The sequence below is a fragment of the Aegilops tauschii genome, chromosome 3, assembly GCF_002575655.3.
Source record: "Aegilops tauschii subsp. strangulata cultivar AL8/78 chromosome 3, Aet v6.0, whole genome shotgun sequence".
NCBI classification, from domain to species: domain Eukaryota; kingdom Viridiplantae; phylum Streptophyta; class Magnoliopsida; order Poales; family Poaceae; genus Aegilops; species Aegilops tauschii.
The window spans coordinates 38,752,672-38,813,619 of record NC_053037.3 but is presented as its reverse complement, the minus strand read 5'-3'; the positions used below and the strand labels follow the sequence as shown (position 1 = coordinate 38,813,619).

Below are 60,948 nucleotides of genomic sequence, written 5' to 3'. Positions count from 1 at the left end.
CATGCTTTTATATCGATATTTATTGCATTATGGGCTGTTATTACACGTTATGTCACAATACTTATGTCTATTCTCTCTTATTTTACAAGGTATACATGAAGAGGGAGAATGCCGGCAGCTGGAATTCTGGGCTGGAAAAGGAGCAAATATTAGAGACCTATTCTGCGCAGCTCCAAAAGTCCTGAAACTTCACGGAAGTTATTTTTGGAATTAATAAAAAATACTGGCGAAAGAATCCACTAGAGGGGGCCCACACCCTGGCCACGAGGGTGGGAGGTGCGCCCCCTGCCTCGTGGGCCCCCTGGCAGGCCTCCGGTGCCCATCTTCTGCTATATGAAGTCTTTCGTCCGAGAAAAAAATCATAAGCAAGCTTTCGGGAAGAAACTCTGCCGCCATGAGGCGAAACCAATCTAGGGCTTCGGCAGAGCTGTTCTGCCGGGGAAACTTCCCTCCGGGAGGGGGAAATCATCGCCATCGTCGTCACCAACGATCCTCTCATCGGGAGGGGGTCAATCTCCATCAACATCTTCACCAGCACCATCTCCTCTCAAACCCTAGTTCATCTCTTGTATCCAATCTTTGTCCCAAAGCCTCAGATTGGTACATGTGGGTTGCTAGTAGTGTTGATTACTCCTTATAGTTGATGCTAGTTGGTTTATTTGGTGGAAGATCATATGTTCAGATCCATTATGCATATTAATACCCCTCTGATTATGAACATGAATATGATTTGTGAGTACTTACGTTTGTTCCTGAGGACATGGGAGAAGTCTTGCTATAAGTAGTCATGTGAATTTGGTATTTGTTCAATATTTTGATGAGATGTATGTTGTCTCTCCTCTAGTGGTGTTATGTGAACGTCGACTACATGACACTTCACCATTATTTGGGCCTAGAGGAAGGCATTGGGAAGTAATAAGTAGATGATGGGTTGCTAGAGTGACAGAAGCTTAAACCCTAGTTTATGTGTTGCTTCGTAAGGGGCTGATTTGGACCCATATGTTTCATGCTATGGTTAGGTTTACCTTAATACTTCTTTTGTAGTTGCGGATGCTTGCAATAGGGGTTAATCATAAGTGGGATGCTTTTCCAAGTAAGGACAGCACCCAAGCACCGGTCCACCCACATACCAAATTATCAAAATAACGAACGCGAATCATATGAGTGTGATAAAAACTAGCTTGACAATAATTCCCATGTGTCCTCGGGAGCGCTTTTCTCTATATAAGAGTTTGTCCAGGCTTGTCCTTTGCTACAAAAAGGATTGGGCCATCTTGTTGCACCTTATTTACTTTCATTACTTGTTACCCGTTACAAATTACCTTATCACAAAACTATCTGTTACCGATAATTTCAGTGCTTGCAGAGAATACCTTGCTGAAAACTGCTTATCATTTCCTTCTGCTCCTCGTTGGGTTCGACACTCTTACTTATAAAAAGGACTATGATAGATACCCTATACTTGTGGGTCATCAGAGAGAAGAGGAGAGAGAAGAGAAGCGGGCTACTAATTAACAGCTGGTTGTAGCACGCACTCCTAGACACTATGTGAGAGAGGAAAGTGGGCCATGTTTCAACAAAGTAGTACATATTTGTATGTGATTATTGTACTTGCAGGCTATAAGGTAGATCTCGGCTATTAGAGTCTTGACTAGAGTTAATAGTACAAGGAAGCGGCTCGGGCGGAAACGCAAGCCGCCGCCGCCGCCCCCATCCTCTCCATCTGCTCCCCCGCCGCCGCCGGAGGACGCCAGCAGGCTATGCCTGCTTGGCCGACCGCGGTGGCGGGGTTGTCTTCTCGCGCTGAGATCCCTTGCGCGGGGAGCGCTCCAGCCGGCACGGCGCGGCGGCCCCGGACGAAGCGTCTAGGCGGCGGAGCTTGGGAGCCGGGGCGGCGGCCCCTGGTGCTGGTGGTGGTGCTGCCGAGGTGGCCGTGTGGGCGGCGCTGGGGCAGACCTGCGGCTGCGGCAAGCTCCTGCGATGGCGGATGGTGGCGACGGGGCAGATCGATCCCCTAGCTTGCTGCGCGCGCCCCTGACCTCCTCCCCAAGATGGTGTACTGGTCTGCGGCAGCTGGTGTCGGATGGAGTCGCAGACTGGCAGTGGCCATGGTGGCAGCGGTCTGTTTCCCCATGAGCTGCACCTGACGTCTTCCAAGATCCAACCTAGCTGCGGCCAGTCGCAAATATGCCTCATGCATGGCGGCCCTCATTTCTGGTAGCGCCCATCTCCCTCGATCTGTGTGGTCGCTCCGGCGTGGCGGTCGTTGAGGCAACGGTGGTCTTGGCATTGCTCCGGCCACGCGGTCTCTGGATTGTTGGGGCTGCGGTGATGTGCTGGATGGATGAGGTGATTTAGATCCGATTGGCCGGATGGTGGCGTATGTAGATTGTTCGGCAGCGACTTCATACGGATCCACGACATCATCAAAAAGACTTCGGGAGGTTTTATCTCCTGATCCGGTGGATGACTTCAGTGGTGGGTTATAAATTATGGACAATGACTTGACGTAGAGGGTTGCTTGTGGAGTAGCGGCGATCCAATTGTAGCTGCTCGGATAGCGAAAAAGCGGTGGAGACAACACATGTGAGATTTGGATGGCGGTGCAATGTGCACCCGGTCTCGAGCTCCGGGGCGAAAGCCTAGGACAGACCCGAGTGGTTATTCCTGGCAATGGCGATGTTTTTTTTACGTCGTTACCTTGTTGGAGGCATTACTCGGATATGTTCGGACTGATTCTTCAGGGTGAAAACTTTGATACTGGCCTTTGTGGTTGGATCCGATGACGGTGTCGCTTCCTTCCTGAAGGCGTTGCTGTTGAAGATCCTTGTCATCCATGTGGTGTCAATGGTTGGTGCGGATATGGTCTTAGTTGTAGTTTGTCGGTCGTTCATCTGATTGCTTTGGGGCTTATTTCTTATTTCTTTTTTTTTGCACACCTGCACATAGCTTTTGGTCTTATGACTTCGCTAGTTACCGGTGTGTTTCTGTGTGTGTTGGATTGGCTGTGTGCATCTTAGTTATGCAGAGGCCGGGTGTGTATTCAGTGTGATGTATCATCTTGATGCTCCTTTTAAGCCCATAAAATCTACCCTTTATTAAAAAAAATATGACTTGGCAAAATCATATAGCCAGCATCCGGCGGAGCAGCGCGGCCGGCACCGCTCTTTTTGGCGCCAGCGAATTTCCCGAGGGGCCGAACGGACCCGATGCCCAGAAAGCCTCTGGAATCCGATCCTCGGGAATCTCAGCGCCGCGATCCGTCCTGTTATCCAAACGCGACGATCCTGAGCACCGGAATCCCGTGAAAATTCCCCTCCAATGAACCCAAAGCCGGCCTGAATCCTTTCTTTCTTTCTTTACCCATATGTCCGTCAGAGGCCGGCCCTCTCTCTCCTTCCTCCTGCTCCGCCGCCGCCCCCCACCTCCACGCCAGCGGCCCCTCCCCCACAGGCCGGTCCTCGTCGCCCGGCCACCATCCTCGCGCCGCTCCACCTCACAACCGTAGGGTCGGGCCGTGCTCCACCGCCGACCCGCCTTCTCCTCCTCCTCCTCCTCCTCCTGTCCAGGCCGCCGTCCGCCGGCCACTCCCTCCAGATCCGCCACTCGCCTTCTCCGGATCCAGGGGCCGCTTCACCCCTTTCCAGGTCGCCGGTGACCCACCCTCAGTATCCAATTCAACAGTGACTCAAGGTAAGCTGCGATTCTCTGTAAATTCAGTTGCGATGTGTACTTCTTCAGTTAATCATATGGATTTGCTCTAGTGTTAACCTGCTTGTGCTTGTGTGTAGCCTGTTGGTTCGGGCGGCGGCAAGATGAGGCTTCTGCGGGTGGCCACATGCAACCTCAACCAGTGGGCCATGGACTTCGACACCAACCTCCGCAACGTCAAGGAGTCCATCACCCGGGCCAAGGCCGCCGGCGCCGTCGTCCGCATCGGCCCCGAGCTCGAGCTCACCGGATATGGCTGCGAGGACCATTTCCTCGAGCAGGACACCACCGCGCACGCGTGAGTGCTCCTTCCCCATAACCTACTTACTGATGATGAGTTGAAGAACCTGTGAGTTGTGCAAAACCTGTACTGCCATAACGGTGCTAGGAAACTGAATGAACTGTTAAACGTTAAGTCATACTCCTTAACACAGAATTCAGCTAGGAAGTTATGGCTCTCCACTGCTAGTTAACTTAATCTATGTATGGAAATCACTTGTAAATTATAATTGAGGTGGTTGGAGTTATATTTAGTCAATCACTAATTGGAAGCTTTTGTAAGGTTTTTATTTTCTCCCATAAACAGTATTTTCTTTAGCTTAATCTATGTATGGAAATCACTTGTAGATTATAATTGAAGTGGTTGGAGTTATATTTATTATATCACTAGTTAGTAGCTTCTTTAGGGAGTCTGTGGAAATCACCTGTGAACAGTAATTTCATTAATCTGTTTAGCTTTATTTATGTGTTTCATGCAAATTTTACCATATGCATACGGAGCTTGAATTTGTATGTCAACTCTTTTAGTGCTCATTGCGTACCAATTGGTAGTATTTAGTGCATCACTAGTTAGTAGCTTCTTTAAGGAGTGTGTGGAAATCACCTGTAAAGTAATTTCATTAATCTGTTTACCAATTGGTAGTTCTAAAGTGTAACAAACAATACCTACTCTCTCCCTGGTAATGATATTCTGCCTGCAATTTCACATTTTTATTAATGGAATATTTGCAAGCTTTATATTATTCTCTCTGTTAGTTACTCTTTTATATGAACAACCTGCAGATGGGAGTGCCTGAAGGACATTTTGTCTGGTGACTATACAAACGACATCTTGTGCAGCATAGGAATGCCTATTATTTTCAAGAGTGTACGGTACAATTGCCAGGTTTTCTGCCTAAATCGCAAGATAATTATGATTCGGCCAAAGATGTCCCTTGCAAATGATGGAAACTATCGTGAATTTCGATGGTTTTCTGCTTGGACATATAAAGATGAACTTGTGGACTTTCAACTCCCTATTGATGTCTCAGAGGTTATAAACCAGGAAACTGTACCTTTTGGTTATGGTTATCTGCAGTTTCTTGACGTGTAAGTACTAATTCTTAAATTGATTTTTTTATGACTCTGAACTTGTCATTTCAGGCTGATTCTGCCTTGGCTATCGTACCAGATAAAGCAATATTTTTGGATGTTTTAAACACCAATACTATCATTTGCAGCTAACATTTTGTAAATCAAGTTGGATATAGAATCTAAGTGCCTAGGATGTTCTTATTTTGGTAACTGTTAATTATATTCTAGGATAATTTTGAGCAAATATCTTTGCCTTTTCCTGCCTCTTTACAATATTCAGAATGCATCTCTAGTTCTTGACACTTAGCTAGTCCCATTATCTAATGTAAATGTGCTATTGCGCTATTTTTTTTTTTTGTAAATTTGTTATGACGTGTTTATGATTCTTTAGCATATATGCTCAAATTGCTCGTTGCTAATATGGTTTATGTTATCAAATATTCTTAATTAGTAATTGTATTTGTTATGTGATTGATGATCTGGCATTTCTTGATGATATTTGGACTGCTTAATTAACCTGATTCTATTATAGCTTTTCATGTTAGTTATTAATTTTCAGCTCTTTGGCTGCTGAAACCTGTGAAGAGCTATTCACTGCAAATGCTCCTAGGATTGACCTAGCATTTAGTGGCGTGGAGGTCTTCATGAATGCAAGTGGAAGCCACCATCAGTTAAGGAAGCTCAATCTTCGGATTGATTCCATAAAAGATGCAACCCGTTTATGTGGTGGTGTATACATGTATGCTAATCACCAGGGTTGTGATGGTGGCCGCCTTTATTATGGTATGCTAATATGTCGGTGTTTTCTCTATGTTTTTCTTAACACTAACCTCTCTCTTTGGACTTATAAAACTCCATAGTACTTAATTATTAGTTATAGTTCGATCTTTCGGTCTCCTGTTATTCGTTCCAACATTGAGAATGCAATCGATTGCGGGTCGCTTTGAAGGAAGTGCGTGTGATTCAAATTTCTGAAATGGTCCTTGGGAAATAACCTTTGTATTTGGATATACCCATCACATGTTGTTGACTGCGGTAAAATCACTGACAGGTGGTAAAAGTAATGTATTTTCCTAAAACTGAACTTCGAGTGATGTTTCAGTATTTTACTGAATCCAGCAGTAGTTATGTGCTAAGTTGTTTTTACGGATTCATGAATCGTATTTATCAGAGTTGTATGATTTGATTAATTTGTTCTAAGTTATCCTGAATGTTCTCACTAGATGGCTGCTGCTGCATTGCGGTAAATGGGGATGTGGTTGCCCAGGGATCGCAATTCTCATTGAAGGATGTTGAAGTTTTGGATGCTTTGATAGATCTGGATGCTGTAAGTTCTAGCTCCTTTGGATCTTAGATACAGTCTTATAATGCTGTTAGTGATTACTATTCTTCTTTGATTAAATAATTTCCATAACTGAAGGCTCTTGAATCAATATTAATGGCGGTATGAAAACATGTTCTATAGGAGTACTTGAAAATAGGGTAATCGCTACACTCACAGACAGACAATTTCTACACACTTCTGTAAATTTGTTTGCTTACTTTCTTTGTTTTTGCCTCTAAGAACATTTGCCACCAATCGTTTCATCATCATATGTTGTTCAGCAATTATTGGCATCTCCACTATGGGTAATTTTATTCTTGTGTTAGTTGAATTATTATTTTGTATAGGATTCTCTAAGGTCATAAATTTTTGGTTCTTCTCTTTCATATTTATTAAGAGAGCTTTTTTCTAGCCTATAAATTACTAGTTCTAGTAGATAATGATTCTTCTTCGACATAATTATATGGATCGAATTTTTGCATAACTGAACATTCTTTTGTGGAACCAGGTATCAAGTTATCGAGCATGTGTGTCTAGTTTTAGGGAGCAGGCAAGCCATGTAACAAAAGTACCTTGTGTTAAGGTGCAATATAAGCTTTGCCAAACATTTCGTGATGGAATGATTCCAACTGATCCAGTGGAGGTTAGTTTACGTTTCTTTTTCTGGAGCGCTGCAGTATATGATACTTTCTTTTTAACCATGTCCGAAAGTTCAGGAATTGTTTCTTTTTTAAGTTCAGGAATTGTTTCTTTTTTAAGTTCAGGAATTGCTTTAGAACCCATTGTATAGTAGGATCATGATACTATGAGCTTTATATTTCCAAGTATAATTATTTTGTGATTATTTGTCTAAAGCGAGCAAGGCTAACTTTCCGCGGGTGAAGTAATTTCATCGATAACCACTAAACGGTGCAGTGGTAGAGCCTCTCCACTTGTGGCCTGGAGGTACCAAATGATGGTACAGGAGAAACGAACTAGAGTTTAATACCACGTCGCGAACCACCTAGGCCCGGACATGCTTCAAATTAAGTGGGTTGCGATGTTGCACTGTTCTTTTTCCAGTTTTGCCTGGAGAAAACCGTATCATGATCCAAGCTAATCTACTAATGGGATCGCAGTCTGACAAGTGACAACCATACTAGAAAATTACAATATAAGTGCGTTACGTATCGCTTCGGCCTGGTAGAGTCGTAAGAACGCGATCCCGAAAGCCTCGTTTTAGACATCACACAAATTAGTGTAGGAGATGACAAAGCTTTGAAGTCATGTGGGCTAGACGGCTGGTGCGTTGTTAGTTATTAAGCTGCCTTCTTAATTTCAAAGTTGATTCGAAAGAGTAATTGTTGAGCTGGGTTAAGATATGGTCATATGGGTCAATAGACAACAGGGTGCCCAGTGAACTTTTTATGACTTTTAATACTCAGCGACATTAGAATCCGGTGTTGCCATCTTTCTGTTTTTTTTTTCTTTGTAGTACTTGGGGGAAAAAATCCAAAATGCGGACCAACCTGGGCACTGTTGGAAATTCCTATGGAAACTTTGACGATTCACAGTTTAGAGTCATAATATTTACCTGTGCAACCTGTTGCTTGTTTCGGCTGATACCCCCCCCCCCCCCCCCCCCCCCTCTTTCGGTTATGTCGTCGGAGTTTGGAGGCACATACTGTGCAGATGCGAAGTTTTGACTAACCTTTTTTTTTATCATCTCTGAAGATTATGTATCACTGTCCAGAAGAGGAGATTGCATTTGGACCTAGTTGCTGGCTATGGGATTATCTTCGCAGAAGCCGAGCGTCAGGATTTTTGCTTCCACTTTCTGGTGGTGCAGATAGTTCATCCGTTGCAGCAATTGTTGGCTGCATGTGCCAGCTTGTCATAAAAGGTCAGGTCAAAAAGTCTTTTCTTAATTTTCCTCCATTAGCATAGTATTTTATAAAATGCTTTTAGAGATGTACTCTCTCCTTGCCAAATTATAGTGCATACTAGCAACAACTCACATTCCAAGAATGAGTTAAAACGGATTGTTTATGCTTCATGCATTGCTCATGGAGTCTCTGGGTCATAAATTTGGCAAGGAGGGAGTAGGTTACAGAACACAGTTAAATAGTTTATCTGCACACTGGATTTGCAACCATATGTGCTTAGAAAAGAAATAGGAGGAACTACATGCCCCTTGGTGCAACTATCAGCACTGATCCCTGTACATATTCTTAGCTGTAGCATTCTTATTATTTTGATTTCAGTAATAATAGGTTCCACTAAGACAACACTGCCTGAATATAAGGCGTATTTTGTCTGTCCAAGTTCAAGTGTTCAATAGCTAGAAAATTCAAGATCATAATTTCTTTCCAACACGAATCGAACAATACCAAATTTATGTCACATAACCTACACATTATTATTATCGCATTAATTGTTGGTCAAAGCTTGAACTTGGAAGTTAAAATTTGCCTTATTTTTCTGAATGAAGGGAATACCTATTTATGAGACTAATTATCATTTAATACACCAAACATGCAGATATAGATAAAGGAGATGAGCAAGTTAAGGCAGATGCTGCGCGGATTGGTCAGTACAGAGATGGGGAGTTCCCCACAGACAGCAGAGAGCTTGCAAAACGTTTATTTTATACTGTTTACATGGGAACAGAAAACAGGTAATCTTTGGCTTAAGGATTCAGTTCTTTTCAGTGTACCCTTCTCTAGAGTATCATTCTTCCCATTTGACATGCATCAATGCATTCTCTTTGTAAATTGATTAACTTGATAATGATGATATGTACTGTGTTTTCTCTCAAGCCCTGCTCGGCTCGTATCATTTGTATTGTATCTCATGGAACTGAAACTAGCATTTCAGACATCCTTGGCACAATATTGTAAACTCCAACTTCAGTTCCATGAGAGTACTAATGAAATTTGCATTGTTGGACTGTTGGAGAGTCATCTCATGGAACTGAAGCTGGCATTGATCTCTGAAACAAGAACAATACAGTTTACTACCGAAATAGCTACCAGAATTTGACAAGGCATTGGACTTCTTCACATATGCCACTGATCGTTTCTTCTTTAATTTATATTTTTACTATTTCTCAATTTCTTCACAAATCAGTGTATATTATGCTTTGCATATACTTTGCTTTCCCACACAGTATATTTTTATTTTCCCTTATTCACAGTAATGTTTATCCACAGTTCTGAAGATACCAGATCACGCGCCAAAAGGCTGGCGGAAGAGATTGGTTCGTTCCACTTTGATGTACCTATTGACAGTGTAGTGTCTGCATTTCTTTCTTTGTTTGAAAGATTAACCGGCAAGCGACCACACTACAAGGTATTTTGATACTATGACATTCTAATCTACTAAAGAAATTGCTTAAATGGATTCTGCGAATATATATTATTTATTTGCAAGGACTGGGAAGATATATTCGACTTCAAATTTATCCCCATTTCACCAACATCTTGTTTATGCGGCTAACAAAGAATGTTGAACTGAAGTTCTTGTCTTATATCCTTAAGTGGTGGGTAAATGTTAACTGGTTGGATGCAAAATATCCCAAACTTAAGTACTCATCCATTCTGAAATAGTGAAATATATGAGCAGAGGAACATTTCTTTGTAACTACGGAAGTAGAAACGGAAAGAAACCATGAGCAAGTGCTATGTGGCATACAATTCTGAAATTTCATTTTCTAGTTTGAGAAACCAAATGTATTAGGTTAGATAACCTACAAAGCAAGAACTGTCATAATTCACGAAGTGACTAGGAACAGTAACATTCTTGCATTTGGTTCCTTGACATGCTGGAAGCTGTTGAGGTAAATTCTGATGATCAAATATGTATGCTAAAATAATTCAGGTTGACGGGGGATCACATACTGAAAATCTGGGATTACAAAATATCCAAGCTCGAATCAGGATGGTGCTGGCCTTTATGATGGCCTCTCTAATGCCATGGGTTCATAGCAAGTCTGGGTTCTATCTTGTTCTTGGAAGCTCAAATGTGGATGAAGGATTGCGTGGTTACTTGACGAAAGTAAGTTAAAAGTTTAACACGTGTCTGCTCCCTTTAGATATAATGTTCTCGCCCATGTTGGCCCTAGGAAACCAAGTATATATTTTCCTTCACGAATCCTTCATTGCAATCAGCACTTGTTGCGACTCTTTGATAGTCCGCAATGGCAACTAATGAGTAACGACAATATCTATTGCTTCGTTTGTTTAGTATGACTGCAGCTCAGCCGATATAAACCCCATTGGAAGTGTAAGTAAGCAAGACCTTAGGGCTTTCCTACGATGGGCAGCAGTTAATCTTCAGTATTCTTCATTGGCTGAGGTTGAAGCTGCACCTCCTACTGCAGAGCTTGAGCCAATCCGCACGGATTATAGCCAGGTGACCAAATGTCCAAATAATTCTATTCATTTCCAGTTTGGCTTTAGTTTGCTGACGGGAATTTGGTGTTCCCGGTGCTTTTGACCCTGCTCCTTTCCCCCCTCCGTATTGGTACTTTGAGTGCATTATAGCTTAAAATATATGTAGATGCTGCTTCTGTCTCGCGATTGGTAACAGAACATTGTTTAGCTCAATTGTTACATTGCGCTCAAATATTCCATTAGCATATTATCCATTCAGGTTTCAGTTATACTTGTGCATACGATTGTCTTAGCCAGCTGCTATCAACAAAAAATATACTAGGTATCTGTACTCAAGTATTCTCATTTGACCCTATTTCCATTTGTTTAGTTGGATGAAGTGGACATGGGGATGACATACGAGGAGTTATCGATATATGGGAGATTAAGGAAAATATTCCGATGCGGTCCTGTTTCGATGTTTCAGGTTGGTCTACAGCTGACTTGATTATTTTGTTTCCTAACCGAAAATTAGAATTCAAGATATCCTTTTGCAGCACACTTAAAATGTCTGTATGATGTTGAGCTTTTACTCGCCTGCATGTTTTTCACCTCTCCTCTCACTATTAGGGTGAATAGTAGATGGTAGAAAAGGTCTTTGTGAAGTAAAAAAACTGACACTTCCACAAACTTATTTTCATGCTTGAATAATAAAAACTTACCAATAGACATCAAAAGTCAATCTATGTAATAACAAGACTGGGAGCATCCGTTGTTGTTTCTCTGGTGTATATATGTGAGAAATTTTCATGACTTTTATGGGGTTTATTTTTAAGTTAGTTGTACCGTGAGCACCCAATACTTTCTCTTAATATGTGTTATGTATTGGACTGAGTTTGTGCAGTATGCTAGATTATGCTACTTTCCATCTACACAAGAAGTTTCAGTTTTTTAAAATTATTTTTAATGGTGCCGCCGTGTTTCTATTGTGTTTAGTAGTGTTCCCATTTCAGTAGTCTTACTATTGCAATGATAGTTGTGAAAAAAAAGTTGGATTGGATACAGGAAATAACTAATCCCTCCGATCCATATTAATTGGCGCTGATTTGGTACAACTTTGTACCAGATCAGCGCCAATTAATATGGATCGGAGGTAGTAGTTTATCTTAAAATTATCAGTGAAATTTATTGAATTTATTGTCATCAGTGCAAATATGTTTCCAGTTAAATGCTAACACATCTTGCTACAGAACCTCTGCCACAGGTGGTGTGGGCGACTATCCCCCTCAGAAGTGGCCGATAAAGTGAAGCACTTCTTCAAGTACTATGCCATAAACCGGCACAAGATGACGGTCTTGACACCATCCTATCACGCGGAGGTGCTCGCTTGTTTCAGTCTGTTGGCATAAGATCTGCCGCCTTCCGTTGCTATGACACTAATCTACTTTTTTTATTTTTGCAGAGCTATTCACCAGAGGATAACAGGTTCGATCTTCGGCAGTTCCTATACAACTCGACATGGCCGTACCAGTTTCGCAAGATTGATCAACTCGTGCAAGATATCGACAAAGATGGCAAATGGGTGGAAGATCGTCGTGCAGACTCGCAGCTCAGACAACACGGAGCCGCTAGGCCTGCCCAGGGAGGTGGGATGGGGGTCGTGGCCGCGGGATCTGCCAATCCCAGTGTCGGGTTGTAACGAAATAGGACATGCCGACTTATGAAGTAGGTCATGCGAGCCAGGTAAACTTCTTCTAACAATAATCTCAGTGAAGCTTTTAACTCGTTTATTATGACCACGTCCTCTATGTAAACTTGATGTTTGGTGGTGCCTTGAGGTGGCTTCTTGGTGCTGATGGATACTTTGGCTTTGCAGGACTTTACTGCTGCAGGTTGGATAGTACTTCCTCTGTAAACTAATATAAGAGCGTTTAGATCACTATTTCAGTATTCTAAACGCTCTTATATTAGTTTACAGAGGGAGTACATTGCAAAACCAGAATAGTACATAGAATAATTGTCAAGGGGCAAACACAAGAGTTCCTCAAGGCATGGACGATTGATGTTTCTTAGTTTCTTCTCCCGGCCTCCCCCCGTGTCCTTTTAATTGCACTACTTTCAGTCAATTGAAGTTGTCTTGATTGCACTGTTCAAGTTAACAATGCCAATTACAGCGCCAACTAGACAGTAAGTTTGGTGAGATCTTGATTGTACAAGTAGTTTGCTGGCCACACATGTTGGAACCTAGAAAACCAAGACGAAACCGAAAGCCGAAGAACACGTCATGCCAATGTCACATGAGCAGCTAGGATGTGGCAAATGCTAGTAACGGAAGAACGCACCAGGTAAAAAGGACCAGGTAAATGGATCAGGGAACAGAGTGGGTCGCCTGCAAAGGGAGATTCTTTGAGCATTGGAGGGATCCACCAAATACAGTATCATGGAACATATCCCTGTTGGAAAAATGGTTATGGAGGCTGTTTAATGGGTCTGGAGCTTGGCATCCAACCCTCCTTTTTGGTCATGCTGGGGCTGGTTGGTAATGGGGAGAAGGCTAGCTAGCTTCTGGAATGACGTCTAGATATGCGATCATTTGCCTTGCAGATGCTTTCCCTAGGCAGACTCTTCGTCCACCACTCCAGGATCTGATCCTGATAAGCTGATATGGCTCTTGTCTCGAAATGGACAGTCCACCAGCAGGTTATATGGCGCAGGAGTTGTATGAGATCCTTTTGGCGCGAGACACTTTACATTTTTCTTGCACGGGCGCTCCCATCTCGGCGGCCTTCTAGGTTCTAGCTAGTGACACAGAGAGGCCGAAATGTGTTTCCGTGTGTTCCGAATGGATGTCTCCGTCATTCATCATTATAATGACGGACAAGTCTTTTGCGCCTGTGTGTGTGTTGTTTCTGAAGGCGATGTGTTGGATACATTTTTTTTCTGAAAAAAGGCGACGTGTTGGATACTCCGTCCGTAGAGAAACATAAGAGCGTTTAGATCGTTAATAAAATAGTGATCTAAGCGCTCTTATATTTAGGAAGGGAGGGAGTACATCATAGTACATGGAAGTTAACTTTTTTTTTTGGAACCTGTACATGGAAGTCATTGTTTGTGAAGGCGACGTGTTTCCTGGGAAGACCCAAACCAGATGGATGATGGCGGGGATCGTACAGCCATGCGTATCGCATCTTAGATGGGCCTTGCTGCCGTGACGAAACGGTGATGGATGCGCTCTGACGGCGACGCATGTGATTGCTGCCTTTGGTTTGTTTGTCCATAGGAGCTGCCTCGCTGAGTCTGTCCGGCCATGGAACCTCCGCGATTCCGTTCCGTCGGAGGCGTAAAAGAAGGTAACCGGGCGCAGAACGAACTCTACGCCCGCTGCACGTGTCTGGTCCTCCCAGATGCTGGGACGAGCCAACCGTTTCATCCTCTAGTCACGTAACGAAAGATAATTGCTGGCCTGGCGACGCTAGTCACGTGCGCGGTGTGCCAACCATTCCATCCATCCATCCATCCATCCATCATTACGCACGATCGGCTTCTCAAATCCGTTCGGATCGAAACGGGGCGTGGAGGCTTTGGCTGGCTGGAGACAGCGTCTGGTGCGATCCGCTGTTGCAATCTTGTCACCGTCGTGCGAGGCGAAATGTCGGCCAATAATTAATTAATTTCGTGTCGCCTGCTCCGCTCACCCAACCACCGGACTGTCAGCTGTCACACGCCGCCCCATCTTACTTAAGGACGCCCGCATGTCAGTGCCCCAATATCGCTGTACTCCAAGTTTCAAAGAAATTCTTTTTTGTTTCCTACGGGAATTTACGTACGTGACCTTTAAATACATATCTCTACGGTTTCATTACAAGAATACGGTACTACGGTGATTTGTGTTGTACGCAGACAAGACAAAATTCTGACCCAAATACAACAAGAAGTCGGTTCTCTCTGAAAAAAGAACAACAAGAACGTAAGGTCTATTTTGATTTATGCACAATATATATATATTTTCATTTTTTTAAACAAGGTAAACGACTTGCCATTTTCATTAACTAAGAAGGAGTGAGAATTGCCCGGTTAACTGACAGAAAACCGGGCTAAAACAGGTACAATCGAACCCACATAAAATGGGTATCACCGGTCAACCTGACCACCGATATGGAATCACAGAGCTACAAAGAGCAAAAGGCATCTGCCGAGCACTCGCAAGCGTCATTGTCATCACCGGCTACCTCCGAACGGGCGACTCCGACTTCACCGTAGACCTTCATCATCGAAGCCAACCCGCAAACAGCTGCACATAAACCATGGCGGCACATACCAACAGAAGGCCACACGCGCGAATAACCGACAGCTCCGACTCTAACGACGATCATCACAAGGGAAATATGCAGGACTTGCGTCGATCGTGCCCTAAAGAGCACGTCGGACACGCCGGGAAGATCCGACTACCGAAGCCCGAGCCGCGACCAGAGTTCCTCTCGACACCATCATCGTTGCCAAACAGAAATCAGCGCCCCCGAAAAGGCCGCCTCAGCAAACTACGCGGCGAAGATGCCGCAACCCACGTGACGAAGATGCCTCCATCCACCGGTCTCCCAGTCGTAGCCGGCTCCGAGATGATGGCCCCAAGAAGGAGAAAGACGCGAAGACGCCTCCATCGCCCAATCCAGCGGATCTGAGGTTTCCCTCCGGAGCTAAAGCCGTGGGGAGGAGGAGCGCACCTCAACGACGACGCTTCCAAGAAAGATCACGGCACCCGCGGGCGCCGCCGCCGTCAGCTCCAGTGGAGACCGGAGCAAGGATTTCTCCCGGAGATGTGCCGACCGCCCGCTACCACCGACCACCGCCAACAAACCACCACCCCTGCCGAGGCTGACCTCACTCCGACCACACTAGTAGAAAAAGGGCTTTTAGTCTCGGTTCATAAGGGCCTTTAGTCCCGGTTCTGGAACCGGGACTAAAGGGTTGTTACTAAAGCCTCCCCCTTTAGTCCCGGTTCTTATACGAACCGGGACTAAAGGACCTCCACGTGGCCGCTGCCTGGAGGTCCACCTTTAGTCCCGGTTGGTAACACCAACCGGTACTAAAGGAAATTTTATGATTTTTTTTTATTTTCAAATTTCTGAATTATTTTAACCTCTAATCTCTAATCACCCCTCATCACTGCTCAATTTAACCTCTAATCTCTAATCACCCCTCATCATCCCAAATCATCTAACTTTCCGGACGGTCACCCATCCTCTCACTACTCCAGCCTGAGCACGCTTAACTTCCGGGTTCTATTCTCCCTCGTTTTCAAGTCTGCACTTGTTGTTTTCCTGACAATAGTAAGATGTCAATCCTATTAACCCTCAGGAATTTAGCTTGAGCATGAAGTCACACATTTCACTGTTTGAGTTTGAAACTATTGTTCTAAAAAACAATAATTATTTAGTAACACTAATATTTCTTGAATAAGTAGTTTGACCATAGTTTGACCAGATTTGACCAAAATTCAAAAAAACTGAAATAATTATTTAGTAACACTAATATTTCTTGAATAATTAGTTTGACCACAAACCCCATTAGTACCGGTTGGTGGCTCGAATCGGGGCTTAACCTTTAGTACCGGTTGGTGCCACGAACCGGTACTAATGGGCATCACACCCTTTACTCCCGGTTCGTGGCACCAACCGGGACTAAAGGTCCCATTTGAACCGGGACTAATCCCTGTACGGTGCGCTAGCCGCTCGAACCGGGACTAATGCTCACATTAGTCCCGGTTCGTAATGCAACCGGGATTAATGCTCTTTTCTGGCCGAACCAAAGCCCTGTTTTCTACGGCCATGGGATCCCACGATCCACTACGATCAGAAACGCACCACCCCCTGGCCGAAGCTGCCTTCCACCACCACAACACCACCACGGCCACCACCACCGCAACAACCAACACCACATCGCGAAGAGCAGCACCAGATCGAAGAAACAGCTCACGCCAGATGCAGATTGGAGCCGCAAGCGAAGCAGCAGAGCGGACGAGTAGGTCCACCGCCCACAGCACACCTCGCGCTGCGGAGCAGCACCCACCACGCCGGCTGGTTCCCGCGCCTGACGTACGCCTGCCGTCGTCGCGCCCGGCTGTCGATCTGTGCCCCGCGTGCACATCCGGAGCCAAGACCCGCTGCGCGTACGTACGTCGTCCACGTCCAGGCCACCGGGAGCCCGGACCGAGGCCGCCGCCCCGGCGCCCCACCCTCAGCTGCCCGACACGGCCCACTCGAGCCCGACCGCAGCCGGGCCAGATCCGCACGCCGTCCCGCACCTGGCCTCGCCGCGCGCCAAGGTCGCCTCGCACCGCTCGGTGCAGCAGAGCACCGGCGCCGCCCCTCGGAGCCACCCTAAGCCGCTGCCGGCCCGACGCGCCACCACAAGGCCGGCCGTCCCGCGCCGCCCGGACGCCTCGTGGGGAGGGAAGAATCCCGCCGCCGCCGACGCACGCACGGGCTTCGCCAGGCGGCGGCCCCTGGCGGCGGCGAGGGAGGGGAGAGGCGAGGTGTGGGATGGCGGCGGTGGGGGGCTAGGGTTACGCCCGGGCCGCTCGCGGGAGCGGCACGGGGTCGCACAGGATATTGTGGAGCCAACCCATCAATATTCTTTTGATTTATGCTAGGTATGTAAAATGCATATTGACGTACATTTTTATGTTAAACAAAAATAAATAAAGCAACTCATTTTTTGCAGTCAATGCTCCCTTTCTTTTGGGTGCTGATGGACCACAGAATCGTACTACTGCAAACATGCATAACCGATGATGCATCTAGACAGTTTTGCCGCAATGTACATAGAATTTATGAATACTCTCTGACATGGGCCGCGACGCTTGTTACGGCTTCCTGGTTTGTCACAAGGAAGTTGGGGGTTTCATCAAACCAGCAGTCGGTCATATTTACGGTGCAAGCATACTTTGCACAGAGATGCGCCGAAAAGGTTTGCTGATATGTTTACATGCTAAACATCAACTAAAACATTACTAAGCTCTTTTATTTCTAACAGGATAAGAGCCACAATAGAACAAGTATTGTGGTGAATTTTTCAGAGTCTCATCAACTCCAGACAATCAACTTTCATTATCAGATGCGAGAGGCCCTGAATAGCATCAAACCGAACTCCATCCCGCAGCGAGAAAGCTTCAATAATCAGGGGATCTGAGATCCCCATATACGGCTTACACCACGAGCCCAACAAAGTTGTAGATGATGCATCTAGACAGTTTTGCCGCCATGTACACAGAATTTATGAATACTCTCTGACATGGACCGCGATGCTTGTAATGACTTCCGTACAGCCGGCGGCGAGACGTACCACCATGAGGGACGCCGGCTGAGAGAAAGAGGAGGAGGAATTGAGGCGTGGAAGGAAACCCTACTACTGCAACTATACAAGGGAAGGGGGTGCCGTCTCGTTACAAGCGTGACCTCGACAGTGACATCCATCCTCCCAGTTCCCTACAAACTTGGATTAGCTGGTCCTTTTGCTACGGCCACTCTGCTCCACTAATGGAAAAAACATCAGAGTATTTTTTTTTCTTCTTTTCAGTTTGTAGTCACAAAAATGATACATTTTGACCCTTTTTTTTTTAAGAAGAAAGGGATTTCTCACTGATTTCACTAACGAAACCGCAACAGGTTTCTAATACAAGCTACAACCTTTTCATTCGCAAAAAAAAAAAAAAAACAATCTACAACCATCAGGTTCAAACATGGAACCTGAAAAGCACCAAGTACTTGTGCACCACTTATCTGCTTCCCTGTCCACAGTGAGAGCTACAAGAATACACTCGGCAAGAACGTGTCCACTAAATAAGTGTAGGCAATCCACAACCGGTGGCCTGGAGCAATTAAGCAAAGGTTGCAATTTTTTTAGTGGCGTATTGGATTAGTTCGGAAAGAATCCTTGCGATTACGTCTACCCTTCCTCTTCTGAATTTTTTATCCTTATAATTTTCAGTCTCTGATCGGGTCATATATGTATTCACAACGGAAAAACTGGCAATAAAAATGAGAGACTTGTTTGGCCAGTTGGAGGGAGCTATAAAATAATCTCAGGCCAGCGAAACAGAGCACCACGGCAGCGCGCACCGTGAGCTCTCACCATCCAAAGAATCCTCTTGGCCGTCCACGGAATCTCCGGCCATGGCCGCCCTGCAGAGCCCGCTGCTCGGCGGCGTCGGCGTCTCGCCGGACGCGAGTTCTCCGCGCCGCAGGGTCCGCCGTCCGTGTGCCGCGCTGGGCATCGCCGTGGCGCTGCTCGCCCTGGCCGGCGTCCTGCTGCTGCTCCTGGGCTCCGGCGCCGAGCCTGCCGCCGATCGGGGCCGGAGCTCGAGGGTGTCTGGCGCGCGGGAGAGCCGGCACGAGGTGGAGTCCGGCGCGGCCGCGGTGGCCGCGGACGACGGGCGGTGCTCGGAGGTGGGCGCCGCGGCGCTGCGTGCCGGCGGGCACGCGGTGGACGCGGCCGTGGCGGCGGCGCTCTGCCTGGGCGTGGTGCACCCCATGTCGAGCGGCCTCGGCGGCGGCGCGTTCATCGTGGTGAGGGACGCGGCCTCCGGCGACGCCGTCGCCTTCGACGCCCGCGAGACCGCGCCGGCCGCGGCCACGCCGGTACGTCTACTCTACTATTACCACGTTGCAATCATTCGTGAGAGCGGCACGACAGCGAAAAGCGAGATTTTTTCGACCGTGCGTTCGCTCGCTCGCTCGTTCCGCCCGTGCGTATGGCCTGTGGGTCCCTTGCCAGCCGCTATGGTTTGGGCGGGAGGTCACTGTCTGGTGGACCCGTCGTGCTCGCGCTTGAGGTCACTGCACGGTGGGCCTTGCAATAGGGAACCGACTCGTGTCATCTAGCTCGTGCTCTTGCTTATACCAATGGAGTGGTAGCTCAATGAATATGACAGACACTATGCATCCACATTTAATTGTTATGACGACAAGGACTATGCATGTACTAGTGCTATGTCGAAGAAAAAAAAAGCAGTAAAACAGGTTTAGTTACAGCGAAAATGCCAAATGAAGACCGACCTTCATGGAGGCCTTAATTTAAAAAGACGGATGTATGATGTGTGTAAATTTTTTTTAAGGTCGAAATGTGTTAAAATGAGAGCTACATAAAGAATACAAATCTATGGTTTTTAGCATATGTATTGTCATCCTCAAAGTTCATAATTTTTTTTGTGCAATTCGCAATTCAAGATATTTCATCCTGAAAATTTACACACATACACATTACATCCTTGTATACATGTGTTTTTTTTTTCTTCTGTTTTTTTGAATTTGAAAAATTTCAGAATTAAGGCCTTCATGGAGATTGGTCTCCAAAATGACCTACTCTAGTTAGAGTGATTATAATAACTTTATAAGGATGGCAAAGCATTTACAGATTTACTCGTCACTCACATCCTAGCTGCCCAGTTTGTATGACTAAATTTGGCTTTAATTAGGTCCTCCCCTTAGCTGTAGTGAGTGTAGTAGTGTTTGGCCTATCCAGTTGACAGTATTTTCATCTCTACTTTTGGCTGAGATCTTAGAATCATCTCGTGCTCCACGAGTGACAGATCAACAAAAATGATATGTTAGCTTATGGGGTATCTTATCTGTAACAGTAAACAAATCAAGAGAAGGCTTTGCGATCTGCAACCCCCCTACCCTATCGCAAAGGAAAGAGAAAAGAAATTTATCAATGTGTAGCATGCCGTGTGATTGAACTGCAAAAATGTCTTACATTGTTGTACAAAGGGAGTACTTCACAACAATTAAGATTTTGCATTACTATTTTGCAGAAAGAAGATTTTTCATTATAACTTAAAATTCGCATTGATCGGTTGCTCGTGGTTAATCATATTGATTTGTGCTTAAGTACATAGTAATTACTAATTACTTGGCCAAGATAATTCTTCGCAAATAATTAGTCCTGTTAATTAGTTTCTGTAACTTACTGTCAGTTGTACAAGAAAGCCAACGCATGGATGAATGGCTAGCAGAAATTTGCATGGTCTTTTTTTTTTGCAAAAAAGAAGAAGAAATTTGTATGGTTTAATTAAGATTTTTTTTTATAAAAAAAGGTCATCTCCCTAGCTGTAGTGGTTAGCCCATCGAGTTGAAAAATCCGCAACAACTCTAAACAATTTCTTATGAGAAGCCTTTGCGATCTGCCCACCTACCCCATTTCGAAACGAAGAGGGGAAAATAATAATATAACGTGCGTATTACAACAGCGATTTTGCTGAATTATGCAAGACTAATTGACCGGCCAGGGTGTGCGGGTGTGTGTTCATAGGAGTGAGTGTATGCGCGTGTATATGAGCGTTTGTTTTAAAAAAAATAAAAATTGACCGGCCATGCTAATTGCTGCTATCTGAAATTATGTGCAATGTGTTTACCAGATCATGTACGCGGCCGACCCGACGTCCAAGTTCAAGGGCGCGCTGGCCATGGGCGTGCCGGGGGAGCTCGCCGGCCTGCACGCCGCGTGGTCGCGCTACGGCCGGCTGCCGTGGAAGTCCCTCTTTGCGCCGGCGATCGCGCTCGCGCGTGACGGCTACACCATCGTGTCATACGTGGCCAATGCGCTCAAGGACGAGGAGGTCGACGTGCTTGCCGACCCCGGCCTGCGCGCCGTGTTTGCGCCCGGCGGGCGTCTCCTGCGCGACGGCGAGCTCTGCCGCAACCCGGCGCTGGCCGACGTGCTGGAGGCCCTGGCGGAGGACGGCATCGCGGCGTTCTATGGCGGCGCCGTCGGGGAGAGGCTCGTGGAGGACGTGAGGCGGGCGGGGGGCATCTTGACCGTGGAGGACCTGAAGGGGTACAAGGTGGGGGTTAGCAAGGCCATGGAAGCTGACGCCATGGGGTTCACCTTCCTCGGCATGCCGCCGCCGTCCAGCGGCACCGTCGGCTTGGCGCTGGTGCTGAACGTATTGGGTGGGTACAAGTCGACGGAGTTCCTGAGGGGGTTCCTCGGCGTACACCGGCTGATCGAGGCGGTGAAGCATATGCTGGCCGTGCGGATGGACCTTGGAGACCCCGGCTTCGTCAACGTCGCCGGCAACGTCTCCGAGATGATGTCGCCGGAGTTCGCGGACAAGATCCGACGGAGGATCGCCGACAACACCACCTTCCCTCCCGCCTACTACCTCGCAAAGTACGTACTTACGTTTGAACAAATTTATCGATGCCATTGCCGGTCATCAACACTTGTGCACGTATCGTCCCTTTGCACCGACAAGTGACATGTTTCGTGTATGTCGGTCAATCAGATGGAGCCAGCTGCGTGACAACGGCACGAGCCACCTGTGCGTGGTGGACGGTGACCGGAACGCGGTGGCGATGACGACGACGGTGAACTACTACTTCGGCGCGCACGTGCTGTCGCCGTCCACCGGCATCGTGCTCAACAACGAGATGGACGACTTCTCGGTGCCATCGTCCAACCCGACCCCGGACCAGCTCCCGCCGGCGCCGGCCAACTTCATCGCGCCAGGAAAACGGCCGCTCTCCTCCATGACACCGGCGATCATCCTCAAGGACAGGCAGCTAGCCGGCGTGGTGGGCGCCAGCGGGGGCACCAACATCATCACGGCGGTGACACAGGTGTTCCTTAACCACTTCGTAGTGGGGATGAGCCCCCTCGCCGCGGTGCAGAGCCCCAGGGTGTACCACAAGCTGGTGCCCAACGTGGTGCGGTACGAGGACGCCACGATGGCCGACGGCGAGGTGATCGAGTTCAGCACCGAGGCCATGGAGTTTCTGCGGCGGAGGGGCCACGTGCTGGAGAGCACGTCGCCTGGGGCCGTGTGCCAGCTGATCGTGCAGGACTTGCTGGCGCCGGTCTCCGGTGGCGGTGGTGGCGGCGGCGAGAATGTGTTCCGCGGGATGCTGACGGCGGTGAGCGACCCGAGGAAAGACGGCAGCCCTGCCGGAGTATGATGGACATATTGTTCAGACGTGTCAGGTGTACATACGTTCAGACAGATTGTTCTGAACCCAACTTCTCAGTTTGACAGATCTTTCTGAATGTTACAAAGTATTTACATGTTATCACTTGTCACTCCCTTCAGCTTCAGCTGAGGGTTGAGCACATTAATAGAGAGATATGGTTGCAAACCCAGGGGTACATTCTTGCACAACATGCGACTATCCGAGTGAGGAAACTTGAATTGCCTCTGCACACTGAATCTTAAAAATCTCATCTTCAGACAGCTGAAAAGGACAGAACATCGCACCTGAATTGTTCCTGTGCACAATGCAATAATTTGGACGGCTTGATTCAGTGATATGTAAAGAAACGAAAAATAATGGAATCAGGGATATACAGCTAGCCACGAAGAGAATAATAACTGTACCAAAAGCAATTTACTATCAAGATGTTGAGGGAAAAATTCGTCGAGTTGATCTGGTCTCAAAGCACCTCCAACAGAGCCTTGAAGAAACTTCCCCAATAATGGTTATTGGGATCTTTCGAATTTACGAACATTTTGATTTTTTTAAACTTGTAAAAAGGGAAAACTAAAAAAGGAAAAGGAAAAAACAAATAAATAAATAACAAAAAAATCAGTTCATGATGCTTCTAGTGTTTGGGGTACCTTCTAGAAGGTTCCTAAAACAGGAACACCAATCCAATCAAGATGACCAAGAAATCTGGATGACCTAGAAATCCAATGCCATTGTGATAGTTGTGAATAGCCATCTACTACCTGGAAATAGGGTTTTCCAACATCTACTGGGTTCAAATTAAAAGGAAAACAAGCATCTACTGAGAGCGGCGTTGTGAAGGACTGGCTTCATGGAGCCTGTTTTTTCAAAAAATAATAATAATTGAAAATATATTTTAAAGTTTAGGAAATGTCAATTTTTTCTATAAATACATATGCATGTTCTTCAAGTATGTATAAAGTTTCATCAACTAATTTGATTATTTGCATGCTACAAAAAAGAAATGTAGGGAAAGACTGCGTACAATAGACCCAAAGTGGTCGGACCTTTCCCGGACCCTGCGCAAGCGGGAGCTACATTCACCGGGCTGTCTTTTTTTTCATGCTACAAAAAAGACAAATATCTAGTCCAAAATCGAGAAAGAAAAAGCCTATTTTAATCGATGTATTTATCTTTTTTTGTTTACATCACATATGAACATATATGTTGATGAAATATACCTTTAATTTCTAACCGGGAAGGCATTGTGTTGTGTTCTTGAATTGTAGACAAGTCCCAACACAAAGTAGACCAGACCATGTTTGATGTATAGGTGATTGCTTCGACATTCTGTTGCCTTACTAGTATGAGTGGTTTTTTGTATGGCAGAAGGATGGTGTCTCAGTAGGTCCGTCCTGTTATGAGTTATGACATATCAACAAGCAATATTTGGTGAATAGGGATACTGCAAAACTAGTGAGTGTCAAATTGTATAACCACCAAGAGGAACCCCTATAATTGGTTCACTTTCTTACTGTAAAATATCCACTATTGTTGGTGATCAAATATCTAGTACTTTTTTTCTAGCTGCATCTTGAATCGATATCTACATACATGTGTAACAACATTCCATGTATGTGTCCTGCAAGCAGCAGCACCCGGTTGTTGATGGTGGCGTTCGGCGCCAAGATGAAGAACCTCGGCGTGCCTACCTTTGGGCGGGTTGTGATAAGGTGACCGGCGGAAAGTGCAAGGTTAACTGGGACCTCGTCTGCAAGCCCAAGATCTATGGTGGACTAGGAGTGCTCAACCTCCAGAAGTTTGCGACCGCGCTACGCTTGCGTTGGCTCTGGTACGAATGGGTTGATCCACCTAAGACTTGGTCTGGCTCAGGAACGCCTTGTACTAGCAACGACAAAGATTTCTTCGCCGCTGCCACACGGGTGTACATCGGAGATGGAAACAAAGCTAAGTTCTGGGAATCTCCATGGCTGGATGGCCTCCGGCCTAAAGACATTGCGCCAAAGATTTTTGAGTTGTCAAAAAAGAAAACATGCCTGGTCAGGAAAGCTCTTGACAATAACCTTTGGATCCACCAGATTGACACTCAGCATGGCTAACCTTGGTCCATATTCAGGAATTTGCAACCCTGTGTGGAGATGCTGGATGTTGTAACCCTCAACAAGGGAAGCCAAGACACCATAACTCAGAAGTTCACAAACAGTGACGAGTACTCCGCCTCCTCGGCTTACATGGTGCAATTTGCCGGTCTCTTCTTTTGTCCAATGAATGCTACAATCTGGAAGATGTGGGCTCCACCGTGATGCAAATTTTTTGCTTGGTTGATCTTCCAAAATCGTGTTTGGACAGCCGATTGTTTACTGCGGCGAGGCTGGCCAAGCTGCAATTTGTGCCCTCTCTGCAAGCAAGTGCAAGAATCTGCTGCTCACCTCCTACTCCAATGTAGGTTCACTGTCCGGATTTGGACCGAAATTTGCACCTGGCTTGCCATCCTTGACTCCTCGCCAATGTTTTGGCGTCATGAAGACTCAGTTAGAGATTGGTGGCGCAAGGCGGTTAATGGTGGAGGTGGCTGCAGGAAGGCCATCGCCTCCTTGACGATGCTTGTCTCGTGGGAAATCTGGAAGGAGCGGAACCTGGAAATAGGGTTTTTCGGCATCTACTTTGTTCAAATTAAAAGGAAAACAAGCATCTACTGAGAGCGCTGTTGTAAAGGACGGGCTTCAAGGAGCCTGTTTTTCAAAAAAAAAGAGAGAAGTGAATATATATTTTAAAGTTTAGAAAATGCGATTTTTTTCTATAAATACATATGCATGTTCTTCAAGTATGTATAAAGTTTCAACAACTAATTTGATTATTTGCATGCTACAAAAAAAATATTCGGCCCAAAAACAACAAAGAAAAAGCTTATTTTAATCGATGTATATGTCTTTTTTGTTTACATCACATATGAACATATATGTTCATGAAATTTATACGTGTATACAACAAATATACTTTTTCAGAATTTTTTGAGGTGTGGAAAATGTATTTTCACTGAAAAAAAGAGAGCTCTATGGAGCTGTTTGGTTGGATCCATGCATGCTTGTAAGTTGTTATGTGTCGAAATCAGACTAAACATCAACAAAATTGACCAATGTATCGAAATCCAGCAGGGGGAATATAGTTGGGCTGATTTTGATCTTTAGCTGACCAAAATTGACAAGAAAGCAAAATAAGATTTTAACTGCTACTAGAGAGTAGAGACTATAGCTAGTCGTCGGAGCTGATGAAAGTTTTCAGCAGCTCCTTGGCCACGTCCGGGGTGGAGGCGAAATCGATGCAGTAATCCTCAAGCCCCTTGCAATGGTGACGGCGCGCCAGCTTCGCAGTGGCTAACACGTTATCTTTTGTCAAGGACTCGCACAACAAGTTCTCACACATGGCCTTCATTCTGGTCAGCCCAAACCGGCACGCCGCGGTGAGCATGTCCCCAGCCAGCAACCTGGTGCCATCTCCAGGAAGGAGCTCGTCGGTGTAGATAAAATGGAGCACGGCCTTGAAGACCGCAGCCTTCATGTCGTCGACCCGTACCACTTCGGCGGCGTGATCATCCTCCTGCTTGTTGTTGGTGGCCACCACCGCTTCGTGCAAGGCTGGTGCCCGCGCGGCGATGACGAGCTTGTGCGCGCGGATCTCGTTTTCTTCCTCGACTAGGAAGCTCAGGTCCGAGCCATTCTCGCTTGCCAGCAGCTGCTCGAGTTGCGTGGAGATTTCGGAGGGCGGCACTGTGACACTGACTCCAGCACCGACGACGGCGCTAGCCCGGCTAGTGTAGGGCTCCGGCTCCTTAGTGAGATCGACTTCGCAGCGTACGGTTAAGGATCCATCATGTACCACGTACTTTGATTTGGCATCTTTTAAGGAGATGAGCTTCTCGTAACCCCATGACCTAGATTCGCTAGTATGGTTGTGTGAACAGCCAGACACCTTCAACAACGACGTCCCGCTGGGGTCTCCGATCATGAAGCGGACGGACGTCTTCACGCAGGTGGTTCCTGCAGGAAGGTTCGACACCAGCTGGAGGAAGACGGAGACGTACTCGTCGTCGCCCTCCACCGTGGCATTCCCCGATGGGTACAACCGTATCCTCCAGTCGTGGCCACCGACCTTGAAAGTGGCAGATGTTGTTGCTTGGCTAACGCCATGGCTCCTCTGAACGGCGTTGAAGTTTGGGATCTTGAAGTCGTGCACGCCATGCACCACGCTCCGATGCATGCATGTAAGTTGTTATGTGTTGAAAACAGATTAAACAGCAACAAAATTGACCATTGGGATGCTTTTGATCTTTAGCTGATAAAAAGTTGATAAGAAATAAAATAAGATTCTTTTTTTTAGAATGAAGGCTCAAGAAGAGCCTGACATTGAATTAACAAAGCCATCAACCGGTCAGCATTATAGGACTGCCACTTACAACAAGAAAATACAGAGCGAAAATAAAGATACAAAAATAAGATTTTAACTGGTATCAGGGACTATAGCTAATCCTCCGAGGCGATGAAAGTTTTCAGCAGTTCCTTGGCCACGTCAGGGGAGGAGACGAACTCGATGCAGTAATCTTCAAGCTCCTTGCAATGGTGACGGCGCGCCAGCTTCACAGTGGCCAACACGTTATCTTTCGTCAAAGACTTGCACAACAAGTTCTCACACATGACCTTCATTCTCGTCAGCCCAAACCGGTGTTGGGGAACGTAGCATGCAATTCCAAAAAATTTTCTACGCCCACGCAAGATCTATTTAGGAGATGCATAGCAACGAGAGGGGGAGAGTGTGTCCACGTACCCTCGTAGACCAAAAGCGGAAGCGTTAGTTTAACACGGTTGATGTAGTTGAACGTCTTCTCGATTCAACCGATCAAGTACCAAACGTACGGTACCTCCGAGTTCAGCACACGTTCAGCTCGATGACGTTCCTCGAACTCTTGATCCGTTAAAGTGTTGAGGGAGAGTTTCGTCAGCACGAGGGCGTGATGACGGTGATGGTGAAGTGATCCGCACAGGGCTTCGCCTAAGCACTACGACAATATGACCGGAGGAGTAAATGGTGAAGGGGGGCACCGCACACGGCTAAGAAACAATGGATGTCCTTTGGGGTGCCCCCTTGCCCCCGTATATAAAGGAGGGAGAGGGAGGAGGCCGGCCTAGGCGCGCCCCCAAGGGGGAGGAGTCCTACTAGGACTCCAAGTCCAATTCGCACCCCTTCCTTCTTACGGAGGGGGAAAGGGGGAAGGAGAGGGAGAGGGAGAAGGAAAGGGGGGCCGCGCCCCCTCCCCTTGTCCAATTCGGACTCCCAATGGGGGGGGGGGGCGCCACCCCCTTCTGGGCTGCCCTCTCTCTCCCCTACGGCCCATGAGGCCCATTACTTTCCCCGGGGGGTTCCGGTAACCTCCCGGTACTCCGATAAATACCCGAAACACTCCGGAACCATTCCGATGTCCGAATACTATCGTCCAATATATCAATCTTTACCTCTCGACCATTTCGAGACTCCTCGCCATGTCCGTGATCTCATCCGGGACTCCGAACAATCTTCGGTCACCAAAACACATAACTCATAATACAAATCGTCATCGAACGTTAAGCGTGCGGACCCTACGGGTTCGAGAACTATGTAGACATGACTGAGACACATCTCCGATCAATAACCAACAGCGGAACCTGGATGCTCATATTGGTTCCTACATATTCTACGAAGATCTTTATCGGTCAAACCGCAATGACAACGTACGTTATTCCCTTTGTCATCGGTATGTTACTTGCCCGAGATTCGATCATCAGTATCTTCATACCTAGTTCAATCTCGTTACCGGCAAGTCTCTTTACTCGTTCCGTAATGCATCATCCCTTAACCAACTCATTAGTCACATTGCTTGCAAGGCTTATCATGATGTGCATTACCGAGAGGGCCCAGAGATACCTCTCCGATACTTGGAGTGACAAATCCTAATCTCGATCTATACCAACCCAACAAACACCACTACAAAAAAAGACACATCCGTGACATTTTGAGCCGAACGATTTTTTTTCCTGTCATGCTTATGACACTTCTACGACGATAATTGTGACAAAACCCGGTATCATCATAGATGTGGTGGGCTCCTACTTCTATGATAAAAAATCATGACAAAAAATGGGCTTTTCGTCCAGGGCGGGCCGGAGATGCAGCTGCATGACATTCTTTGGGCCGCCCATGACAGAAAAAACCGTGGTAGAAGCAAGGGCGAGGAAAATATCGGGGAGTTCCCGGTTACGGTGGGTGGTCGGGGGCCGAGCGATGCGCGTTTCTCTCGTACGTACGCGTGTGTGTGCGAGGCGTTGCGCTCTAACTGAACCCGAGCGAGGCGTTGGGCTCTAACTGAACCCGAGCGATTGCACTGCAGGCTACGCGTTACTGAACCCGAGCGATCGATCGATCCCTTGTTGTTAAATGAACCCGAGTGATTCCTTCGCTACTGCTGCTAACTGAAGCCGATCGATGCTGCCTCTGGATGAACAGTGAGCGTTGTTGGGGGGGGGGGTTGGATGAACAATTCCCGATGGGGGGTTGGATGAACACGACCCCGTGGTAGTAGAGGCCGTTGCCGCTGGATGAACAGGACCCCGATCGATCGAGCCGGTGGATGAACAGGACCCCGTGGAGGGCTGGATGAACAGGACCCCATGGAGGGCTGGTTGAATACACTACTAGGAAAATGCTTATACACAGTAGCTTAGTAGTAGCGTTGTAAAATAGTAACCGCTGCTGCTAATTAGCAGTAGCGCTTTTCCTAGGAAGCGCTACTAGTAACCCCGTAGTAGTAGCGCTGGGAAACAAAAACACGCTACTACTATGAGGGACCAGACGAGGCCACCGACGGTAGATGGAGTTGTAGCACTATACAAGAACCAGCGCTACTACTAAAAGTTTAGTAGTAGCGCTTTTTTTATTGCACCGCTACTGCTAGTGGGCCCTCCTTAGTAGTAGCGCTTTCCCTGGAAAGCGCTACTACTAAGTCCAATAGCAGAAGCGCCTTTTACAAAGCAGCGCTACTGCTAGTTGCGGCTGGTGCCACCTTTTCCACCCCCTTCCCCTCCCTCTCCCCCACTTTGCCCTCTCTCCCCTCTTTTTCCCTCTCCCCTCTCCACTCTAGCTCCACCATTGTTTCTCTTCTTCTCTCTTCCTCCTACCTCTCTTCTCTCCTCATTAATGTCACCCTCCTCCATAAATGGCCTCTCTCTTTCTCCTACACCTCTCTTCTCTCCCCCATTAATGCCCCCATCCACCATAACCCCTCTCCATTAGTTAGCTAGCTAGATCCACCTCTCCCCCCCAACAACTAGATCTAGCTAGCTATTTAGCCAACCACCCTCCTCCACATCATCTAATTAACCGCGTGCTCTCGGTCTCTCTCGGGATATATATATATATATAGGTGAGTAAAAAGTTGTTCATTTCAAGAATATGGGAATATGTGTGTTTGGGATATATATATATATATATATATATATATATATATATGGAGAGATTTGTGCTAGTGACATGCCCTCGAGTTGCTTATGTTTTGCCGAAATGTCGATTTATTTCCGTTTCGGTGAATTTCGAGCAAACTCATATGTCCTATTTTTAGGCAAGGTCATGCCAAAATTATATATATATGACTTTGAAGCATGCATTATTTATTTCATAACCCTTTTGCTTGTTATACCGTGCAGTCGGTCATGAAGGTGAGTGGATGGAAGATGGAGCGGTACATGCAATCCGCGGTGATGGACATGTATGCAAATAATCGGACTAGGATTAGATGTCCGTGTGCAAGATGCAAGGAAGGAGTCCTTTATGACCCTTTTGATCGTGGCACTTTGAAGGCGCACCTGCTGATGAATGGTTTCATGGATGGCTATACTCAGTGGATAAGTGAAGAAGAAGAAGATGATGAGGACGTCCACATGGCAGGGAATAACGACATGGGGCTAGACGAAGAGATGACCGATCGACAAGAAGACGATGGCGCCGGACATGCCGGCGGGGAAGAGTACGGAAATGACGACGGCAGCGGAGAAGATTCCGGACACAGCGAAGAAGAGTCCGGACATGGCGGAGAAGAGGCGGCGGTCACGCCGCAGTCTTCGACGCTACTAAGTGCAGTCGTGCATGACCCTCATGTTCGAGACCTCCTTCGCAAGAGTACGACTAGCGAGAGAGCTGCTTCTAGAGAGGAGGCCAAGCTGGTGCAACTTGAAGTAGACTCGAGGACTCCATTATATGACGGTTGCTATCCCGAGGTGACCCGCTTGAGTTTCACGCTCGAACTTCTAAAGACGAAGGCCAAAAACAAATGGACAGACAAAAGCCTCGATGATCATTTGAAATTTCTACATAATAAAGTTCTTCCCGCGGGGAACCTGTGTCCTACTAGTGTCGAGGAGGCCAAGAAAATCGTTTGCCCTTTTGATTTGCCGCACATTAGGTACCACGCATGCCACCATTTGTCCAGTGTGCAATGCTTCTCGATACAAGAAGGCAGGAAAGAAAGCTCCTCAGAAAGTTGTATGGTACTTTCCGATCACTCCCCGTCTGCAGCGGTATTTCATAGATCCTAAGGAAGCAAAGCTCACGCGCTGGCACGCGGAGAGGAAGAAGCCTGACGATGGAGATGATCCGAGGCTGAGACACCTCGTAGATGGTAGCCAGTGGAGAGCATTCAACGCCATATATGGATTTGCTGCAGAAGATCCAAGGAACATCGTGCTTGGTGTGAGTACCGAGGCATGAATCCGTTTGGAAACCAGAACACCAACCACATCACATGGCCCGTGTTTGTATGGATGTACAACCTCCCCCATGGAAGTGCATGAAGAAAAAGTACATACACATGAGCATGCTGATTCAAGGGCCGAAACAACGGGAAATAATATTAACCTATATATGGGGCTTCTGCAAGAGGAGCTAGACACGTTATGGAAAACACCGGCATGGGCATGGGACGCCAGCAAAGGAGAATATTTCCATATGAGAGCGGCGCTGATGACGACGGTGCACGACTATCTCGGTTACGGGTACATGATAACCCACAAGTATAGGGGATCAATTGTAGCCTCTTTCAATAAGTAAGAGTGTCGAACCCAACGAGGAGCTAAAGGTAGAACAAATATTCCCTCAAGTTCTATCGACCACCGATACAACTCTACGCACGCTTAACGTTCGCTTTACCTAGAACAAGTATGAAACTAGAAGTACTTTGTAGGTGTTGTTGGATAGGTTTGCAAGAATATAAAGAGCACGTAAATAAAATCTAGGGGTTGTTTAGATAAAGACACAACTAAATTAGTTTTAATAAAGTGCTTTTTGTCACGAGAAAGTTATTTGTCCCTAGCAATCGATAACTAGACCGGTAATCATTATTGCAATTTTATTTGAGGGAGAGGCATAAGCTAACATACTTTCTCTACTTGGATCATATGCACTTACGATTGGAACTCTAGCAAGCGTCCGCAACTACTAAAGATCATTAAGGTAAAACCCAACCATAGCATTAAAGTATCAAGTCCTCTTTATTCCCATACGCAAACAACCTACTTACTCGGGTATATGCTTCTGTCACTCACGCCACCCACCATAAGCAAATCATGAACATATTGCAAACCCTACAGCGGGGATCCCTCACACTTGCGCGACACGGAGAGCACCATAGGACAGCACCAATAATAAAACATGCAACTCAAACCAATCACGATCATCAATTAACCCATAGGACAAAACGGATCTACTCAAACATTATAGGATAGCCATACATCATTGGGAAATAATATATAGTGTTGAACACCATGTTTAAGTAGAGATTATAGCGGGTAAGAGAGGGGATACACCGCTGCATAGAGGGGGGGGGGAGAGTTGGTGATGATGGCGGTGAAGTTGTTGGTGAAGGTTGCGGTGATGATGATGGCCCCCGGTGGCACTATGGCGCCACCGGAAGCGAGGGGGAGAGAGCCCCCTCCTTCTTCTTCTTCCTTGACCTCCCCCCTAGATGGAGAAGGGTTTCCCCTCTGGTCCTTTGTCTCCATGGCATGGGAGGGGCGAGAGCCCCTCTGAGATTAGATCTGTCTCTCTGTCTCTCTCTGTTTCTGCGTTCTGGGATTCTGCCCTTTCACCGTTTCTTATATATCCGGAGATCCGTAACTCCGATTGGATTGAAACCTTCGCCAATATTTTTTCCCGAAAATTAGCTTTCTTGCGGCCAAAGAAGAGTAGCAACTGCCTTACGGGAGGACCACGAGGGTCAGGGGCCCGCCCAGGGGGCAGGCGCCCCCCTGCCTCGTGGCCCCCTCGGGCACCTTCTCGCGTTGATTCTTCTTCCCATATTTCAAAATTATTCCAAAAATATTCTCCGTCCGTTTTTATTCCGTTTGGACTCTGTTTGATATGGGGTTTCTGCAAAACATAAAACATGCAACAAACAGGAACTAGCACTGGGCACTGGATCAATATGTTAGTCCCAAAAATAGTATAAAAAGTTGCAAAAGTATATGAAAGTTGTTTAATATTGGCATGGAACAATAAAAAATTATAGATACGATGGAGACGTATCAGTACACCTCAGTCCATGTGTGCCACGTATACTGCGGATGCACGAGGTGCATGGATGTTACAACGTCTCAGCAGCTTACGTCAACGAAAGATGGTGGGTCCAGGAAAATTGTGTACATGGGGCATCATAGATGGCTCGAGAAGGATGACCCGTGGAGAAAGCGTGGAGATCTATTCAATGGGTTGGCTGAGCTTCGAGGACCTCCACGTAAGAGGAGCGGCGCCGAAATCGATGAGCTGTTGAGAAACTGGGAACAATGCCCCGCGCCGGGAAAGATCAAAAAGGCGCCGGAGCCGCTGCTGAAGGTATGGAAAACGAGGTATGTTTTCTGGGACTTGGAGTACTGGCCCAATCATGACACACCTCATTGCCTTGATCCAATGCATATCACAAAGAATGTCCTCGAAAGCTTGCTTGGCACACTGATGAACATGCCGGAGAAGACCAAGGATGGGCCGAAGGCAAGGAAAGACTTGGAAGATTTGAAGATCAGGAAAGATCTCCACCGTAAAAGGTTGATGGAGGAGACGGAGACGGAGACGGAGGAGGGGGAAAGGGACATAAAAGTCAACAAGAAGGAGGAGAATTATTTCCCCCTTCTTGCTTCACCTTAAGTGCGAAGGAGATCGATCAATTCATCAAGTGCCTGATGGGAATCAAAGTCAGTTCCGGTTACTGTGGGAAGATAAGCAGATTTCTAGACCCCAAGAAGAAAAGGTTCAGCGGGATGAAGTCTCATGACTGTCATGTGATGATGACGCAGATACTCCCGGTTTCCATTAGAGGGATAATGGAGAAGCACGTCCGTGAAACGCTTACTGGTCTCTACAACTTCTTCCACGTTATATCTCGAAAGTCCATAAGTGTGAAGCAGCTCCGAAGGCTACAGGAAGAGATCGTTGTCATACTATGTGAGCTTGAGATGTACTTCCCGCCCGCGTTCTTTGACGTCATGGTGCATCTGTGTGTCCACATCGTGGATGACATCATCGACCTCGGGCCGACATTCCTTCACAGCATGATGCTGTTCGAGAGGATGAATGGGGTCATCAAAGGATTCGTTCGTAACATGTCCCGTCCGGAAGGGAGCATCGTCCAGGGGTATCTGACGCATGAGTGCGTCTCCTTTTGCGAGAATTATATAAGCGTCGGAGACCCTGTTGTTGGTTTGCCCGTCAAGAAGCACGATGGGAAGCTCGAAGGAGATGGTCACAACAACGGCCGGAGGGAATTGCACGTGGACTACTCGGATAGACGGAACGACTTTGACAGGGCTAACTTAGTAGTGCTACAACACCTAGATGTGGTAGATGATTATGTGGCATAGCACAAAGAAACCATCGCAAAGAAGTACCGTGATAAGGGGATGCTCAAGACGGACGACGAAGTTACTGTAGAGCACAATGCCACTTTCTTGCGCTGGTTTAAACAGCAAGTTCTTGAAAATCCCCGGAAGAGGGCAGTTCGGACGGATTGCTCATACACGCCTTAGCACATGGCCCCGCGCCCAAGCTCGCGACCTATCAGTCCTACGTTATCAATGGGTACACGTTCTGCACGGAGGCCAAAGACATGGACAATGATTACCAAAACTCTGGGGTGACAATTCAATGCGTGACTGACGCCAACGGCACAACTGAGAGATTCTACGGAAGGGTCGAAGAGATCTGGGAGCTTGACTATGCTGGAGTGCACGATGCGACGATGTTCCATGTCAGATGGGCCAAGGACGTCGTAAGAGAAAACAAGTATTTCACCACCATGTCTATACCCGACGCGAAGAGCACTCCCGTGAACTTTAACATCATCGCCAAAAATGAGCCATGGGTACACGCTAAGCACGTGACACAATGCTTCTTCATAACCGACCCGGCCAATCCCAGCCGTGTTCTCTTGAGGAGAACCAAAAGGAGCAGCGTCGGAATGGATGGTGTAGCCAACGAGGAAGACTATGACCAATACGGCAACCCGATGAGGGAAGATGACGATGACGATGAAGCATACGTGAAAAGAAGAAACAATACTACATTACCTAAGAAAGATCGTAATCCATGGCTCCGGAAAAGTCACAAGGAGGGGCTCAATTACTCGGGAACGAACAAGAAAGGGAAGAAGCTCAATGTGAAACATCGTCGACCCAGCTGATCAGAAACCTATAGCCATATATATGTATCTATTTTGTGTACGCACTTAAGTAACCGTTATCGGTCAACTGATATGTTACCACCACATGCATAGTTCCGGTGATATGCGCGCAGTGGGGGAGAGGGAGACGCCGCCGTCGGGAGAAAAACAAAAACAAAAGGGAGAAAGCAGTACAAAAGAAAAAGGAAAGTAAACAGAAAAGAAAAGGAAAATAATAAAATAAAACAAAACAAAAAAATAGAAAAGAAAAATAATAAAAATTGGAACAGTTAGCAGCAGCGCTGGACTAACAACCAGCGCTTTGTTCTAGAGAAGCGCTACTACTATGTGCCATTAGCAGTAGCGCTGCTTTGTTCTAGAGAAGCGCTACTACTATGTGCCATTAGCAGTAGCGCTGCTTTACAACCCAACGTTATAGCTAAGTTAGCTATAGCGCTGGGTTGTAAAGCAGCGCTACTGCTATTTTGAGTTAACCTCAAATTTGGCCAACCGCCAAGTCCCAATTCTCCCCCGGCCACTCTTCCCACACCCTCTTCCCCCCACTCTGTCGCCGCCGCCGTCGCCCTCGCGCCGTCCGTCGCCCTGCTCGCCCTCGACCGCCGGCCGTCTCCCCCTGGCAGCCATCGACCTCGTCGCCAGCCGTCTCCTGAGCCCGCGCCGTCGACCACAATGCCGCCCCGCCTCTCCCTTGCCCCTGCGGCCGCCCTCGACCTTGCCGCCCATGTGCCCGCCGTCGACCTTGCCGGCCCTCGCCCCGTGCCCGCCCTCAACACTGCCGCCCTCTCCACCGCCCCGTAAGCCTCTCCCTCTCCTCTCCCCTGCCCTCCTCTCTCTCTCTCTGCTCTCTCTCTCTCTAATTTGGATGTATGAACCCTAGCTAGGAGATGTAGCAGAGAGAGAGAGAGAGAGGAGATGTATGAACCCTATGAACCCTAGTTTAGTGCAATTTTGTTTAGGGCAATTTACTTTAGGAAATTTAGCTTAGTGCAATTTAGTTTAGGGCAAATTTGTCTAGGGAAATTTAGTTTAGGGTATATAAAATACCTATAAATTTATAAGAAATAGTAGCAAATTGGTTTTTGTAGGTATAAAAAACAGTAGCTAAAATTTATAAAAACAGTAGCTAATTAGTTTTTGTAGGTATATTAATTAGCTATAAAAAACAGTAGCAAAAATTTATAAAAAACAGTAGCTAATTAGGGCAGTAGCAAATATAGCTAGGGCCACTCAAAAAAAAAACCAGTAGCAAATAAAACCCTAGATGATGTTTTAGGAGCATATAGCCTATACAATGTTGCTGTTTTTAACACTTGGTTAATTTGCTAAGTCCTGGAAATTTGTCATATGATGTTATATGAACTTGTGCCAATTGTCGAAAAATATCTGAGTGGCCTATGTTTTGCCGGAATGTTGATTCATTTCCATTCCGGCAAATTTCAGGAGCTCCATATGTCCACTTTTTAGCAAAGGTCATGCCAAATTTCCGTGATTTTCTGCATGACTTGTGCTAGAAACTATGACATATGGAGTACCCGGAATTTGCCGGAAGGGGAATGAATCAACATTCCGACCAAATATAGGCCCCTTTTTTCTTTTCATTATATCTTTTATTTACAATTGTTGAATAGGAAACATGTCTACCGACGCCGAAGTCGCGGGTGGTTCTGCTCGCCTCGAAGACCCCATCGAGGCAGCAAATCACTATTTCGATTACCTGGACCAACACCAGATGGGGTCGCATGGTGGCGGCAGTGGCACCAACCCTGACACTGGCACCGGCACCGACACCACCCCCGAGACCGGCAACGATGTTGTCGTAGCAGGTAAAGCACCGCAAAGAAGAGGACACGAAGACGAAACGAGCTTGGCATCGGACAAATTGTGGTCACGGAGATGCACCCCAGGAAGTTTGAGCCAACGACGCCGGAGGAAGCACGCTCGTGCTGGGGCAATCAACTTGGATGCATCCTCAGGGAAACCGCCAACATCAATGACAAGAGGTTGAGGCAGATACCACATATGGAGAATATGCTCTTAAAGAAGTTGCACAATAGGTTCTTGTTCCCCGGCCGCAATGAAAAAGAATATGAAGATCCGTGGAAAGACATCGCCATGACAAAGATAAACGACAAGGCGATGGTGACGTTCACCAATGACTTGTCCGCCTGGAAAGTTCGGGTGAAAAAAGCGATTGCGAAGAATGAACCGTGGTCCAAGATTCATGCTGACAATCCGTCAATAATGGAAGAGGACTTTGCAAAATTCAAGGAGAATTGTGCTAAAGAAGAAGTCAAGGCAAAGTCGGAGAAAATGAAGGCGCTCCAGGCCAGGAACACGCCTCCCCACCGCCTCGGAAGCCGTAGTTACGAGGGGAAGAGGGCCGTATGGGCCAAGGAGGACGCCGAACGTGAAAGTCACGGAATCCCAAACCCCTTGGCGGAGTTCACCGACCCACTAGAGCATGATTGGATCAGGGCCTGGTACAAGTGGGACAAAGAAAAAAAGCTCTTTTACACGGAACCGACCACGAGGGACTTCATGAGACTTCTGGTAATTGTTATATTACCATATTATCATATTATAGCTTCCAATCAATTCGACTGCAAGTTTTGTCACATTAGTAAACCATCCACGTTCCTTTTGCAGAAAGAGCAGCACCAAAAGGCAGCCGAAAGCGACGAGTCGTCACAGTCGTCGGCGAGGCCCAAGTGGGACACCCCATTCAACCGGGCCCTGAACATACTGAAGAAGGTCCCGGCGGACAAGCTGCTGTCCTATGGACGTGTGCACGGCGTCGGAGATGGCGCCTCGTGGAAGACGTGCTACCACGAGGAGCCAGAGGAAAGAAAGAAGAGACGCTCCGTCGTCACTCAGCAGAGCATTGACGAGAAGGTCAAGATTGCGGTCGATAAGACCAAAGTAGAGACGAAAGAAGAGTTGCTCGGGGCCGTCAATGCAGCGGTCACTGACGCGGTGGTCAGCTTGCTTCCGGCACTTTTCGATTTCACGAAGAACAATCCAAATGCACGGCCGGAGGACTTTCCCCTTCCCAGCTTTGTCGGGAGCAATTCGGCGAACACCAGAGCACCAGCACCTGCTCAATGCAACCGCAAAAGGTCCCGCTCCTGTTCATAGCAGCCCGACCTCCGTCTCTTGCATGCTCGGTGGGCCTTCATCACTGGCTGAGCTCGACGCCCTCACGGTAATTACGCGTCATACCCTTTTCACCAGCATGTCTATAGTCTTCCGTTTCAGTTGCCTTTCGAATGTTTGACGTCATAGACATGTCTCCTTCATAGGCCGACGACACCCTGTGCACCGTACTCTACGACATCAAGGGCCAGAAGGTGGTCGTGGGAAAGGCAACGATCGTGAAGCCGAAGGACCGCATGTTCCACAACCGAGAGATGCCCGATGGCGTCTTCAAGGTTAACGTGGCCAGTGTCTTTGTGGGCTTCGAGGATTTGCCTCTTCCGGTACCAGTCGATGACAACAAGACCCCTAAGATGATTGGCGCATGCAAGGGCTGGTTCTTGCCTTGGCCGAAGTCTCTTCTTCGTCTCGAGGCACCCAGTATCACGCCAACGCCACCTTCTCAAGAAGGTATGAAGTCCACCCCACCTACCACATTACCTGCACCTGTCGTGGCGAGTGATAGCGGACGACGCGAGGGAGAGTCTCCATTAGTGCTAGATGATGTAGCCCCCGCTGTTAAAGAAGCAAATGTTGATGATGACATGGAGGATGATGATGTGGACCCAGACCAGTATTTCAATACCGCCTATGATGATGGAGGATTGATGGCTCAGGACGGCGAAGACTCAGGCTATGAGCGTGGAGATGATGACTTGATGCTGCCTGATTTGTCGGAGCCGGAACGTCCTAAGGTGGAATGCAAAAAGTCTCTCTTCAAGCGATCCTCGCAGGAGACGCCTCTAGATGCCGCCTGTACCCAGCAACCCCCCGAGGCCCGTCCACTGATTAGCCTGACGACACTGGGGTGGTGGTTAGGGAAGGTATGGTGGGCTCACTACCGCCACCCGCCAAGAAGCAAAGGAGGAGACCGGACAAGAAAGGCCCTAAAGGAGCCAGAGCTGCTTCAAGCAGCCAGCCGCCTCTGGAGCCCCGGGTGGTAGACAGAATACCTGTCGAAGGTAAGAAGCGTTTCCGTGTCGTCGGCGACCCGATCCTACCTGCCAAAGCGCTAGAGCACATACTGAACAATGATCTAAGGAGACTCCATGAAGATGTGCTGGCCAGAGAGAAAAACCTTTTGATCGCGAAAAAACCTGGATACCCGCTTTACGCGGCTAAGGTGCCGGCTAAGAAGTTGTACGCCGAGAACTGGCCCGCGAATCAGTTTATCATGCGATTTGACTACATCTACGACATGTTCCACATGACCAAGCTGGATTTCCAGTTCATCCGCATGTATGCGCTGTATCTGAACTACTTCATCAGGGTCGAGAACATCAAATATATCTGCGTTGCGGACCCGTACTATATGCACGAGAGCTTCTTGGAAGTTTGCAAAGAGCACCGTGACTATGCGAGCAAGTACCTCGGCGAATTCTTGAACGCTAATATGGACAACACTTCTAGGAAAAGGGCTATAGATAATATGGACACTAATGGCGCACCACACATGTGGTGCGCCACTACTATATACTAATGGCGCACCATGTGTTGGTACGCCATTAGTGTACAAATACTAATGGCGCACCACATCCACGGTGCGCCACTACTAACAATTTTTTTTATTTTTTTTTCAAAACTAGTAATGGCGCACCAGGGGATAGTGCGCCATTACTAGTTTAACTAGTAATGGCGCACCACACCCTCGGTGCGCCACTACTAACAATTTTTTAAATTTTTTCTCAAAAATAGTAATGGCGCACCGAGGGGACAGTGCGCCATAGTAATGGCGCACCACACCCTCGGTGCGCCACTACTAACAAATTTTTTATTTTTTTTTCAAAGTTAGTAATGGCGCACCGTGGGTGTGGTGCGCCATTACTAACTTTGCCCAAAAATTCCACCGAATGCACCCCCCCTGTGGACCGCCTTTTCAGTTTTAGAAAAAATAAAAGAAAATGGTGGAAATGTCAAAAAAATAAAATAAAATAAGTTTCCCATGTGATATGTGGTCTAGTTGTTGGGAAAATTCACAAATATGAATTTTGAATTTGCAAAATCTCTCTGGAATTTGTAAAATGGGCATAACTTTTGCATACGAACTCGGATTAAAAAGTTTTTTATATGAAAAATCATCTACTCGAAAAGTTACATACGATTTGAATCGAGGAACTTTGTTCAACATCTTCAAAATCCCCAAAAACCTAACAGAACGAAAGATACGAGGCTTTTAAGATCTAGAGGGTGGAAAATGAAAAAAAATTCAAACTTACTAGTGGCGCACCATTTGCTAGGTGCGCCACTAGTAACAGAAAAAAATTGGTTTCAAAAAAACTTTTTTTTGGATTTTTTTTTCAAAATATGATACGTAATATGACCGGGAAGTTTGAAATATTTTTTCTAAATTTCATCACACTCATGAACATGATCAAAGTCCTAGACATCAACAAGGTTTAATAGTATTGATATGATAGATATATCAACAAGTGCCTGTGAAGTGGGCTGGTGCTGGGGTTGGATAGAACTGCGAAGTTATGCGTGCTCGGGCTGGAGTAGTGTGAGGATGGGTGACCTTCTGGGAAGTTTGACCATGGAGTGTGATTTGACTTGAGATTAAGCATATTGGCTTGAGATTAAGCCATAGTGACCCGAGATTAAGAAAAAAAATTGTGAATTTTTTTTAAAAAAAATTTGAAAAAAAAATTCTGAAAAAAATTTGTTAGTAATGGCGCACTTCTATGTGGTGAGCCATTACTAAGTCAGATAGTAATGGCGCACCGTGGATATACTAATGGCGCACTCCCTGGTGCGCCATTAGTAAAAAATTCTAATGGCGTGATGCTAGTGGCGCACCTGTAGTGCGCCATTAGTAGCCAAAACAGGTGCGCCACTAGCAGGCCTTTTCCTAGTAGTGCAAGGAAGCAATTCTCGTGCCTTATCATCCCACGTAAGTCATCCGCACATATCCTTTCGTAAGTGTTAATCATTCCTTTGCAAGCATGGAGGATAATTTGAGGTGTACTTAATTTGCGCAGTGGGGGGGGGGGCATCCTCATCGTTCTGTACCCGGAATACTCCCATGCTATGTACTTGGACTCATCGAAGAACATCAGGGAAAAGGATTACAAGCACATAAAGAGTGTTCTCGATAGTGCCCTGTTAACCTTCAGCCTGTCTGGTGGATATATCAAGGTGAAAAAGTACAGGGGTCGTGGCAGGCTGGCTTTCGGTCATAAGACCGACTTCTGATGCATCCAGCAACCGGACACCAGTAGGGCTGATGGATTCTACCTCATGCATCACCTGCTCGAGTACAGAAGGGATAGTCAACGCCTTCGCATGTCACCTACTGCCAACAATGCCGAGATTGTCAGCTAGGCCACAAGCATAGGAAGTACACCGGATCATCGAATCAGAGCTGAGTTTTATCACGTACAGTGTGAAATTGCCCAAGTGATCATGAAGCAGGTCCTCGAACCAACAGGGATGTTCTACCATGGGCCAATCACGCGGGAAGATGTCCGAGCACTGCTAGTCGCTCAGCGTCTGGACCTGAAGCCTTTCAAGAAGCTCGGGTGCTTCCTCCCTGACTATGAAAATTGGACCGCCGACATGGACGACTGATTGTTAATGACAATGCATGTGTCACTACTATCTTTTTCTATGGCAAAACTTTGAATTTATGCACGGCGAAACTATGTGATGTAACTAATTTGTGGTCCTGAACTAGCGTAGATCGCTCTAGTTAATTAGTTTGGGTATGAGGAACTTTGTCATTTATGTTTACTATTGGTTGCTTGTATTTTGCTCCTGGTTACCTCTTTGTTTTCTTAAGTACATTATGTTGCATATTATCGTTCAATTCATCAACTCACGATGCAGGTACATAGATCAGAGATGGCGAAGGGCTACTACGCTGTGTACGTTGGGAGGGTTCCAGGAGTCTACGACCACTGGGAAGCCGCTCAGGCCCAGGTGCACAGGTACCCAGGTGCTAGCCATAGTGGGTTCGACAGCAGAGCCGAAGCGGAAAGTAGTTACTTGAGGTGGACACTCCAGCATGAGCAGGGGCGGGACCGCCGGTACTACATAGTCGCGCTCTTGCTCATGCTGATCGGTCTTCTCTTCTACATCATGGTTTAGATAGAGATGATGAAACTTGTGTGTGTGCCATGACCATGCAGTTGCACTTATTCGAGACATGACGTTATCGCACTTGTGTATCGTTATGTTTGAGATGTGATGATATTTGTGTTGAATGATGATGATGATGATGGTATGATGAGACTACTGTATGTCTATGTTGATGAGAATAGTGTATGTTTAGTATGATCTGATGAAACTATTGTATATAGCCTGTATAAATAAAGCACAAATACGTAGGGGGTGAGGGTTGGCGAAGGCAGGAACATTAGCAGTAGCGCTGGAAAGCACCTAGCAGTAGCGCTTGCTTAGCAGCAGCGCTTCATATGAACAAGCGCTACAGATAGTTATCAGTAGCGCTGGTCCCGGAAGCGCTACTGCTAACTACTTACCAGTAGCGCTGCCCGTACCAGCGCTACTGCTACAACTTAGCTGTAGCGCGCTAGCAGTAGCGCTCGACCCAGCGCTACTGCTATGCATATTTCAAGCGCTACTACTAGGGTTTTCCCTAGTAGTGATAATAGCCGGTGGAGGGCTGGATGAACAGTAGGCCGTGGAGGGGTGGTTGAACAGGACCCCGTGGAGAGGGCTGGTTGAACAGTAGCCGGTGGAGGAGCATGCGGTGGAGGCTGGATGAACAGGAGCCCGTGGATGAACAGTCGTAGGTGGAGGCTGGAGGAGGTCGACGGTGGATGAACAGTAGCCCGTGGAGGCAGTCCACAGTGGATGAACAGTAGCCCATGGAGGCAGTCGACGGTGGAGATGAACAGTATCCCGTGGAGTCCCGTTTTGTGGTACGCCACACCCCTCCCGATGAACAGTAGCGCTCCAACACAAGTCCATTCCTCCGTTTTGCGGTACGCCACACCGCTCGCGATCAACAGGACCCCGTTTCGACCGTAGGAGGCCCGTTTCCTCCGTTTTGCGGTACGCTAGACCCCTCCCGATGAACAGGATCCCGTTTCGACCGTGGCCGGTCGAACACAAGGCCATTTCCTCTTTTCTGTGGTACGGCAGGCCTAGTTTCCATCGGTTGTTCCGTCCAAGCCGGTTGGCTCCCGATGAACACGACGACACATTCCGTTCCGACCCAGCTGGTTGCCTCCCCATGATCACGACGACAGCGCAGCTTCTCCGTTCCGACCCAGCCATGTACACGAGCCCTGGCCGTACATATGCATGAGTAGGCATTCAAGACCCCGCCGTATGTACGTACGTGGCCGTAGTTTCTTTCTTGCACCCTGGCCGCTGTACGTACGTGTACATGCTACATGCGTGCCTCTACTACGACATGTGCACGCCTCTACTACGACACGTGCGCGCCTCTACTACGACACGTGCGCGCCTCTACATCGACCAATATGTACGTACACGTTCACGACCAGAATGACAACGCTGCGTACGCTTTGACCAGGTGGGTCCCGACTGCGAGGCACTTCCTTGCGTGCGAAGATGTTGCTGGTGGATCCCAGCAGTCAGGGGCGAATCATTCTTTTTTCCCGTAATATGGACGCACTTCCTTGCGTGCGAAGATGTAGCTTGTGGGTCCCGGCAGTCAGGGGGAAACGTTTTTTCGCGAAATACGGTGGCCCGTCCGGTGGGTCCCTGCTGTCAGGTGGAGGAATCATTATTTTCCGTGTAATAAGGAGGCACTTCCTTGCTGCGGCCGTGGACCTAGCTGTTAGCCTCTCCACGTACAGTACTCTTCCGATGGAAGTCGGTCGTTGACCACATTGACCATGCCACGCCGAGAGCACCAAGGCGGTGGATGACGGCGAGGCCTAGGAAGGGGACGACGCGGAGCCGGGGAAGACGCGGCAGTGGATGCCCACCCGGAGAGGAGTACGAGGGATCACTGGTTCAGCTGCGGTGTGAGGCTATTGTCGCCTCAGGGCCTGGCCAGCGGTGGGAGTAGTAGGGGGCGGTGAGGCCTCCGCGGTAGCACAGCCGGCCACGGGAGGCAGGAGGAGGCGGCACGACCGGCGCTGCTTTGGGCGGTTGGAGCAAGAAGACCAGAGGTTGAAGAAGCACTACGGCCGTTGGATGGACATCGTACGATCACTGGAGCTAGAATCGTTCATATTGACTAAGTTGACAAAGCCCTCCCTCCCCGTCAACTTAGTAGGCCCACATGTCAGCCTCCCACTAAGCTGTGTCCTAGCTAGCAGGGGGAGTATTCATTTTTTTGTGCGTAATAAGGAGGCACTTCCTTGCGTGCGAAGATATAGCTGGTGGGTCTGACCTGTCAGCGGGGGAAACGTTTTTTTTTCGCGAAATACAGAGGCCCTTCTGGTGGGTCCCAGATGTCAGCTGGAGGAATCATTATTTTGCGCGTAATAAGGAGGCATTTCCTTGTGTGCAGCTGTGGACCCAGCTGTCAGCCTCTCCACGTAAAGTCCATGTCCGATGGACGTCGTTCGTTGACCACGGCACGCTGAGAGCACCAGGGCGGTGGACGACGGCGAGGCCTAGGAAGGGGACGACACGGAGCCGGGGAAGACGCGACAGGGGATGCCCACGCGGAGAGGAGTACGAGGGTTCACTGGTTCGGCTGCGGTGTGAGCCTGCCATCGCCACAGGGCCTGGCCAGCGGTGGGAGTAGTAGGGGGCGGTGAGGCCTCAACGGCAGCACATCCAGCCACTGGAGGCAGGAGCAGGCGGTCTCACCGGCGCTGGTTTGGGCGGCTGGTGCAAGAAGAGCAGCGATTGAAGAAACAGTAGGACCCTTCGATTCAAATCCAACGGTCACTGCTGCTAGAATCATTTGTTGACTAAGTTGACAAAGCCCTGCGTACGCGTCAACTTAGTAGGCCCACAGGTCAGCCTCCGAACCGGTGCGGCCCAGTTGTCAGTGGGAGGAATCATTTTTTTCGCGTAATAAGGAGGCAGTTGATTGCGTGCGGCCAAGCCAGCGGAGGGTGTAGGGTGGGCCAGTGAAGCCTGCGCGGCATGACAGTGGGCCACAAGAGGAGGGAGCCGGCACTCCCGCCGGTGCTGGTTTAGGTGGCTGGAGCAGGAAGATCAGAGATTGAAGAAGCACGTCGGCCGTCGGATGGACATCCAACAGTCACTGCTGCTAAAATCGTGTGTTGACTGACAAAGCCTTGCGTAAATAAGTTAGCCTCGAAATTTGTGGCGTGTACAGCCCATTTGCTATTATTTTTTATAATTTTTACTCATTTTACAATTCATATGGAATTTATTGCAGTCCATTTTCCATTTTTAGAATTGCTGCCCATTTTCTGGTCAGTACCAGGGTTAAAAAATTGAACTAAAAATGTGCGAAATTTTGAAAATTCGCAATTTTTTGCTGGGGAACAAAATTTTCTTAATCCAAAAATTATTAGCCATACTAAAACAAATTTAAAAATAAATTAGTACTATGTCATGTTAAAATCCAATGAAATATAAAATATCAGTGAAGAACAAAAACAAAAAAAGAAACTAAATTTCCCATTTACTTTTAACAGATACTGACCAAACTCTTTGGCCAGGCCGGAATGCATCTGTCCTTGTCTTGAAAGATTTGCAGCCCAATAAGTCAGAGAAAACAAATAGGCCTAGCTTGGGTATTCTTCAAAAAGAAATAGTGGCTTATCTATTTTCCGAAAAAAACTGCTGGGCTGGTCATGTTGTTAGACGGGCCACAGAGACCGCACAACCCAGTTTATAGCCTGCTCCTCCGAACAAATCCTCAAAACAAAATTGTGCAATTCTATCGTTAATTGACTGTACGTTGAAAATAATGTGGGTCCCATATATCAGCAGGGTGGATTAGAGTAAAAAAAGGAGGGGTGCATCTGAGTAGTAAAAGAGGCGCTTTGCTTGTGTTCGGGAGTGGACCTGGTGGGTCCGTACTGTCATACTCACATCTACAATCCTCTCCCGATTCACTATGTTGACAGGACCGGACGGCAGCGCTGCGGCAAGCGCACCAAGGCGGAGGATAAAGTGTTGTCGCCAATGTGTCGGGCTGGGTTGGACATTCTTATTGAAAAGTAAAAATGGACCGGAACTATTTACGACGTTTACTACGATTTGCATGGGTCCGCTGGTTGTAGGAAGAAAATGGTGGGAGAAAGAAGACTGGTCGCTATCTTTGCCTAAGAATTATATCGACTGAATGTAACGACACTATCATAGGAAATAATATCCTCCTGTTAAATCGTGAATTTAAAACACTATCATAGGAAATTTAGCTTTATTTATTTATTTACTTACTTATGTTTAGGGGACCATGAGCATGTACCTGGGCCGGATTCATGTGAGAGCCTCCCTTCCGGTTAATAATGGCTCCTCTATTGGGCTTTTGATACGTCCATTTTTCATCATGCTTTAATATTGATATTTATTGCATTATGGGCTGTTATTACACATTATGTTACAATACTTATGCCTTTTCTCTCTTATTTTACAAGGTTTACTTGAAGAGGGAGAATGCCGGCAGCTAGAATTCTGGGCTGGAAAAGGAGCAAATATTACAGACCTATTCTGTACAATTCCAAAAGTCTTGAAACTCCACGGAAGTTATTTTCGGAATTAATAAAAAATACTGGGCGAAGAAAGTACCGGAGGGGGGCCACCCACCATCCACGAGGGTGGGGGCCGCACCCTACCCCCCTGGGCGCGCCCCCTGCCTCATGGGCCCCCTGTCAGGCCTCCGCTGCCCATCTTTGGCTATATGGTGTCTTTCACCCAAGAAAAATCAGAAGGAAGCTTTCGGGACGAAACACCGCCGCCACGAGGCGGAACCTTGGCGGAACCAATCTAGGGCTCCGGCGGAGCTGTTCTGCCGGGTAAACATCCCTCCGGGAGGGGGAAATCATCACCGTCGCCATCACATTCGATCCTCTCATCAGGAGGGGGTCAATCTCCATCAACATCTTCACCAGCACCATCTCCTCTCAAACCCTAATTCATCTCTTGTATCCAATCTTTGTCTCAAAACCTCAGATTGGTACCTGTGGGTTGCTAGTAGTGTTGATTACTCCTTGTAGTTGATGCTAGTTGGTTTATTTGGTGGAAGATCATATGTTCAGATCCTTTATGCATATTAATACCCCTCTGATTATGAACATGAACATGGTTTGTGAGTAGTTACGTTTGTTCCAGAGGACATGGGAGAAGTCTTTTTATAAGTAATCATGTGAATTTGGTATTCGTTCGATATTTTGATGAGATGTATGTTGTCTCTCCTCTAGTGGTGTTATGTGAACGTCGACTACATGACACTTCACCATTATTTGGGCCTAGGGGAAGGTATTGGGAAGTAATAAGTAGATGATGGGTTGCTAGAGTGACAGAAGCTTAAACCCTAGTTTATGCGTTGCTTCGTAAGGGGCTGATTTGGATCCATATGTTTCATGCTATGGTTAGGTTTACCTTAATACTTCTTTTGTAGTTGCCGATGCTTGCAATAGGGGTTAATCATAAGTGGGATGCTTGTCCAAGGAAGGGCAGCACCCAAGCACCGGTCCACCCACATATCAAATTATCAAAGTAACGAACGCGAATCATATGAGCGTGATGAAAACTAGCTTGACGATAATTCCCATGTGTCCTCGGGAGGTTTTTCCTACATATAAGAGTTTGTCCAGGCTTGTCCTTTGCTACAAAAAGGATTGGGCCACCTTGCTGCACCTTGTTTACTTTTGTTACTTGCTACCCGTTACAAATTACCTTATCACAAAACTATCTGTTACCGATAACTTCAGTGCTTGCAGAGAATACCTTCCTGAAAACCGCTTGTCATTTCCTTCTGCTCCTCGTTGGGTTCGACACTCTTACTTATCAAAAGGACTACGATAGATCCCCTACACTTGTGGGTCATCAGCCTTCATCAGTGGGCTGCATGTTATCAACAAGTGGAAAATGTGTTCCTACGAAAAATAGTATGCGCTATGTACGGTACAGGGCACTAAAGGATCGGACCATGCAATGACTTCCAAAACATTGTGTTTGTCGTTCTAACAACACATTTATTCAACCAACAGACGAAATATACTACTGATTGTACATTGAAAACAGCAGGAGCAGCAACTAGGGCTGGGGGTGCAACAGAAGCAGTAAGCAGGCCAGAAGAGTAAAGACGCAGCTCTCTCTTCCAAACCAAACATCAGCCGTCATTACAAAAGGGCTACCAAAAAAGAACAAGTGTATGCATCAAACTAAATAAAGATCCTACTACACCAATTGTACGCATCTAACTAACTGGCTCAGTTAGACGTTACTATTTATTAAGCTGTGGAGATTGGTGACGGCTTGAACCAGATGGGTGCCTGACGGGGGAAACTCCAGCCAGCAGGTCCAAGTCTGATACTTGCGACACTTTATCCTACTTTGGGCTGCAGAGCGTGGCGGCACATACCAGGGTATGGTGCATGCAGAGACGCATGGTACGCTGTGTACACACAGTTTTGCCTAATGAATGAAACCGCGCTGCCATCATGATCCTTGCCGTCGGTTATCTCCTGGTTAATCGGATTATTCACTCCGAGAAACAGAGAGCGTGTACCAAGGCTACTTACCAGCCTCCGGTAAAAAATTCCTAAAGGCCCAAAGAAGCTGGGATCCTGCTCAAAGACCTTGCAGTGATTGTGATTGTATTCCGCGAAACAACACGTCCGGTACGTGCGAACGATCATTAATCGTTCGCCATCGTCTGATCGAGCCAGGAACCACCTGCAACTGCCATGCCGCTTTTCTTTGAAAGGATCTGGGATTAGGAAGGGTAGGCACACCAGGTGGCCTACAACATCATATCAAGTTGGAGTCAAATAAAAAAGGGCTCTTAATGAGTCAATCTTAAGAACAACATGTTATGGGCATGAATATTTTTCAGTAAATGTTGACAGTAATATAAGCAAGCCATCATGATATCATAGGAAAGTAACATACTGTTGTAACAGCCGTTTGTAGCGATGACTGGAGTAGGCCAGCAATACGTCCAGCCATAGAAGGGGTCGACAATGTAAATGAAGCCCTTGTGTTCAATGGCATAAGAGAACCATGGAGGATGTATGATCCTGCGATGGACGTGCAGATTTATCCACTTACCGCAGTGACCTGTCACATAGGCGAGACCGCGGTTGAAGGATGCAATTAGCCTGAAGTCCTTATAATTCGCAGATCTTGTGGGCACTTGGCAGATTACAACCTTAAGCAAATCAAACTTGGTATCATGTTGGCTACTATAAGATTCCGAGTATTCTGGGCCGTGGTGCCAAAGCAGTGCAGTGTTAATCGAAGGAAGGGGGATCAATCGCCGGGTGTAGACCTCCACGAGCATCCAGCTGCCGCCACCGTCAACGAGCACCATCCAAGACGTGTTCATGCCGACCCAGTACATACCGTTAATGTAGTTGAGGGTGACGGGGATCGGATCGCAGTCAAGAGGGTTGATGCTCGCCACCCTACGATCGTTATGCTGCGTGACATGCCGTTTCTGAAGATCAGACGGCATCAGCAAGCAAGGAGCTGGCTAAAAAAGCTCCGGCCTGAGGGCTTTGAGTAAATGGTACAGCCCCGACGAGCACGCGGCGAGCGGCATGGTACTGAGATTGTGCACACGCAAAACAATGAGCTTGATTACCTCTGTGGGGAGCGAATTCCAGCCACTCTTTCGGCGGACGCTGCTCGGTTCTGCCATTGTTAGTGCTTGGGTTTCGGAAGAGGGGGGGGGGAGGCGCCTTAGCGGGGATGGAAGATTGGACAATTACGTGCGAATAAAGATGGGGAAGCGAATATGTGTTGTGGGAAGTGGACAGGTGACGATGACTACAGCACGCCGCTTGACTTACGAGACACGTACCAGTAGCGTAGGGTCATATCGATGCCAGACAACTTGCTTGAGTGATCACAGTACTGGTACTCCCTATAGTACCTACTACTACGCCCTAACTTGCTTGACTAGAGTAGTAGTGGAGCAGGACTCTACTCTACTACTAGCACCGGAGGATTAGTATATTCTAATCTAAAATAGTTACAAACTTCAATGCCCGAGCGTGGAACGACTACGAACCGCCATCGGTGCTAACTCCAATCCCCAGCAAACGTTCGCTGGCAGACATGGTAGTTGCAAACTCCCGCGACGCAATTACAGTACATGTGTAAGGGTGGCGGTTTTGTCAAATACTATGGCTTAAAAACAGGCCACCATCGGATGGAAATCTGATGGTTACGTGGGATTCGCCATGATTGAGCTCGTGGCGAACAATCGCCAGATATCATTACTAAAAAAGGTGAAAACACCCGGGGCTATAACTTGCACCGGCTGACCACTAACAATGATTTTTTGATCAAAGAAGGGTTTCCCCCCTTCCGATTTCCATTAAGGGAAACCAAGCCCGAAAGTCATTCGTGATACATCAAAGTATTCGAGAAAACAGGAAGCAAAAGACGAACTACCAAAGAGCTAGAAGAGCTCCGAACATCCAAGGACGACCACTAACAATGATACTAACATAGTTGTAAAATGGTCAAAGACCGTGTCTACGTGGTGTTTGGAATTATATGCAAAAAAACTAGCAAGATGCACATGCATTGCACGGAACATCAAGATGCATTTTTTTACAAAACACCTGTTGTGATTGACCCATGCAGGAGTAATCCCATGTGTAAAAACTAATGATATCTCGAGAATTTTATCGGAAACATGGTATCTCGACCATTTCATCAAAAAAATGATATCTCGAGGAAGATGATAAATAAGGTGTGGAGGAGTGGGGCGTGGAGGTGACTGGTGGTCGGACTGGGCGGAGGCATGGGGATGGATGGACGGCGCCGTCAGTGGCCACCATGCCAGATTGTTCCAGAGACTTCCTTTTTTAATTGCTCGGTAATGAGGTTGTGGGAGATAAGGATGAACGAGGCAAGCCCTTATTTGTAAATGTGGAGAGAGGTGCGAGTATCTTTTGTAAAATTGTCATAGTTTGCTTTCTATCCGTCAGATATAGATCGGACGGTCTATACTATAAGATGGCAGGCACACCATCATCACCAAATCGGTTTTTTCTCTACTCCTACTCCTATATTACTTATACTTATATACTCCTATAAAAAACTCATTTGGTGATGATGGTGTGTCTGCCATCCGCCATTTCTGACCATTAGATCTGCATCTAATGGCTGTGATGTAAGTTGTGGTCTTTTGCAACAATTCCCACTTCTCTGCTCAAGTTTACACAAAACCCCTTAGTATCTTGAAACCAACCACATTCCTCCCTTACCTCATCAAAACAGCCCAAAGATGCTCGTGCATTGGACGGAACATCAATATGCATTTTTTTTACAAAACACCTGTTGTGATTGACCCATGCAGGAGTAATCCCATGTGTAAAAACTAATGATATATCGAGAATTTTATCGAAAAACTGGTATCTCGACAATTTCATCGAAAAATGAAAGATGAGAGATAAGGTGAGGAGGAGTGGAGCGTGGTGGTGACTGGTGGTCGGACTAGGCGGAGGCATCGGGATGGACGGCGCCGGCAGGCGGCACCGGCCACCATGCTAGATTGTTCCAGAGACTTCCTTTTTTAATTGCTCAGCAATGAGGTTGTGGGAGATAAGGACGATGAATGAGGCAAGGCCTTGTATGTAAATGTGGAGAGAGGTGCGGGTATCTTTTGTAAAATTGTCATAGTTTGCTTTCTATCCGTCAGATATAGATCGGACGGTCTATATTACAAGATGGCAGACACACCATCATCACCAACTCGTTTTTTAAGAGTAGAGATAAAAGACTCAGTTGGTGATGATGGTGTGTCTGCCATCCGCCATTTCTGACCATTAGATCTGCATCTAACGGTTGTGATGTAAGTTGTGGCCTTTTGCAACAATTCCCACTTCTCTGCTCCAGTTTACACAAAACCCCTTAGTATCTTGAAACCAACCACATTCCCCCCTTACCTCATCAAAACAGCCCAAAGAATATATTTGGAGTGAAACATAAGATATTTTTAGTATGTATATCAAAACTAAACTGTTTTCTTTCAAATTTGTGAATATGTATTATTCTACTTTGGATCCGTTGCAACGGACGGGCTCATTGCTATAAAGGTTTATCTCCTGCATCATCCGCAACGAACACCTGGTGTACTAGTCCGGGCCAGATACTTGCAGCGCGGTGGCCTGAGTTCAAATTCTGTCCTAAACTGTAGCTTTATATATTTTTTAATATATACTTCTTTCGCTACTGTACTGGGAGTGGAACCCACAGAGTACTTAGAATACAAGATTAAGGATGGATTCGTTTCTTTCTAACTTCCTGTACGAATCTGTAGCCAGCCTGCAAGTAATGTACACTGTACTGACAGTGGAACCCACAGAGTACTTAGATTACAAGATTAAGGATGCAATTAACTTTTTATAGAGGGAGAATCATACACGCAATTAACTCAAATGGATTGGACGTGACTCTATTATTCTCCAACGGCAACCGGCAAATTTCCTCGCGCGGGCCGGAGTAGGTTTCTCGATTTGCATGCGGGTTTAATGGAGGGGTTTGATGGAGGCGAGGAGGCGTGTTCAGCCGGGGGTGTAGCGGGCGGTGTAGTACTATTCGATTTGACATCTACTAGTATATTATAAAAAAAGAAAGAAGAGTAGTAGAGATAGAGATAAGAGTAGAGATAGAGACTATAGGGAGGAGCACCATCTACTGCTTCGTGTGCTACTCCTGCGCTCCATTCGGCCGCCGCAACCTCCCCTACATGCACTCCCTCCTGCGCTCCATTCGGCGGGCGCTGTTAAAATTTGGGGAGCGCACTCTTGCGACTGCTGGCAGCGACGACTTTTTCCCCGACCTCGGCAACCTCTTCCTCAACGACATGGGCGACAACCTCAACGCCAACAGTGCTGCTCCCGTTGCACCGTATGTGTTTCTGTCCTTCCTGTTTGAAATTGTGGTAGAATTCATGTTTCTAGTCTGTGTCCTACATTCGATCTGTTCATCTACTATGCTAGTCCACATGATTAGTTTAATCTCTATTATAGCCGTCATGATTTAGTTTGTGCTTATTCAGACTAAATCTCGTAGTAACTTGCTCATATATTCAACTGGCGCACCGTCCCCTACAGCCACTCCCGTTTCATGGACGGCCTGGTCGATGCCTCCAAGGAGCACTTCGTCTACTGCTATGAGTGCCTGTTGCCATTTTGGGGCTCACCGGCGGACCTCGTGCATCACCTCACGCAGTCGTCCGTCTATCACTACTGGCCCACGGTGAAGAACATCAAGTACGAGACGCGCTACCCGTTCACCGTGCCGGAGTCGCTGGAGGATCACCGCCGCCTGCTAGTCTCGGAGGAGGATGACAGCGTCTTCCTCTTGATCATGGGCACCAGCGAGGCCCGCGCAGGCCGCCGCCCCGTCTCTGTAGTGTGCGTCAGGGGCGACGCCGCTGACGCTGACACTGACACGAGGCCGATGTACGGGTGCGTTCTCACTGTTACTACCCCTCGGAGGTACGTGGGCGGCGACACTGGCTACATCAAGCTGACTAGGACTGTGCCGAGCTGGGACCTTCCCGCCGATGTGGACATGGAAGACGCATGGTATGATTTGGCCCCCGAACGTGGTGCACGGGGACTCCAAGGAGGTTCACCTGGACATATGCATTACCAAGTTAAATGTTGATCATTAGTCTTCGCTCAATGTAATCCGCTGTCTAAGCATGTGGAGACTTCCATGCATGATCTTGCTCTATTGGAGTATCGCGCATGAATAAAAGTGTATCCATTTATGGTTTAGTTTAGAATCTTCCATGTATGAAATTTTTACTACAGTACTGGTAAAAGACTTATGATGAACCATTTCTTACATCTCCTCTGCCCCCTTCCAAGTCATCTTGATTTAATCCCTCCGTCTAGGTGTATAAGGACATGGTTAATACTTAATAGTATGGCCAACTGTTGACTATATGAAAGTGCCATGTCATCTGTAGCCAACATGTATATCAATCGATACTCAAAAACTAATTCTTAAAGATCATTTCTTGCAAAGCACAATAAGTGTTATTTCTTCACAAGTTTTGGATGCAGGTTGAACAGTTGAACACTTTTGTTTGCAAAAGATACTTTTTTATCTATTTCACCCGGATGTTTGTGAGCTCTAGAGATGAAATAATATCCGAAGAAACCTATCGATACCCATTACACATGAGATGACCCCCACATCCTTTGTCAAAATAAACAACTCCCCGATCAATGCATTTCACTGTTCCGTGCAACGCACGGGCACCTTACTATAGATTAGTACGACCAAAAATTGAACTAACATTATATATAGTATGATAAATGCTGATGCATGTCACCTAAAATTATATCATTGAAAACTATGTTCAAATACGAATCCAATGATATAGTTTTTGTTGACATGCACTAACATTTTGTCAGTTAAATATTCAGTCAAATTCAATGGGGGACTAATAAACCACGACCGATGTAGTACTAGTGTAGAGGGCGGCGCTGCACGCGAGTCTCACCCCGCTCGTGGCGCGGCAGTAAAGTCGTCATATCACAAAACCCAACCACTCCCAGTAATAAGTGGCCTGGTAAAATAAACGGACAAGCAACCACCACATCCCTTCGTCTTTTTTGCATTTCATCTCTCTGCATTTACTTTCTCCGGTTCATCTCCCACACTCGATCCCTAGCTACTACTCCTGGTATCCCTAGCTACCACTCCTAGGGCCAGTTCTTTTGTCGGCTTAAAAAATAAGCCGTCTCTTCCCCAGCTTTTCCCATAAGACTAGTCACGGTGGAGAGTAACATTAAGGCGCCTCACTCATTTATTTGGGCTTCTAAACTACTACTAGTACCTCCGTCCTGGTTTATTCGTCACCATTGTAATTTGTGCTAAATTTTGACCAAAGATTTAACTGATAAAATGTTAGTGCATGTGACATATGCACGTACTTACAAAATGCGTACAGATACACAAGGTTTCCAAACTTTTCCTTTTACATACTTAATTAAGGACGCTAATAATTCCCGAACGTTCGGGATTTATCATTTGCGTCCCAAAACTAATGAGATCGCCTTACGAAACTAAATTATATTCCTAATAAAAGCCACGGCGCTCGCAGGAGCGCTTGCGGCGCGCCACAAGTGCCCTGGTGTGCGGCCGTTTCCCAGCGCGCCGACACAATGCCTCTTCCCCAGCCTCGCAACTCGCGAGGTGCTGATTGGCGGCTTGCCGGCGGGCGAGCGCGATCTCACCGGTGTGGTGATCCGGCGCCAAAAGGTACTCCTCCTCACTGGAAGCGTGCACCCGGTCCATGTACCACCAAGCGTAGATGAGGCGCTTTGGCTCGACTGCACTCAGGGCTTTGCCACGGGCGTCCTCCGCCACCCTCACAGCCCTCGCACGAGCCTTCTGCCAAAGATCCAATTGCCTGACTCTCTCGGACGTGACATAGGCCTGCCAGGCAGCTTGCCCCGCTGCGCGCTTCTCTTCCTCGGCCTTCTTCTCCGCCTCTATTTTGGCGAGCTCTGCCGGAGGCAAAGCCTCCCACAAGGCGACATCCATTTCTTTCCAAAGCTCCTCAAGGCTGGGGGGCTCGGCGGACGGCGCGGCGTTCTCCTCGTAGCGGGGAGCCGACGCGTCCTCCGATGCGTGTGCTGGCGAGATTGGGAACGCCGACGCGTCCACCTCGACGCGTCGCGGCGAGGAGCGGAACACCGACGCGTCCTCCTCGACTAGTGGCGGCGAGGAATAGAACAGCGACGCGTCCTCGTCGACTACTGGCGGCGAGGAACGGGACGATGACGCATGACCGTCCGCACGGTGCAAAGGGAGGGGGGATGCCATGGTGGTCGACGTGAGAGGGAGGGGGAGGAGATAGTGATGAAGGTGAGTGTTCTTCCGAATGCCGTGGGAGGCGCAGTATTTATAGCGAGCAATGTCACACCTACGTAATATATGGACTGAGCTTCACCTTAACTGTAGGTCCAGTTGCGTCACTGACATGTGGGCCAGATGCCTATTGGGCCCACATGTCAGTGACCCAATGCACCTATAGTTAAGTAACTGAAGTAGCTACGTGGGCATATTTGTTGGAGTAAATTATGGGTGAGGGAAGGGGTGGAAATATTGCTGGTCACAACGGATTGGACGAGCGCGGGGGAGGAGAGTCATGCATGTAGATTTTTTCCACACGGGATGGAGTGCTGGGACTGCTGGAGGGAGAAGGAGAGTCAAGAAGGCGTTCAGATTTCAAGGTGCACTAAATTATTGCATGCGATGATTAAGGCTGGCCATAGTGGTGGTAATGTGGTACTCCCTCCTTTTCGGTCTATAGGGCTTAATTTGAAAATCTCTTCAACCAAGGTAGATGATGAATGGTGGAATTAATTCCGTAGTTTGCAAAAGTACTTAATTAGTACTCTCGTTTTTCTCAAAAATTTGTGTAAACCGATGCATTAATTACACCACATGCATGCATGACCACTCTTATAAAAATCTCAGTTGGTGGTGATGGTATGTCTGCCTCTGGACAATGTGAGCGTTCGATCTACTTGGAACCAACGGTTGAGATGTGTGTGCATAGAGACATGGCCTTGCCACCAAAGGTACTTTATAGCAGATATTTACCCACCTCTGCCACTTTATAAAATACAGAACTACTCATTCCAGCCTCATTTCCTTTCTTGTTCATCTCCTTGCATTCTTGCCGGCGGCAGCGAAGGTTCCTGAAGACGGAATCCAAACTCTAGAAACCAATACAAAAACTATTCCACCGCCTCTGTCTTGGTAAGAGTAGGTGAATTTTTTGAATCGAGGCCTTTAAACTAGAAGGGAGGTAGTGGTACTCTAATAGCTAACCTTGTTGTGATGACTAGATAGGACATGGCACGCACCTGGATGGAGGAACTAGTCTGCATTGTGCATTTAAGTTTTGTCTGAAGTGAATGTACCTCTACTTTGACCAAATTTATAGAAAAATGTACATCAACATTCACAATGTCAAATCAATATTTTTATACTCATTATAAAACGTAGTTTTTATACTCATTATAATCAGTATTGTAGATATTGATATTTTTAGTATAAATTTGGTCAAAAACTTTGCAAACGGTTGACAGAAGTAAAAAGGACCAGAAGGAGTATCATGCATGCGGAGTAGGCAAAAAAATTGCTCATTTATAGCCGGTCGAAGTCTCAAAGGGCGCGACCGCGCGAGGGAGGCGAAGGTCGTGGGAGGTGCGACGGTTGAGGGAATTAAGTGAAGTTACATCCACGAGCCGGCATGGCGTGCGAACAGGCAGAAGCTATACCGTCAGGCCTATGATATGGGTCTACTAGACATGACATCTAGTGGGTCCTGCATAGTACTGGAGAACTCTTTGGGGGCTTGCAGCCGTTTACCCACCGGGCAAGCCAACAACCCCACGCCGTTCGCACGCCCTACTCATCCCCGTCTTCTACCTTACAATAGTTCGCTCCCAGTCGTCCCGTCCTTTCACATTACAACAGTTCAACTTCTCCTAACCCTCCTCCAAAATCCATGCCTCCCAAATCTCCATGGTCGCCGCTGAGTACCAGGTTAGAGCCATCACCAGCGATGAGTTCATCGTCATCTACACCCGTGGATCCGCGACGGTGAAAGGATGCCTTGCTCGCTTCAGAAGCATGTTCGAAAACTCAAAGGATGAGTGGGTCGCTGGGCTAGATGTTGAGTACACCACAGTCCTGGAAAGCGAGAAGATTCTAAAGGAGGCAGAGAAGAAGAAGCCCGCCGTGATCCAGGTTTGCGTACATAACGTGTGCTTGGTTTACCACATATGCCATGCCGACGTTGAGTGCCAGGATTTTAAGAACTTCCTCAAGGACGAAAGAGTGAAATTTGTTACCGTAGACTTTAGGAACGACAGGGATGTCCTGGGTCGGATAGGCCTCGTTGTAGGCCAGACCTTCGATATCTAGAAGGCAAGCCTGGTATCCTCCTCTCAGCCTTCAATGCTGACCCTGGCAGCAGCCATGATTGATCCTTCGTATGCTAAACTTAAGAAACCTCACCACGAGTTTCATCATGCATGGGAGTCGAAGACAATAGATGAAGATCACATCTTGTACGCAGCAATGGATGCCTACCTTTGTTTAAATATCTACAAGGGTTGGCTGAAGAAGCAGAGCCCAGTGTCCGGTTCAAGCAAAGAAGCGGCGGCGAAGAGGAAGAGGAAGAGGGACAAGGACGAAGTCGAGGACATGGACTCGGACTCCGAGTAAGGTGGCAGTGCCATCGCTCTTGCTGGTTCTACTATAGTGTCAAATGGACTAGTTGCTTAGTTTTATTTCAGGGGTGTGTTGTGCTGAGCCCCCAGCAGAACTATGTTTATGTTCTTTCTCGTTATTTGAACTCTTTAATACGTACAGTAGTACTAGTACTATGTCTTACTACTGTTCTTCGTGCAGTTGGTACTACTGTTCATATCTTCGTGTTCCTACTGTACTTAATACGTTCGTACTAGTAGTATAATTTGGGTCAGTCGATTTGTGAAAGAAGTTCGACAGAGCGAAGGAAGAAGACGGCAGAGAAGCTACCCCGGTATCTATATTAGGGTGGCAGGGTGCCCATGATCTATCTTATGAGTGTTGGGTGTGGAATGCAGTTCGCCGGAAAAAATGGATCGTGCGCGGGGTTAAAAGGATGGCGGGGGTGGGGGGAGCATGGCGGTGGCAAGCGGTTCAGGGGAGGGCGGAGCGGCGGCGGCAGGCGGTTAGGCGTGTGGCGGGCTGAGAAGATGAACAGTGCATCAATTTCGGAGGTTGAAGAAGCCCTTCTAGCCATCCATGTTGCATCCAACGGCTCCCAAGAGTCGACTGACCCAAATTGCTCCTTCAGATTGCAGGATCCACGTGGCATTCAAGGTCTCGAAGGTAGATTCCACGTCTGCACCCGGTTTGCTGGTTCGGCGCGGGCGTGACCGGCTTCCGCCGCGACAGCCACCATGCGTGCCTCCTCCGCGCGGGCGAAGACGACAATGACGTGCTAGTTCCTCCTCGCCGGCGTGCTGGAGCACGCGCTCGTCCTCCTCTTCATACGCTGCGTGCATAGACATGGCTCCACCAGCTGCTCGCGTGCTTGGCAGCGTGACGGCATCGCGCAGACGACGTGAGCGGGCGAGCCTTCGGCTTCATGATACAGGGATGGCGGCGACACGGCGGTGATGGGCGAGAAATGGTTGGCCGGAGCAGGCGGGCGCCGGCATGCGCAACGGCGACGGCGACATATTGATGAGTGCGCGTATGAGAGCTTAGTTTAGTTTTATATAGGGTTGGTCAAACTTAAAAGAAAACCGTACTAATACATGTAAACATTAGACTGAGGCAGCGCTTATATTAATCACCACAGCCACGATACAGAATCCTGTGCAAGCGCGTGAACCGCGGCCACGCGGTCGATCGAACGGTGCATCACCGTGTCACGCTCGAAGGACACCCACTGAACCTTTTTGTGTGTGTGAAAACAATCCTCGAATATTACTCAACTTTTTTTTCCTGGAAAAGTTCTTGACGCTACAATATTTCCATATATTTGAATTTAGCTCCAGTTTGTGTTTATTTGGATTTGAACGTTTTAGGTGCGCCCTAGTTTTTTTAATACTGATTTTGTGCGAGAGAGAAATGTGTGTACGTTTCCATATGTGTGTTGTGGCGGAAGGGCAATGTGGAGACGGTGTGAGTGTGATAGAGACATAGAGAGGTGTGAATGTGCAAATGATCATGCATGAGTGAGACATAGACAGATGCCGATACGTTGTGTATACATGAGAGAACGGTTTTCTATTTGTACTTGTGTGTGTGAGAGAGAGGAGCATCCGTAACACAACAACCATCTCTCTCGATTCGTCCGTCCCTCGCACGATCGCATGTAACACATGCATCAACGCACACATTTTGACACCCTCACCCGGCCCCTGCCCACCTCAAGGCCCGCACATCGCTCTCTATCTCGCACGCACAATCTCTTCGTGAAAACCCTATTTAGCATGTAGCTTTCCGTCACATACACACACATTTCTCTCCATAGGTCTGATTTCTCTCAATACCTGACACACACACACACACACACACACACACACACACACACTCCCCTCCCTCGAGCACACAATTCATCCCCATCCAAGGCTATATGGCGACCACTCTTGCTTGTTCTTCTCTGCACCCCAGCATGCACAACACCTCAACCTTCAAAGAGGGCATCGAGGAGATCGAAGA

At 47.3% G+C, this 60,948-nt stretch overlaps 3 protein-coding genes across 4 annotated transcripts; 2 read left to right on the top strand and 1 right to left on the bottom strand.

The window, feature by feature from the left end:
- Nucleotides 1–3,304: 3,304 nt before the first annotated feature.
- Nucleotides 3,305–12,956, top strand: LOC109776876 (glutamine-dependent NAD(+) synthetase). Its single transcript, XM_045234616.2, has 15 exons — nt 3,305–3,693; nt 3,792–4,009; nt 4,774–5,079; nt 5,624–5,847; nt 6,288–6,391; nt 6,897–7,031; nt 8,102–8,270; nt 8,909–9,044; nt 9,580–9,718; nt 10,247–10,423; nt 10,613–10,780; nt 11,132–11,227; nt 11,991–12,119; nt 12,203–12,483; nt 12,617–12,956. Exons 2-14 carry the CDS (start codon nt 3,816–3,818, stop codon nt 12,437–12,439), a joined length of 2,214 nt encoding a protein of 737 aa, XP_045090551.1. The 5' UTR covers nt 3,305–3,693; nt 3,792–3,815; the 3' UTR covers nt 12,440–12,483; nt 12,617–12,956.
- Nucleotides 12,957–18,301: 5,345 nt separating this feature from the next.
- LOC109776875 (glutathione hydrolase 3) lies at nt 18,302–22,871 on the top strand. Of its 2 annotated transcripts, XM_073509952.1 has the most exons (4): nt 18,553–18,626; nt 18,727–19,376; nt 21,155–21,909; nt 22,025–22,871. In XM_073509952.1, the coding sequence occupies exons 2-4, from the start codon at nt 18,912–18,914 to the stop codon at nt 22,692–22,694; spliced, it is 1,890 nt and encodes a 629-aa protein (XP_073366053.1). In that variant the 5' UTR covers nt 18,553–18,626; nt 18,727–18,911; the 3' UTR covers nt 22,695–22,871. The 2 variants fall into 2 exon arrangements, with proteins under 2 accessions (XP_020191131.1, XP_073366053.1); XM_020335542.4 differs by having other exon boundaries at nt 18,302–19,376.
- A 3,081-nt stretch (nt 22,872–25,952) lies between these two features.
- On the bottom strand, nt 25,953–26,957 carry LOC109776874 (BTB/POZ and MATH domain-containing protein 1-like). Its single transcript, XM_020335541.1, has one exon. The coding sequence runs from the start codon at nt 26,955–26,957 to the stop codon at nt 25,953–25,955; it is 1,005 nt and encodes a 334-aa protein (XP_020191130.1).
- Nucleotides 26,958–60,948: the final 33,991 nt, after the last annotated feature.

What these genes read in the sequence shown, in the direction of transcription:
- LOC109776874 (XM_020335541.1), bottom strand. Translation starts at nt 26,957, where the DNA reads ATGCATCGGAGCGTGGTGCATGGCGTGCACGACTTCAAGATCCCAAAC.
- LOC109776875 (XM_020335542.4), top strand. Translation starts at nt 18,912, where the DNA reads ATGGCCGCCCTGCAGAGCCCGCTGCTCGGCGGCGTCGGCGTCTCGCCG. An exon ending in CGCCGGCCGCGGCCACGCCG is followed by an intron (nt 19,377 to 21,154) that starts GTACGTCTACTC and finishes TGTGTTTACCAG; the next exon opens with ATCATGTACGCGGCCGACCC. An exon ending in CCCGCCTACTACCTCGCAAA is followed by an intron (nt 21,910 to 22,024) that starts GTACGTACTTAC and finishes TCGGTCAATCAG; the next exon opens with ATGGAGCCAGCTGCGTGACA.
- LOC109776876 (XM_045234616.2), top strand. Translation starts at nt 3,816, where the DNA reads ATGAGGCTTCTGCGGGTGGCCACATGCAACCTCAACCAGTGGGCCATG. An exon ending in CTTTGATAGATCTGGATGCT is followed by an intron (nt 6,392 to 6,896) that starts GTAAGTTCTAGC and finishes TTGTGGAACCAG; the next exon opens with GTATCAAGTTATCGAGCATG. An exon ending in TGCGTGGTTACTTGACGAAA is followed by an intron (nt 10,424 to 10,612) that starts GTAAGTTAAAAG and finishes TCGTTTGTTTAG; the next exon opens with TATGACTGCAGCTCAGCCGA.